At 48.0% G+C, this 72,089-nt stretch overlaps 2 protein-coding genes and 1 pseudogene across 4 annotated transcripts; all 3 read right to left on the bottom strand.

Moving 5' to 3' along the window:
• Positions 1–16,594: 16,594 nt before the first annotated feature.
• TMEM192 (transmembrane protein 192) lies at positions 16,595–43,613 on the bottom strand. Of its 3 annotated transcripts, none has more exons than XM_078884005.1 (7): positions 43,459–43,613; positions 42,735–42,847; positions 37,028–37,111; positions 34,223–34,448; positions 22,237–22,395; positions 21,382–21,466; positions 16,595–18,810 (listed from the first exon to the last, which is right to left on the bottom strand). In XM_078884005.1, exons 2-7 carry the CDS (start codon positions 42,759–42,761, stop codon positions 18,699–18,701), a joined length of 693 nt encoding a protein of 230 aa, XP_078740131.1. In that variant the 5' UTR covers positions 42,762–42,847; positions 43,459–43,613; the 3' UTR covers positions 16,595–18,698. The 3 variants fall into 3 exon arrangements, with proteins under 3 accessions (XP_078740131.1, XP_078740132.1, XP_078740133.1); XM_078884006.1 differs by having other exon boundaries at positions 42,735–42,810; positions 43,459–43,612; XM_078884007.1 differs by having other exon boundaries at positions 18,695–18,810; positions 21,357–21,466.
• Positions 43,614–49,072: 5,459 nt separating this feature from the next.
• On the bottom strand, positions 49,073–56,675 carry LOC144953415 (interferon-induced very large GTPase 1-like; annotated as a pseudogene).
• A 3,254-nt stretch (positions 56,676–59,929) lies between these two features.
• LOC144953414 (interferon-induced very large GTPase 1-like) lies at positions 59,930–62,086 on the bottom strand. Its single transcript, XM_078883993.1, has one exon. The coding sequence runs from the start codon at positions 62,084–62,086 to the stop codon at positions 59,930–59,932; it is 2,157 nt and encodes a 718-aa protein (XP_078740119.1).
• Between the last annotated feature and the right edge of the window lie 10,003 nt (positions 62,087–72,089).

Below are 72,089 nucleotides of genomic sequence, written 5' to 3'. Positions count from 1 at the left end.
CCCGGAGAGGAGAGTAATGGAGAGGAGAGGAGAGTAAGGGAGAGTAGAGGAGAGTAAGGTATAAGTGTGTAGCCAGAGAGAGAGAACGGTCTACACGAGCTGAGTGATGTATAGTGTGTAGCCAGAGAGAGAGAAAGGTCTACACGAGCCGAGTATGCATACGGTGTAGCCAGAGAGAGATGCAAAGTCTACACGAGGCGAGTGGAGAGTGTAGCAGAGGCGCAGAGTCTACACGAGACGAGAGAAGAGTGTAGCCGAGGCGCGGAGTCTACACGAGGCACAGAGAGCCAGCAGCACAGAATCTAAGAGAGTCAAGAGAAGCGTAGGGTGAAGAAGAAGAGGTCACGAGTTGTACCGTTGTATGGTGACCGCATTGTGAAGAAGAGAGGCCACGCGTTGTATCGTTACAAGTCAAGATTTAATAAAAGAAGTGTGTTCCCGTCAAGGAGTTTCCTGCCGTCATTTTCCAATACTTCATAAGGAACAAAACAGTAAGACTGCTCCACAAATCTGCCTTTCGCCTGATGAAGCTAGTTGTAATTACTGGTGAAACGTCGTACTCAGATTGCAAATGTTGTGGCTTGGCTCCAACACACCGGTGTGGTGTAATAGTGACGAATTTGCATGGTCTGTTTATGTGACAACCCTTACTAGTTAGCTGTGTCGGGTGGTGGCGGGTTTTAACGACACATTTATATACTTACGCGATCTAACCCAAAAATCTCTATTATGGATGATATTGGTCGAGAAAGCCGACGTGATAAATACTCGTGTTTCACAGCAAGAAGGGATTGGGTGTGATTCCTGACTCAGGCGCCTTTCTGTGTGGAGTTTGTATATTCTACCTCTGTTATGCATGGATTTCCTACGGGTTCTCTAGCTGCATCCCATAGCTTGAAAAAACCATGTAAATGGTATTGGCCAAAACATCCTGATATTAAAAGAGTACCCTACAAATCCTTCAATTAGGATAACAGGCAGCAGCATCATTTCCACCATTCTGCAAAACATATGCAGGAACCTCCTGAAAAGGAGTCTTGAGACTCAGGTTGTTCTGTGTAAACGATATAAATAATAATAAAATATCACTGACAGTTGTTGTTATTCTCATGTCTGCAGCGATCCTGGCTCTCTTTGGCCCTCACCTTACCCACCACCAGAAGGTGGAACTCTCCGCCATGCAAGAGATCTGGTACTTTGTGCTCCACAATCAGAATGACGACGGTGAGAATTGCAACAAAGCATCGGCCTTGAGAGCGGTCACAGGCCCCAGCAGTAGAGGGTTTTGTGGCTTCTCATTGTTGTTTCCGGAAGTTCCAAATCAGGGCAACCGCCCACAATGGCGCTGTGATCACTGCCATGCATTGGTCCTTTGTTGCCTCCCAGATCCTGATTATCCAGGTAATAACCAGATGCTGTTTTATTGTTTTGTTTTCAAAAATTGCTGGGGCCATTTTTAGTGTGTGTACGTGTGGTGAGTGTGTGTACGTGTGGTGAGTGTGTGTACGTGTGGTGAGTGTGTGTACGTGTGGTGAGTGTGTGTACGTGTGGTGACAGAGGCGTATCTAGGATATTTTGCGCCCGAGGACGAACTATAAAATTGCCCCCCCCCCCCCCCCCCGTTTAATCACATTTTCCTATTACATCGAATAAGGAATAACAATTGAAATTTTAATGAAACATTGTATTTAAAGAAGCAAATTTATAGAATTATATTACATGGCTCACTCAGTCACTGTCGTAGACTGGTTGACATAGTCTACAAAATATTAATTTTTCTTGATTTCACTGTCGCAAACTGGTCAATCACGTAATCAAAATCTGTTTTTTCCAATGTTTCTCTTTCAACGCTAAGAAGAGCAAGATCGCTGAGACGATCTTGTCCCATTGAAGCACGCAAATACGACAAAATAAGTTTCAATTTGCTGAACGACCGCTCACAGCTTGCAATTGAAACTGCTATTGTTAATCAAATTTGCAGTGAAATTCGCAAATTCGGAAATATGTCGTCTCCATAAAACACAATAAAACCAAGAAGATCCAAATGAGTTTCTGATAGAACTTCATTCCGGTTACTGAGCAGCATTTTGCAATCTCCAATTTCTGTGAAAGTTCGTGGCCATTGATGTCGGTGTCATAGAAATTTCCAAAATCTGTGCAATTTCGACGAATTGCATCGACATTTGTGTCGGATAGAAGCGTTTTGACGTCCAGCAGAAATCCAAATTTTGTGTTCAGGTCTTTTAGTCGTAAAAACCGTGTTGACATCTCCTGTTGAAGTCGATAAAATACGCTCTTCATAACACGCACAATTTCTTCTTCTGCTGAAAGTCCTGCATCTCTTGCCAGTTCTCCTGGAATCTTCCGACGTCGCCTAATTCTTCTGTCCACATCGGTCCCCCAGGCTGTGCATCTTGTTTTGGCGTTTTCTACAGCAACTTGGCTCAAATCATCACGAAGCTTGACAAATTCATGCTCCAAAGATTCAAGATCAGTTGCTGCTTCCTTGAAATTCATAGTAGGATCCTGTAAGCGCTTCTGAACACGATAAATTTTTCCAAGAATGACATTCCAGAAATGTAATAAAACTATGAAGTAAAAATGTAATTCGCATGCCTGTAACTGTTCTGCATCACTTCTGGTTTCAGGCGTCATAGTTACGTCCTCCGATCATTTGTCTAGCAGCCCTACTAGTTCATCCAGTCCTTCATAGATAGCTTTAACAGCTTCTGATCGTGCACTCCAGCGTGTTTCCGGCCGTCGTAGTTTCTGCCACCAAAAAACAGGCTGAAAGACTGCGCCTGTCTGTTGTTTGGGACATTCTTCCATGTAAGTTCTTAATAAGCGCGCGTACCAAAATGCAATAACATGACATGTAGGCTGTGTGTGGCGGGATATATACATTTTTAGGTTGAGGTGTAGATTTGTGCAGTAGTTTCAGGCTGCCGCGCCCGCCGCAATAAGTTATAATGTAACGTTGTAAGCCTCATTTTGGCGCCCCTTTACCTTGGCGCCCGGGGACATATGTACCCCCCTGCCCCCCCCTAACTACGCCTCTGTGTAGTGAGTAGGCCTCGGCAAGGTAAGGTAAATTACCTTTTTTACCGGGTAAAAGGGTAAAGGTAAAGGGTAAAGGTTTCGACATGCCAAGGGGTAAGGTAAAGGGTAGGATAAAGGTAGCTCAGAAGAATTACCCGGTAGGGTAAAGGTAGCGCAAATAATTACACGGTAACTACAGTACCTTGTTTACCGCTAAAAGCTCCGTGGCGCAGTCCGTGGCCTCTATTTTAAATTGCGATAATTGATGTCGGACCAGATGGAGACGGTCCACGTTCTTGAGGTAGAGGTGTAGAGGTGTAATTGTGTATGGGAGCGGATGGCCAACAAACACAAGGGGCGTGGTTAGGGCCGTACACATAGGAGGTGCTCACACCAACGTCCGCACCTGCATCCCCCACGGGCCCCTCCCGGGGGCCGAGTACTATAAAAGGTGGTGAGCCGGAGGGCTCAAGGTCGGGGGGTATCAGCTTTAACCAGCGAAGACGGAAGACCAGCTAGCATAGGCCCCGGAGCTCCCCTGGCTCGCTGTCCTTATCAGGGCCGACCAGGGCAAGCCGGTGGCGTGGCCCCGAGAGCCCAGACTGACGAGCCGGTCTGGAGACTCAGGGTGCCGGGATCCCAGCTTGACCAGGGCTGGGACAGGTAGCCTCCCCTAGCTCCGTAGTGGAGGACTTGGGCGTAGGTTAGCGGGGTTAGAAGTTGTGTATCCCTGTAGCCGAGTGAAGGGGACGATACCCCCTTAAGTATTGTGTGTACCCATTACTGTGCACAAGTTGGTGTCAATAAATAAGTGTGCCTCCGACCCTGTCGTCAAGCCTCCTGATACTTACTACATCTGGGGTCAGAAGTAAAACGTTCAACGATGGACACACGAGGGACGACACATACCAGGGAGTCGGAGATGGAGGACACCGCGGCCGAATCGCCACCAGAGATGGCCGAGGTCGGATCGGAGCAGCCGGGGCCGAGTACACCCACGCTGCTACGACAGGAAGGGGGGGATGCGTCGGCCGAGAGACTTCGGCTGGCTCACTCCCGCCTGGCGGAGCTGCTCTACGCTGCGGCTGCCGCGTTGGAAGAGATCACGCGGCTGGGGGCTGGAGGGGCTGCGCGAAACGACGACAGCAGCCGACGCGCGGCGACATTTCCCGCCACCCCGACGCGGCTCGCGGTTAAATTTCCCGCCATCACTACAGTGCGGGCAGAGGGCGGGGCCGGCCCGCGTCAGGTGACTGCTGAGGGCCAAGCACAAGCCGTGACATCATCAGCACCGGCCAGCGCGTCAACATCAGAGCGACCGGCGATGCCATGCTCGCAGCCCGCCCACACTGTAACATCTGCTGGGAGCGACGGAGCGCGATCCGCAGCCACGGACGTCACGTTACAGCAGCGACTGCCGCCTCTCAAAGAATTCGTGGGCGCGGATGGAGACTGGGGCGGCTTCAAAAGGCGGTTCATCGCTCATCAAGAGATGGCGAACTGGACGGACGCCGAGGCACTACGCGCGCTGCCGGCGATGCTGGACAACGACGCCCTGGCTACCCTCACCTCGGCGCCTAAGAAAAAGCGCGCCATGCTGCACTTGGCGCTGCAGCTGCTGTCAGCCGTCGATGGGCCGCCTTCGGACTGCAGGCAGCTGTTCCACGATCGGCATCGGGGCGCCAACGAATCGCCCCTGGCCTTCCGGACGGCTCTCCTGGCCCTGGCAAAGGCAGCTTTTCCGCGGATGGACGAGGAGGGAGTGGACGCCATGGTGGCTGAAAATCTGCTGCTACTCGCTGATGAGCTGGACGTCGCCGTCTTGGCTCAAGACGACGCAGAGATGTCGTCCCTGCTGGTTGCGCGCCACATCCACGGGGGCTTGCGGTCCCTGCATCGCAAGGCCGCCAAGGGGGTGGCCGGCCATGCCATGGCGGCCACCACCCTCCCATCGGAGGAGGTCTGCGGGGTGGAGCGGCGGGGGGAATGGAGATCGGCGGCACCACAGGCTCGGAATGGACCGAGCCGCCAGGAGCAGCCCAGGCCATCTGGGGCGCTCACACGCTGCTACAACTGTGGCCTGCAAGGCCACGTTGCTTCAGGATGCCGGGCTCCCCGTCAGCGCGGGGCGACACCTCGTCAGGACGCCGCGCCGTCTCCACCCAAGCTCCAGCAGAGAAATACGGCGAGTCGTGGAACCTCACACGTTTGGCCCATGCACACATCCGACACACACTCACGCGCTCAACTGAACAGGGCTCGAAAATCGCCGGCCGTTGCGCCCGTTTGTTCTGAAATGCGGCGAGCGCTCCAACCGGGTCAGTGGTCGGAACTCGCCCATCGTGTCGTTGCAGCGTCGGCGGGATCGTCGGTTGTGGTCGGTCATATTGATGGGGTAGAGGTGCGGATTTTAATTGACACAGGGGCATCGGCAACCATTATATCTGATTTGATTTATAACATCCTTCCCGTTCAAAGTCGTCCCTTGCTCCCCGTTGACGAGCCATGCTATGCTGCTAACGGGGGCTCGCTGGGCATTATTGGGCAAATCCGCGCCAAAATTTGCATTGGAGACATTAAATTATCCGGGCCTGTTTTGGTTTCCTCCTCACTCGCGGTTCCGTGCCTGTTGGGGACGGATTTCTTGGCCAAAATGCCCATTCGTATCTTGATTGACCAGGGGTGCATCGAGCTCCCGTCGGGCCGACGTGTTACATTTTTGTCTTCCCCCACCACGGAGCGTCGGGCGTTTGCCACCGTGCAGGCGCTCGTGACAAAAACTGTGCGCGTACCCCCGGGGGCGCAGATGCTCGTCCCTCTTAGGTTGCGTCGGCCGTTTGCTGAAGGGGTTGCGGATCGGGGGGTCTTGTTGGGACCATCTCGGGCCGGGGTCAATGGACCCGATTTGCTAGCGGCTCAGACCATGGTGAAAGCGGATGGGGACCCCTTCATTGCAGTCCTTAATGTAGGATCGCGAACGGCCGTGGTTCCTCAAGGGACCGTGCTTGCACACGCAACGCCGGTACCCTATGAGGAACCACTCGTGGGTCAGGTAAGCACCGATCCTCCGTCGCGACCGCATTCGGACTGTGATGACGGATGGCTGGATGCGCTTTGCGCGGGATCAGTGGACCTGTCCGACTCGCAGCGTGCGCAGCTGCGAGTTCTCCTGAAGTAATTTGCGGACGTTTTTAGTCAACACAAATTTGATATTGGTTGTACTAAATTGCTGCGACACCATATTGACATGGGTGACAGCGCGCCAATCCGCCAAAATCCCTTTCGGTTGAGTCCCGCCGAAAAGGATCATGTCAAATCGGCTGTTGATGACATGCTAGCCGCCGATATCATTTCCCCTTCCAACAGCCCGTGGGGCGCGCCGATCGTTTTGGTGAAAAAACACGACGGCTCACTGCGGTTTTGTGTTGACTTTCGGCGATTGAACAAAATTTCTGTGGCAGATGCGTACCCGCTTCCTCGAATGGATGAGTCGCTCGATGCCTTGGCGGGGGCGCGATTCTTTTCCACCCTCGATTTACTATCTGGATTCTGGCAGCTTCCTCTGGATGACGAATCAAAACCTAAGACTGCTTTTCGTACACCGCAAGGTCTCTTCCAATTTAACCGCTTGCCGATGGGCTTACATTCTGCGCCGGCAACTTTTCAGCGGTTAATGGAACTGGTCTTGGCAGGCTTGCAATGGGATTCGTGTTTAATTTACTTGGACGATGTCATCGTCTTTAGCAAATCCTTCGAGGAACACCTCCAGAGGTTGCGTGCTGTTTTTCTCAAAATGCGGGCTGCCAATTTGAAATTTAAACTGCAGAAGTGCCATTTGCTCCGCGAATCGGTGCGGTATTTGGGTCACATTGTTGGGCGCTCGGGGATATCCACTGATCCCGCCAAAACGGAATGCGTCAGCTCCTGGCCGACTCCCACCTCGGTGGGAGAGGTCAGGAGTTTCATTGGGTTCGCGTCGTACTATCGGCGGTTTGTGGCTGACTTCGCTACGATCGCGAAACCATTGCATGCCTTGACGTCCAAGGGAGTCAGGTTTCATTGGGGGCCGGAGGAGGAGGCTGCTTTTAGCGCCCTCCGGAATGCCCTGGTGGGGGCTCCGCCGTTGAATTACCCCGATTTCTCACAACCCTTCTTGCTCGATACAGACGCAAGTAACACGGGCATTGGGGGCGTGCTGTCCCAGCTCGTAGAGCATGTGGTGGCTTACGGTAGTCGGGTACTGTCTCCAGCGGAACAACGGTACTGCGTTACCCGTCGGGAATTATTGGGAATTGTTTATTTCATTCAGCAGTACCGTCCGTATCTGTACGGTCGGCGTTTCACCGTCCGTACAGATCATGCGGCTCTACAGTATGCTCTGCGGGTTCAACAACCATCGGGCCAGTTGTCTCGATGGTTGGAGATTCTCCAAGACTGCGACTTTGTCACCACAAATCGTAAGGGCGTCCGCCACACGAACGCTGACGCCCTGTCGCAGTTGCCACCCACTTCGGAGTGCGCTTGCCTCTTGGGTTCGGGGCGTTGTAGGCCCCCGAACGTCTCCACCGATTCGGTCCTCGTGGCCGCCGCCGATGCGCCTTCGGCTTCGGGTCCTATCGAGCAAGAAGGGAGGGATTCGTTGCTGGGGTTGTCGGTCGCGGAATGGGGACGCCTCCAAATGGAGGACACCTCCCTCCTCGCTCTGCGCCGTCGCACCGGGGGGGTTGGTCAGGGGGTGGCGAACGTTGACTCGTGGGGGTTGTCCCAGGGTCTTTTAATGCACTGGGACGGAAAATCCCGCCGCCAACGGCTCGTGGTGCCTGCAGCATTAAGGGGTAAGGTGGTATGGGCTGTTCATGAGCGGCTTCTGCACTTGGGGGTTCACAAGACCTTTGCCACGCTCCAGCTCGATTTCTTCTGGCCGGGCATGGCAAAGGACGTGGGGGATCTCCTGGGGTCGTGCACGCAATGCGCGCAGCGGAAGCCACCTGTGAGGGGGTCCAACCCTCCGCTGCAATCCATAAAGGTTTCCCGGGTTAACGAGCTCGTTGCTCTAGACATTCTCGGGCCATTTCCCGCTACACCCAGGGGGAATAGGTATTTATTGACAGGGGTCGAATACTTCACGAGATGGCCTATGGCCTGGCCCCTAGCCAACCAGTCGGTGGCAGCCATCGCGGAGGCCTTTGTCCAGGACTATGTCCTCGACAAGGGTGCTCCGGAATGGCTGCTTACTCCTCCGCGAGGTGTGTGACCTCATGGGTACGGAGAAAATTCGGACCTCCCCGTATCACCCACAAACTGACGGGATGGTGGAACGGCTGCATCGGACCATCACGTCTATACTGTCCCAGCAGGTATCGGAATCCCAGACAGATTGGGACCTTCGCATTGCCGGTGTGTTGCAAGCCTACAGGATGGCTCCCCATGCGGCCACCGGATTTTCCCCTTTCTTTTTAATGTATGGCCGCGAGGCTAACCCCCCTGTGACGACCCAGCTGAAGCTCTCGGCGCCTCAGGCAAAGTCTACATTGTCCGAACACGTTAAATTTAATATCGGCAAATGATCTGAGGCGCGGGAAGCGGCCGTGCAAAATTCTGAACTCCGCCGGCAGGCGAACGATAGGCTTCGGCTGGGGCGGGAACATGTGTTCAAATGGAAACCAGGGGACAGGGCATGGTTGCACTGTCCCCAGGTGCCGCTGGCGACCTCGTCAAAGTTGGTACGGCCGTGGCGGGGGCCCGTGGAGGTCGTACAGGTCTTGCGGCCGCAATGTGTACGCGTCAAATGGGGGAGGCGTCGGTGGTACGTGCACCCCTCAAGGTTGAAACCGTTCATTGCGCCGCCCCGTGGTTCGCACACACGCACGCATGGCCAAACGTGTGAGGGGTCCGCCGACTCCCCGACGTCGCTGCTCTCGCCTAACCTGACATCAACTGTGCCATCTCCAGGTGCAACTGGAGTGACGGCTCCGCGACCGCCAACCCCCCCCGGGGGGGTCGGGGGTCGCTCGGCAGCGGCACCAGACTCTCTCGCACCCGGACCGTCAACAACCGCCACTGAGCAGGCCGGGACGGGCCCTTGTGACGGGCCCGCCGCGAGAACGCGCGCCAAAACGCGCAGACTATTGTGAGGTCGGCCGATGGGGGGCCTTTGCGGACGAGGGGGGGGAGGCGCCTGGGGCGCGTGTATATATATGGTGGTTTTACGGAATGGGGTATTTATTCGGGAGGGTGCGCCGGGTTATTTTTTTTTCTTCTCTTTCTTCTTCTACCTGTTTCCTGTTGTTGTTGTTGTTATGGTTGTCATTGTTCTTGTTAAAATTACGCGAGGCACACACGGGTTTGAGGAGGGATGCACCTTTATTCTGATTTTGTTGCAGCCGGGGACGGCTGCGAGCTGTACAGGGGGGGGTGATGTAGAGGTGTAATTGTGTATGGGAGCGGATGGCCAACAAACACAAGGGGCGTGGTTAGGGCCGTACACATAGGAGGTGCTCACACCGACGTCCGCACCTGCATCCCCCACGGGCCCCTCCCGGGGGCCGAGTACTATAAAAGGTGGTGAGCCGGAGGGCTCAAGGTCGGGGGGTATCAGCTTTAACCAGCGAAGACGGAAGACCAGCTAGCATAGGCCCCGGAGCTCCCCTGGCTCGCTGTCCTTATCAGGGCCGACCAGGGCAAGCCGGTGGCGTGGCCCCGAGAGCCCAGACTGACGAGCCGGTCTGGAGACTCAGGGTGCCGGGATCCCAGCTTGACCAGGGCTGGGACAGGTAGCCTCCCCTAGCTCCGTAGTGGAGGACTTGGGCGTAGGTTAGCGGGGTTAGAAGTTGTGTATCCCTGTAGCCGAGTGAAGGGGACGATACCCCCTTAAGTATTGTGTGTACCCATTACTGTGCACAAGTTGGTGTCAATAAATAAGTGTGCCTCCGACCCTGTCGTCAAGCCTCCTGATACTTACTACAGAGGTACTAGAGGACGAGGTCGAGGATGCCAGCAACGGCATTTTTGGGGTTGCTGCGAACAGCAATCGAAAGAGGCAGTGGCATGCGTTCCCGTGGGAGCACACGCAAGTGGTTTTCCACCCACACGAACGCATCGGGGTGGAAAGCCCACATCAAGAAGCACAACGTGCTCGTCCCAGGCAACGAGGTCAGGACATCGGCGTCGGCTGCCTGAAGGTTCCGTCTAACTTGGCCAGAGCGGCGCAGGATCTTATTGCCTGTCGTTCGTCCGAGGACGATGGCAATGACGAACTTGATCAGGTTGTTGATGAGATCGCCATCGACCAAGACGACTGGGACGAGGGGGTTATGGAGGACGGTGTCGTCGACAGCCTCAACGCCCGAATAGAGAGTATTCTATATGAATAAAGCCTAGCTTAATCGTTATAAACCTTTTTGATGTGTTGTACCCCAGTAATTTCCCTGTAATCGGGTAATTTGTATGGGATAAGGGTAAAAGGTAGGGTAAAGGTAGCATCGTTGCTTTTCACCTTTTACCTGGTTTTCACCTGAGGACGGCTGCTTGTATTGTGGCCGAAACGTCGTGAGAATTGTTTTATGTTTTATTTTTATTATTTTATTACTTCCCTTCTACGTGACTTTACCGAAAGAACCAAGAAGATGAATCCCTGCAGTCACGAAAGCTTTAAACCGAAATTTAATGTATTGGGAGTCACCCCTGCTCATGCAAATTCCTACACCCCTATCCAAACATTAAGCGAATTTAGTTTTAAGCCAATCCACGAAAATAATGTTCTGAAACAACTGTCCTACCTCAAAGGGTCCTCCTCTACCGGAGCAGATAGTATTCCCGTCTTTGCTCTACTAACTGTTGGTCACCTAATACACAAACCTATAGCCCATATTTTCAACCTATCAAATAAGCATTAGTTCCTCTAGAATGGAAACATTCATATGTTCGTCCACTTCACAAAGGGGGCCCTAAAGATGATCCAAATAACTACCGACCTATCTCAATTTTGTCCCCGTTGATGAAAATTTTAGAAAAATTATTGAACTACCAAATTAGCAGTTTCCTGTCCACCAACAATCTATTACATCTAAAACAATCTGGGTTCCGAAAAAAATACAGCACCACATCTGCTGCATTAGACTCTCTGAATCACATTTAGAGTAGCCTTGATAATAAGCAGTACTGCGCCTGTCTTTTTCTTGACTTGTCCAAATCTTTTGATACAGTAGACCACAACATCCTGCTTAGTAAAATAAGTTGCCTCGGTTTTTCCGAAAAGACAGTAAAATGGGTGCGAGAAAAGAGGTAAATTTTTTTAACCAAACTGTATTCACAGATGGTTGGAGGTCAAACAGTGTTAAGATAACAAAAGGGGTTCCACAGGGTTCCATTCTCGGCCCCCTCTTGTTCTCTCTTTATGTAAATGACTTGGACACTGAACTGGATTATTCCAGGGTAAATCTTTTTGCAGATGACACGGTACTAATTACTGCTGGCCGCTCTCCGGATGACGTGATTGTTAAGCTCCAGAGTGATTTCAATAAACTACAACATCAGCTAGTTGCTCTTAAACTAGTCCTAAATCCTGCCAAAACCAAGGTGCTATGCTTCTCACCAGGACTAAAGCGGGAAGTTATTTTCCCCCAATTACATTCTTTAAATAATGATCAAATAGAGCAAGTCAAAATCTATAAGTATATTGGGGTCATCCTGGATTCAAAACTGAATTTTGAAGATCACATTGATTATATTGGGAAAAAGACAAAATTTAAATTGGTTTTCTATATCGACACAAGCACTGCCTCTACTTGATTACTGTGACATTGTGTATAAATCAGCCCCAAGTACTGTACTGAAGAAGCTTGACTCAATATATCACTCGGCCTTAAGATTTGCATTGAATTGCCCATATAGGACTCACCACTGTGATCTCTACATTGGGTCAAACTTAACATCTCTGAATGTTCGACGGCTTGTGCACCAGATCTTATTTATTCTTGATGTACTTACAAAAAAATCCGCAGATTACCTGCTGGATCTCCTCTCTGTTTCAAAAAACAAATTTGACCTAATGTCTACACTCATTTACCAGCTTCATATTCCCTATTGCCGTACATATACTAGAGGAAGGGCTTTTTGTTATTGATGCCCCCAGGATCTGGAATGCTGTTGCCAATAAATTGAAACTTGAGTCACTACCTATGAGATCTTCACTCAAAACTGCTCTAGAGGAGTTGTACACCCCGAACTGCCAGTGCTATTCAGTGGCCTAAAATAAAATGTTTCGCTCCGGATGATCGTTACAAAGTATGACCTGTGTTTTGATTTAGTGTGCTGATCTTAAAGGTGCATTGAAAAATTATAATACTGCGACTGATGCTCCTGCTGTTGTGGAGTGACTCAAGCAGCCAGCTATGGCTGCAGGGTTTTGGTAGTACATGTTGTTTATGCCATTTATTGTGAAAATTCCGTCACAGTTCCTAAGATCACTGTTTCATTGCTTTCATGGCTTTATTTTGGTGATTTCGAAAAGTGTATTGGTTTAGCCATGTTTGTTTGTTGTAGTACAGAGTTAGACTGATGGCCTTAATCTAAGTTGTCTTGTGGTTGTTGTTGGTTGTTTGACTTGCATCCCACTGGGATTTTTGCCCACAGCGTTGGTGTACGGTGTTTTTTCTGCAATATTTTGTTGTCTTTTCTTGTATTTTCTGTTTGCACTCAGTCAGATATTCACTTTAAGATGTTTTTTGTTCATGTTTTTGTTTTTTGTTTGTTGCGGTTGCACCCGATTCAAGAGCCGAATGGCTCACAGGGCTATACCTAATAAATCAACTTGAAACTTGAACTTGAGTGTCAAAAACTGGTCTGCCAACCAGCATGAAAACTTCCCAGTATCAGAGAGCTCCCTCTTTTTCCAACACACGCACGCAAATTCAGTTGTTCACAAGTGTGGATAAGTTAAACATTTTATTCGTTACATCTTTGTGCAGGCGAAACCTGAATTAGTTGGGGGAGGGTTATTGATGGAGCATTGATGAAACTCGGTCATATAGTCCAGCAAAAAGAGAGCATCAAGTCTTAGCTTCATAGTTCACTGGAGTTGACAGAGCAAGGCCACAACTGCACTATGGTCACTGCCTCTGTTGCCTTTGTCCAACCAATCATTGAATTAGAAGGGGGGGGGGTGAGCGTTGATGATTGAATCAGTGCCCCGACTGCTGTCCTCTGTGTGATCACAATGCAGGTTCCGCAAGAGCACCTCAACTACCGCTACGAGGTGCTGGAGTCAATAGGACTCGGAAGTCAAGGCCAGGTGTTCAAGTGCCTCGACCACAAAACCAACACTGTAGTGGCCATCAAGATGCTGTCGACACCAGCGAGGTAAGACTTGATGAGGCTGCGTCGTTCGGTTGGTTTCTGTTGGCATCACTCGTGCCTCAGCAAGAAGGGTCCTGGGTTCGACTCGTGACACGGGCGCCGTACTGGGTGGTGGCTGAACTGCACGTGGCAGGCTGCGATCCAGCACTCTGGAGGCAGCAGAAGCAGCATGAGCACCAGCGATGGTTGTTGGATCACCACATAACTGTCGCAAAACTGTGTGGACTTCCTCCCCGTGGAGACGGCCATCCAGAAAGTGGATTAATCTCAATCTGTTCCAATCTCGGTTGTGATAGAGTGTTGCCTCCCCTCACACGTGTGGATTTTCTCTGGGCACTCCGGTTTCCTCCCAAATATATAAACTGTCATTGATTTACCTAAAGACATTTTAATAAAGGACCTCATAGCTTGGGCAACTGTCCGTACCAGCTGTCCACCTGGCTGCTGCTGCCTTCCTACTTAACTGTGAACCCTCATGTTCTCTCTGAATTGTTCTGATTAAATGTCTCTCTGAGTCGTTCTGAGTCATTCTCTTTCTGAGTCGTTCCCTCTTATTAGTTCTCTCCAAGTTATTCTCTTAAGAGTCATCTTCTCTTTCTTTCTCACTGTGAGAGCGAGCAGAAATTGCGGTGGTGCGTTACATGTTCATATCATTTTCAATATGTGGACTTCCTCTGTGCAGCGATGAAGAAGAGGATGCTCAGCAAATGGAGCTTAAGATCGTTCTCCAACTTCAGGGCAAGGACGATGATGATGACAACTACAACGTCGTCAAACTCATGGATCACTTCACTTTCAGGGGACACTTCAGCATAGTCACGGAACTGTTGAGGTACGTGAAACAAACGCACACGCGAGTAGACAAAGACAGTGCAAATATATTGTGGTAGCAAAAGGTGCTTGAAAAATTGTTTTCGGTATAATTTAGGCACATGTGCAAGTAGGCTCTGTATTTCGTCTAACCGCGGACACAAATGCAAACGCAATTCGAGAAAGACAGTGCAAATATAGTGTGGGTTCAAGAGGGACAGGAAAATCAGTTTTTGGCACAAGTTAGGTACATCTTTCTTCTTTCTTATATATAAAAGTCTCTGCGCGCTCGCGCTTGCGGGGGATTTGGCTCTGGAATGGTGGCCTTGACGTGGAAAAAAATTTGCCAGGCAGCACGCCCTAAGCCCCGCGGTGGGAATAGTCTATTCCGTTTTCCCATCCGTAAACGTTAAGTTAGGGTTATAAGGCTTAGAGTAGGGTTGCGAGTTATTAAGGTAGTCACGTGATGCCTTCTTGTAGACAAACGCACTACAGCTGCTGCATTACACGAAACAAAACAATAGAGCAGAACAGCCTCCACATAGCCATCTCTCCAAATAATACCAGTGGTTATACTCATTACATCAGACGCACAACCTTCTGAAAGTGCATCTCATCGGCAGCATTGATTCAATACAAACAACACCCTGGATAGGCCTCGACAGTGTCTCATCAGCAGTCAAGGTTCGCTGGAACCAATATTTGTGAACTGCCAGATATTAATCTTAATTTGGGAGCTTTCGTGACTGCAGGAATTATTCTTTGGTTCTTTTCGGTTAAGTCACGTCTAAAAATAAAATAATAAATCAAAATAAAACAACACATTACGACGTTTCGATTGCAACACAAGCAATCATCATCAGGCATAAAAGAAATAGCAACAAAAATCTAACTAGAAAACTATAGACCGACATACAAGCAGACAGACATCACAACGGCACACATAGAGAGGAGTATACAGGCACACGAAAATTAAATAACCTAGTAAAATATTGAAATGTGATGTAATACAACACAGAGAGTCGGTTAACACACAATTAACGCATGGCCTGGTTGACTACGTGTTTCAAAATTTGCTAAGTTAGAATTTTAAGTGTGAGCAACAAATATCTAACTAGAAAACTATAGACAGACATACAAGCAGACAGACATCACAACGGCACACAGAGAGAGGACACAAATCGGCTGTGTGAGCAACAAAAATCTAACTAGAAAACTATAGACAGACATACAAGCAGACAGACATCACAACGGCACACAGAGAGAGGACACAAATCGGCACAAAGAGATGGTCGTTTCTGTGACGGTCCCTTAAATATAGAGAGGAGGGGGAGGGGACGGGGGGAGGGAGAGGGCGGGGAGATCAATGGGTGCACGCCAACGTACTCCTATTGTAAGGTTTGCCTCCCGTGCCGCGTCTATCATCTCACTTACAATAGGAGTACGTTGGCGTCCACCCATTGATCTCCCCGCCCTCTCCCTCCCCCCGTCCCCTCCCCCTCCTCTCTATATTTAAGGGACCGTCACAGAAACGACCATCTCTTTGTGCCGATTTGTGTCCTCTCTCTGTGTGCCGTTGTGATGTCTGTCTGCTTGTATGTCTGTCTATAGTTTTCTAGTTAGATTTTTGTTGCTCACACAGCCGATTTGTGTCCTCTCTCTGTGTGCCGTTGTGATGTCTGTCTGCTTGTATGTCTGTCTATAGTTTTCTAGTTAGATATTTGTTGCTCACACTTAAAATTCTAACTTAGCAAATTTTATTTTTAGACGTGACTTAACCGAAAAGAACCAAAGAATAATGCCAGATATTATTAGCAGTGACCCACTCGTAGATATGGGTGCTAGTTCAGCACAGAACTCTGTAATGAATTGGCCTGCTGATAATTACTCCAAATCTATAGCTGCAGATTATTGGGTGAAGCGGAGTGGAAGCTGGAAGCCTTCACGCGGTTCACTCTAAGTGAGAAATCACGACGAATGCTATCAATGCGGCAACTGAACATTAACCTCTAGAGCAAGACTAACAGCCACGCCAACGGTCCTTTCCAGGACCGAACGCATGATGAAAACACATTTATCTCAGCAATTAATCTCCAGGATTCAATATCATGATCAATATTCAATTATTTCAGTAATCAACATATTCTCAGTAATACATAATATAAATGTTCATGACTCTCAGTGATCACTCTTTTTAGTATTTAATATCACAATTAAAATCTATTGATCACATTACCAAACTCGTCTTAGTAATCAATATCCTAATCAGTACCCATTAACATGAGCAATACCTGCGATAAAAATTTGTTATCACATGACAGAACAGTCCTCCAGAGTGAAGTATGGAGCAGCGTGTATGGCAGGCACAACAAAGCAGGGCAGAGACGGATTTAGGGGTTAAAGCGATTTATTGCGGCTCTCACCAAGTTATGGGAGGTGTGGTTGTGGCAATCAATGCCACGTCCCCAGAAACACAAATCCCATGCTTGAAAATACAAAATCCGCACGGACCTAAAGTTCCATCGCAAACCCGAATGCACTCTCAGAACAGGACTCCATTCATCGGGCTATTGGCCAAGTAGGGTATTCCCCACACATACACACCTCTAGCCCCTACACAAACCCGTACCTCCACACTCCTAGCCTCTACACGAACTCGCACCTCCACACACACCTGATAGTCGGGTTGTACGCACGGAACGGGGCGTGGCCATCGACAGCCAACGGCACAGGCCTGAGCCACTAACAATGCAGTGAAGGTCTTGCACCATGGCTTTGACTGTATTGTGTTTCTAGCTGGTTGATTAACCATTCACCTGACACCACAGTGAACTCTTAATACAGCGGTGAGCACTTGTCAGCGAACACAAGCCACCTCGGTGAACACTCGGCAGAGTACTGCTACAGTGTGCATTTCAAACAGCAGAGCACGAAAAACAAAGGGCCCCCTATAGCCTCAACATACTGTTGGGGAAAGTGCTGTTAACGAGCACCCATGAAGGCCAGCACGGTACACAAGGGGGTGGATGGCCAGCACCACACCCGACCACCGTTGTCTCCCTAGTGACGATGCTTTACGCAGTGCACCAGGTACTCATTCGTGGCAAAGTCTATCTAGGAGAGGTCCAGGCCTGGTTCAGATAATCGCCACTGGTGTTGGGCGTGAGCAGTAATCGAACTCGGGTGCAGCGCGGTTTGCTACACCACTGCTCTCCATGGGCACAGGGCCACAACCACTCCCATTGTTTCATTTATCTCACGGATTCATCTTCTGATCAATATCATGATCATCATATATTGATCCGTGACCAATATTTGTCAGTAATCAATATCATGATCAACATTCAGTTATCTCGGTAATAATTAATCAGGAATCAATAATGTCAATATTCATTGATTTCAGCAATTAATTTTCAGGATTCAATAGCATGATTCACATTCAGGGATTGCAGTAATGATAAATATTTATTTATTTCAGTAATTTGTGTTCTCAGCAATGACCAATATTCAATTCAGGTTCCCATTCTACTCTGCATTCAATGTCAATATACATTTATCATTAATATTTATTGATATCAATAATATTTTAGGGTAATGGGTCACACAAAGACAAATACCGACATAAAGCCTAACAGTTAGGGCAAGTGCTGTTAGCAAGCACCACCTATGAAGGCCAGCACGGCACACGAGGGGGTGGGTGGCCAGCACCACGCCCGGCCGCCTTTGCCTCCCCATTGGCAATGTTTACATATTGCACCAGGTACTCATGAGGCTAAGGCGACCTTAGGGAGGCCCAGGACCAGTTCATATAATCGCCACTGGTCTTGGCCATGAGCAGGAATCGAGCTAGGGTAATCGGGTTCGTATCGCAGCGCGCTAACCGCTACACTACCACTCACCATCTCACACACTCGCTTACTCACACGGCCACTGTCACTCACTCACCTAATCACAAAGCCAATCAGTCACACCCACTCAAAGGGAAAATATATAATACCGTATGTGGTTGTGCCCTGAAGAAGGGCCATTGCCCAAAACCTTGCCTATTATATATTATTGAGAGTGGGTGTGTTGGTGAGAGACTGGGCGAGTAGGTGTGGGTGATTGACTGTGGGCTTGTGCGTGGGTGAGTGTGTGAGTGACTGAGTGGGTGTGTTCCAGACAGCTAAAACACAAAGTTGGCACAGTTGGTACATCTGCCAGTCATCTCAGTCAGTCACCCCATGGCACCTGGGTCTGTCCCTTGACCTCCTGCCAGCGAGCCTTTGACAGTTCACATGGCCTCAAAGTGCAACTTGCCTGGCACAAGAGCCGTGGTGATGTCACCGCCACTTAGTGGCAAATGGCAGTTGTGCGAGAGTGTGAGTGACTGAGTGTGTGTGGGTTTGTGGGTGAGTAACCGAGATGGTGTGATTGAGTGACCGAGTGGGTGAGTAAATGTGCCCCGAAGTAGATCCATTGCCCAAAACGTTGTATGTGGCTGTGCATTGCCGCTAGTGATTGGTGTGGAGGAGGAGGAGCCTCTGGCTGAGGCAGTGATTCTGGGCCATCAGGTGCTCAATGACATCACCCTGGTACTCAACGAGCTCCCTCACACCCATAGACCTGCAAAGACACACATAGGGATTGTTAGAGATACTGTATATTGCAATAGTTAGAGATACACAGAGATCTACAGACTATGAGATCTATCACATACACAAACCTGCATGAAAATGCTCAGAAAACACCTGGGGTTTGGAGATCAGATCACCATGCTTTCCTTAAAGGATGGTGAAAGGCATGGCTCTTCAAGTTACTCTTTTGATGGAATTCAAGAGTCAATTGTGATCGCAAAGTGCTGACGCAGTTTCCATCTCCTCGGCTTCAACCCACAACCACCAGTCATCCTTGCAACGCCACACAACTATCCTGACCCTCTGAAGGCTGCCGTAAGCCTCCTTATTCTCCATGGTAGGATGTTGTACACCGTGGGAGTGGGCTTACTCTCAGCTATCTGGAGAACACTTCCTCTATGAGCAAGGGTCTATGGAGGAGGTCTGGACTGTGTACCAAACGCAGCCATAGTCCTGAGCCTCACCCATTTCCCCTCAGAATCAGGAGGGGTGTACGATGCCAACCCTACCTCGAAGTGATGATAAAATTCTTGCTTGCAACTCTCATTAGCGAGTCGAGACCAGGCCACTATGGGTTTGAATGGGGTCCTAGGTGGACGCCCATCACAGCAGTGGAGGAATGGCAGGCGTATCTTAGAGATGATAAGCCGATGGTCAGTGGGCAGATCGGCTTCACGGTTGGAGCCGATTCCCGTCAGGGCCATGGAACGTGATGCTCCACCCGTCTTACTTCCCCTGACCACTACTCATTAGCCTCACTCTTTTTTCTACATCTGGGAGAGAGCTGCAGATGTTTATTTACCAGCTAAAGTAAAAATATAGATATTTTACGTACATAGAGCCTCCAGAGAAACACCATACTTTATGACATACATCTCTTGCCATCTATTTAGTCTTCTTGTGCCCTTTCCTTCTATCGTGGTGTTTTTATTCAAGTTGTATTCTCCTTTACGTGCACGATAGAAATAATTAAATGCATTCAGACTACACAATTCGTAAAGCTATCACCCCAACCGTTGGGAAAGAACCGTCTGAGGACCCAATAAAAACCATCACCTTGCCACACATAGCAGGGGTAACCAAAACTATTTCCAAAATCATGAGCAAACACAAGATCCAATCTTGATTTGAAGCTTTCGAGACTGCAAGAATCCATACTCTTTGGTTCTTTCGGTAAAGTCACGTAGGTATAAAATAAATAAATCACGACGTTTCGATCGCAACACAAGCGGTTGTCCTCAGGCGGAAAAAATATAATCCAGCAGTGGAACTGCTGAACCAGGTTCGATTCAACACAGTACATAAAATTCGTGATCTCATCCCATCTGTGAAGGATGTGATCCCTGACAAGCAATACCCCGGTGTCTACAAACTAAGCTATGTCTGCGGCAGTAGTTACATTGGGGAAACTAAGCGATACGTCTCGGACCGTGTTCGTGAACATGCTTTAACGCTGTGGGGGACACAATACATTTTTTTTTCCAAGACGAAGGTACTCTGCAAACCCACTGACTAAGAGCAAAGATTCGTTCATGAAGCCATCCAAATATATAAACACGGACACAATTTCAACCAAGAAGATGGGTACAAACTGAGCAATCACTGGAAGGACGTTATTAACCAGGTAAAGTCATAACTGGCTGTGATGTTTCCATCCTACTTGCCGATGTTAGCAGTTATTTTCGACTCTCCGAGTTATATTACCAGGTTAAATGTCATTACATTAACAGGCTAAATGTCTCACTAACACAACCACCGTTGCTCGTTGGCCTCGATGTGGTGTTGGTTTACGGTTTTCCTACATTGACATGCTAATTTCTCATAATACATTGGCCACCTCCGCTTCGTCTTTCTTACATTGACATGCTAATATCTCACCTCCACAGCTTCATCGTCATGGAGGAGCTCAGCCCTCCGATCTTACATTTACATGCAGAATTCATCTCTAGCCTTGCCCACTTCGCTTATGACCCTTGGGCTACACCCATCTCAAACCTTTATAACACCCTGCCTCAGCAGCGCTCCCGCTATTATTATTTTTTCCTCCCACAGTAGCTTTCCCGCTATTTTTTCACCGGATGACGATTGCTTGTGTTGCGATCAAAACGTCGTCATATTTTATTATTATTTTTCTATCTACGTGGCTTTACCAAAAGACCCAAAGAATATAATTAAATGCAGTATACCTCACGGTTACTGTATAATTACTTTAGGTATAATCCCACATGGCGCCCAAGCGCTCACTTCGGCGTTGTAAATGCGGGATTGAAATCCCCAGTGCCAACTCCCATAGACGTTGATGTACGTATCTATGATTAATATTGAACTTCCTTTGCACCGTATGTAGCCAACCGTGCTTATCAGAGGTTCAAGGGAAGGACAAACTCAACACAAAAAGCAGTTCTAAAGAAATTAGTTTTCAATCTATATTTACAAGTGCATAGCAAATGGCATTGATCGCAGCCACCATTGTTACTGACGACAATCAACAGCAAGAAGGTGGGGTGTTTTTGGAAGTCGGTGATATACACACACACTTAGAGAGGGCAGACAATCTCACTTGGTGTTGCCGGCTGTGGATGACGCCGTTTCTTTCTCGATGATGTCGGATTGTGGGGTCGATTTGTTGAATCTGACAACTCGCACTGACAACATCATCAGCATCATCATCTCCTTCTCTCCACGTCTGTGTCTCTCTCTCCCTGTCTCTCTTCTATGTCTCTGTGTTCCTCTCTCTCCCAATGTCTCCCTCACCTTTTCTCTCCCCTAGTCTCCCTCTCTCCATGTCCCTATTTGTGTCCCTCTCTCTCTCTCTATCTCCCTGTCTCTTGGTGGGCTGCAGGTGGCACAGTGGTAAGACTGACGCCTCACAACAAGAATTTCCTCGGTTCAATTCCCGACTCGGATACCTCTGGTGGAGTTTGTGTGTTATCCCCCTGTTCTGCAGTGAGTGACAGTGACCGTATGAGCGAGTGAATGTTCTGAATGGGTTTCCTCCGGGTTTTATAGTTTCCTCCTTTCATAGCTAAACACACACAGTGGCACTCGTATTCGCCAAACCACACCCAATTACTCAATTTGGATCACACACAGCAGCAGCGTCGCCCCTGACTGTGAATACATGGCAGGACCCTCCTGAGTCAGTCTTGAGACTGTTCTGGATAAACAAGCTTAAACAATATCAAACAACAACTGCCCTCTGTCTCTCCCCCCGTGTCTCCCGCTCTCCCCAGGTCTGCGATTCTCTCTCCCCATGTCTCTCCTTCTCTCCCAATATCTCTCCCTCTCTCCCAATGTCTCTCCCTCTCTCCCAATGTCTCTCCCTCTCTCCCAATGTCTCTCCCCGTGTCGGTATTTCTCTCCCTGTGTTTCCCCATTTTTTTTCTCTCCCCGTGTCTCCCTGCGTGTCACTCACCCACATATGCGATGAGACACGGAGAAAGGAGGAGGAATTCTGCACAAATAATCCCGACCCACATCCAGAGCCAAAATCTCTCTCCTCCAATTCCCCCCCATGTCTCCGGGTCTTCTACTTGCTTCTCCGTTGCACAGATTGTCAGCAGAAGAGCGTTACCTAAAAAATCAACAATATAATTAATATCTGTGTGTCTATCGCTATTTCTCTATCTCCTCTAATCTGTGTTGAAGATTATAATGGCCATGTCTCTGTCTCCGACTCTCTGCAGGTAGCAAGCTGAGATTAGGAGCACTCCCTTTAAGAGTGTGCTCCTAATCTCAGCTCGTTACCTGTATAAAGGACACCTGGGAGCCAGAAATCTTTCTGATTGAGAGGGGGTCAAATACTTATTTCCCTCATGAAAATGCAAATTAATTTATAACATTTTTGACATGCGTTTTTCTGGATTTTGTTGTTGTTATTCTGTCTCTCACTGTTCAAATAAACCTACCATTAAAATTATAGACTGATAATTTCTTTGTGTCAGTGGGCAAAGTACAAAATCAGCAGGGGATCAAATACTTTTTCCCTCACTGTACATATTAAATGACAAATTCACCTGCATCGATTTCACCACCAGGGCATCTCTCTCGACCTATCGTGATCACCCACGGCCAATCCTTCTGTCGCCACTCGTTCCACTCTCTCCTCAAAGATGTTCCACTCCAAAGAGGGCCTCATCCGGATCCAAAGGTCCACAATTAGTCTCCCATGGATCTCCTACCAGATAGTGATTTCAAGCACTGCACTGGTGAACTTGCAAGAATGGTTTCTCATGTTGGTAACCCCTCTTTCCAGTCCAGTCTTTGGCCTCCATCACTTAAATTGAGCCAAGTGATACTTCTACAAAAAGGTCTGACCACGAAGACCATACAAATTAGAGACTCATTACCGACTGATCAACCATCTCCAAATTCCTGGAACGCCTATCCTTTGTCAGAATCTAAGATCACATCACCTCATCCCCCAACATTTATCTTATCTTATTTATACTTATGTAATGCGGGCGAAAGCGACCTTCCGGATGTGACGTCACAAGGAGGCGGAGCCAGGTGACGTGGGTGAAAGGTTGGGGTCCTTAAGTGGGTAAACCGGAAAGAGAAGGCAGTCGGGTTGTGAATGGAAAAGGGTGAGGCCACGAGGGCGAATGAGAGGAGGGGGGCACCGCCGGCGAGCGGGAGCCGACCCCAGAGTACAGCCAGGAAGGCTGTGTGTTAGAGGCAGCGGTGTGGCTGCAGAGAGTCGCAGGAGCGACGAAGAGAGAGAAGAGTACAGCCAGGAAGGCTGTGTGTTAGAGGCAGCGGTGTGGCTGCAGAGAGTCGCAGGAGCGACGAAGAGAGAGAGACAGCACGAGTCTGTCAGAGCGCTGCGGAGTAAGCAAGAGCGAGAAGAGCAGCAGCGATTACAGCCAAGGGGGCTGAGAGTGAGTAACAGCAGCGGAGCTGCTGTGGGGCTGCAAGAGCGACAAAGAACAGCAGCGGGGCTGCTGATGGTGACTGGAGTGACATCGGAACCAGCACTGAGAGAATAAGAGAGACAGCCGTGTGGGAATGCAGTACGGACCAAATAAAGGACACGGAGCCAGAGATCGTGGTCAAGTCTTTTATTACACTGGTGTCAGAAGTGAAACGGCTTGTCAAGACGGCTCGGAAGAAAGAATATTCCTGTGCCATCATCTGCTACATCATCCGACTTACGATTGAGACAGATGGCGCAGCTGGAGACCTGGAAAATCGTGCTGGCAAAACCGTGTGAGCTCACCACGCCGACGACGGCAGTGGGGAGAGCCGAGGGTGGTCTGCAGGCCGACGCCTTGCCTGCGCTGCCAGCGCCATCTGCCACGCGGCACGGAGACGCCATCTTGGGCGTGGCAGGGGAGAAACGGCGGGAAGCCGCCATCTTGTCTTCACCGCGGCGGGGAGACGCCGCCATCTTCAACATCGCGGCGGAGAGGCAGCCTTGCGCTGCCATCTGGAGGTGCCGCGGGGAGAGCAGCCTGCTGTGAGCTGCTGTTTTGCGAGGGGGAGCTGCGAGGAGAGGACGACGACGACGCTACAGCTGCTGGGGCGGGAGCTCTCCCGTCCTGGCTCGGGTGCGTGACAACGGAGCAGTCAAGTCGCCGAACGAGTTCTGCGAGACGACTCAAGTTGCCGCCCTGCCGTCCTCTTCTTGCTGCAGCCCCGGGCGGGTCGTAACGATACGCAACCGGCCTTTACACACACCTCACCCATCTTTCGAGGGCCGGGTGGGGGCGATTTTGTGTTTCTCTCATGACTCGATTGTGCGGAGCGCGGTTCGGACTGTGGGTATGTGTGTGTAATAACGATGAACGCGCTATCTGCTTGTTGCTCGGTGTCAATTAAAGTGTGTACGTGTGTTGAGAATGGACGGAGAGTATGCTGTGCTTGCTGAGTGTTAAATTGTGTGTGTGCGCTGCGGTGTGGAGTTGTTATATTGATGGCGAAGTTAATTATTAACTCGGGAGCGTCGGGTATCTTGCGCTGTATCATCTCGTGGGTTACCTTGTGCGATGGGCTTAATTGAAAAATATATATATTTTTTTTGGTGTATTGTGCTGCGAGGTGCTATGTGCGATGTGGTTGTTGCAAGAGAGAGAATATTTGTGTTGTTGCTGCAATGTTACGACTGGATTAATGGTGTGTTGGTTACCTGCAGATCGGCTTGCTATTGTGCTTAAATGTGCGCGTGTGATCGCGATATGCTGACTGTATGTGCTGTTACACCGTTCTGTACGGTTATGGGGTGCGATGCATTGATTGACTATTGGGGTTGGGATGTTATTAATTGTGCGTACCTGTTTGGAAATTGGTAACAAATTCGAGGGGGACCCTATTATTTGGTCGTATGGATGTTATGTACACGCGATTTTGTGTATATTATGGGTAACGGCGCTTTGTGAGAGAGAGAGCGCGCTTTGAGGGTGCGTGATGACGCCGTTGTGGGTGTCTCAAAGGTTAATGCTAATGGGACCGTAAATTGGCGCCAAGTTGCGTCGCGTATTCGGTTGGTCGCATGCAGCCACGAGTTGCTTTGCGAGTTGGGTTGTGTAACCAATGTGGTTGGTAAAATATTGGTTAAAAATTCCCCGATATGACTGCTGCGCGCAGCAAGCTGGGGCTGTGCGTCTATCGTTGTTGGGATTGTTACAATAAGACGGGGGAAGCAATTTGTGACCCCCAGCAAAGGGAAGCTGGGGTGCACGAATGGAGAAAACTGGCCACGTGTTCGCACGTTGGGCCGCCATTTTGCGCACACGCGGGGTATGGCGTCGATGCGCTTTGCGGAAAGGGCCGCCATTTTGAGTGCGCGCGAGATATTGCGCGAACGCGCTGGGCGAAGGGGGCCGCCATTTTGAGCGCGCGGGAAAAACCTCGGTGGGGCAAATATTCCATCTGTTATGCCTGCCATTGTTGATTGGGTGATGCACGAGTGGTGGTCACGTCGGCCTATGGCTGATGGCTGACCTGACAGCCCGGAGGCGAAACCTCCGTGGTATGTCTTAAACTAATGGGCCGTGTGCTCATATGGCTCGGGGAGTCATGGTTCAGTTGTGCGGTGGCAGACTGAACCTGGTGTGCCGGGGGCTCACGGGTTTTGGGTTAGGGCGTTATTGTCTCTATAAGAGAACATTACCCCGTGGGGGGGGTCGTTGATATCTGGCCTTGCCGAGGGATTGATCTTCCCTTGGCTATGAAGCGCATTTCAAAGATTGATGGAGCTCGTTTGACGGGGTTGCAGTGGCAGACGTGTCTTATATATTTGGACGATATCATTGTCTTCAGCCGCACATTTGAGGAACATTTAACACGGCTGGAGACAGTGTTCACGAGGATGCGCTCTGCGAATTTAAAATTTAAACCAAAGAAATGCCACCTACTGCAACGGTCCGTCCGTTATCTGGGGCACATTGTGAGTGCTGAGGGGGTGTCCACGGATCCGGAAAAGACGGCGTGCGTCCGGGATTGGCCGACTCCGGCCACCGTGGGGGATGTTCGGCGGTTTTTGGGATTTGCCTCGTATTACCGAAGATTTGTGCCGGGTGTTGCGACGATTGCGAGGCCCTTGCATCTCCTTACGGGTAAGGGACGGAAATTTGTTTGGGGACAGCCGGAAGAGGCGGCCTTTCGGAGTCTGCGTGATCTATTGGCTACGGCTCCGACATTGGATTATCCCGATTTTGATTGCCCTTTCATTCTTGATACGGACGCGAGTGACACAGGTAATGGGGCGGTATTATCACAGTCTAAAGGGGGCGTAGAGCGCGTCGTGGCGTATGGTAGCCGAGTCTTGTCGCCTGCGGAAACACGCTACTGTGTCACTCGTAGAGAACTTTTGGCGGTTGGTTTTTCCTACGGCAATTTCGACCGTACCTTTACGGTCGTTCTTTTATTGTGCGTACGGATCATGCGGCCTTGCAATATGCACTTAAAATGGACCAGCCATCGGGACAGTGGGCACGTTGGTTGGACACGCTACAGGCATTTTCCTTCCAAATTCAACATCGGAAGGGAGTGCGCCATGCGAACGCTGACGCACTTTCCAGATTACCAGGGCGCGCCCCTTGTAAATGTGCGTCGGGGACGCATAGGTGTTCGCCGATTCTAAACCCCCCTCAGCCGCTTACGTTGGCCGTCGAGAAGTCGGATACTCCGATGGAACTAGGACCGACTGACGGGGTTTTGAATCTGCCGCGGTCTGTCTGGATTCGGGAACAAATGATGGATGAGTTGTTGTTGTCCATGCGGAAGCGGTCTATGAGGGACAATGGGAGTCCGAGTACGGCTGTGGGGCCGCGAACCGCTCTCCGAGATGGTCTGCTTATGTGGCGAGAAGGGTTCCAGGAAAGCTGGCGTGTGGTGCTACCAACGTCCTTGCGATTCGAGTTGATTAGGACTCTCCATTGTGACACACTATTGCATTTAGGGGTGCAGAAGAATTTGTTGACGTTGCAACGTCATTATTTTTGGCAAGGCTGGTGTGTGTCCATCGCTGATGGGATAGTAAGGGAGGAGCATGGCCGAGTGCTGCTCATCCCCGAAATGGCACTAGCTGAGAGTATGGTAAATGGATGTTGCCGTGGGTTGACGACCACGGTGAGGGTTACGGCGAATTAAACGTTACCGCTGGGGAGCGTGGCTCTCTCCACGCGAGGGTGTGCGATTAGGGGTTTTGTTGGTTTGTTGAGAGTGACTGTGGGTACATGCTGTGTACGTCTGAGGTCTGTGCTGGTCCTCAAGGGAGGACTGCTGGTGGGTAAGAGCGGAAATTTTTTTGTTGTTGTTGTTTTCACGTGTAAATAATATTGCTGTTAAAATGTAAATACTGGGGCGTCCATCGCGGTTATTTGGGTAATTATTGGGGTTTTCTTAAGCGGCCCGGAATTACATCATCTCCACTACCCTGGGGCCGGGTGGCTGTCGCGTACGACATGCGGATGTGCGTTGTTGTGCTTTGTGCTGTTGTTGTTCTTGTTGTTATATTACATGCTTAATGTCCTTTAAGGGGGAAGGTCGGTTCACCGCATTACGCTTTGGTATTGTTCAGCCGAGGTCGGCTGGGTTTTTTCTATGGGGGAGGGTGGTGTAATGCGGGCGAAAGCGACCTTCCGGATGTGACGTCACAAGGAGGCGGAGCCAGGTGACGTGGGTGAAAGGTTGGGGTCCTTAAGTGGGTAAACCGGAAAGAGAAGGCAGTCGGGTTGTGAATGGAAAAGGGTGAGGCCACGAGGGCGAATGAGAGGAGGGGGGCACCGCCGGCGAGCGGGAGCCGACCCCAGAGTACAGCCAGGAAGGCTGTGTGTTAGAGGCAGCGGTGTGGCTGCAGAGAGTCGCAGGAGCGACGAAGAGAGAGAAGAGTACAGCCAGGAAGGCTGTGTGTTAGAGGCAGCGGTGTGGCTGCAGAGAGTCGCAGGAGCGACGAAGAGAGAGAGACAGCACGAGTCTGTCAGAGCGCTGCGGAGTAAGCAAGAGCGAGAAGAGCAGCAGCGATTACAGCCAAGGGGGCTGAGAGTGAGTAACAGCAGCGGAGCTGCTGTGGGGCTGCAAGAGCGACAAAGAACAGCAGCGGGGCTGCTGATGGTGACTGGAGTGACATCGGAACCAGCACTGAGAGAATAAGAGAGACAGCCGTGTGGGAATGCAGTACGGACCAAATAAAGGACACTGAGCCAGAGATCGTGGTCAAGTCTTTTATTACACTTACATAGAGCGCCTTCACTAAAGGCGCTTGTCATAATAAAAAAAAAATGACAATATATTTTTTTAGGATCACAGGAGTGTGCAAGGATTGAGGAATGAGTGACTGCGATAGAGGGTACACTAAGGGATGACAAGAGGCTATGGGAGGTACAGAAAGAAGTGTAGTGGTGAAGGGAATGAAGTTAATAGGCACTAGAGAAGAGGTGAGGCGTTAGAGGAACAGAATGAGATTCCGGTTAATTGGAAGAACCACCCACATGGAAGCAGTGGTACAGTATGCTCCTAGCACATGTGGGTATGGAGCACCTAAGAAGTCATAAGACTCAGGGCAAGGAGGGGGAATTTGAGGCCAGATGGTCCCCTCTTATACAACATCTAAAACAAGTTAGCCGGATGGCGGGTTGGGAGACAGGGGAAGATGATAAAAAGTACAACCCCTATGTATTAGACGGGAGACGGACTCGGATGGGTGGAGGAACAATAGGGTCACTGTCTCGGCACCTCTTTTTATTTCGGCGCTTTGGTTCCTTCCCTTTTCACCCCCTCTCCCTTACTTAAATACTTCCTTTACCCCTCTCCCCAGTGGCACCCCGTCTTGTTTGGGGCAGCGGGCCTGCTCCCCATCTTTCTACCCCCTGATTTCTATAACCAGTTTAGCTCGTGTCGAAGGTTCGAACACGCGACACAACATGATGCAATGATGTAATGGGCAAGCGCATTGCCTCAATAAAAAAAGGAACAGGAGATGAAGGAGGGGGAATCTTTAATGAACAAGGGAAGTTGATTCCAGTGGAGGAGTGCAAGGAGGGAAGACAGAAACTAGGATTGGGCACAGGGAGGAGTGACAAGGAGATGAGAGAGGCAAGATGAGGTGGGGCAAGGCCATGGAGACATTTATAGATGGGCATCATCTATTTCAAAAGTCTGCCTACTGCCCAGCCCACACCACCTACCAGGACTACACTCGTCAAGATCAATGACATCTCAGCCTCAAAGATTTCCCTAATCAGCCTCAAAGATTTCCCTAATCAGCCTCAACATAACTGACAATTGTCACTTTAAACCACAAGAGTGTCATTGAATGCACAGCTCTCAGTGTTTAAAAGTCCTCAACACAGTCACGACACCTACTGCCGGCATCCCTCAGGGCTCTGTCCTGGGTCCTTCACATTTATTGTTCTACATCTCCCCAAACGGCCACCACATTGATAGTCACGGGATAAGCTATCACACCTACGCTGTTGACGATCCACTCCACTACAAACTCCGATCAGGGTCCACTCAACCTTGCCAATTGTACCTCCAACTTACTGCGCTGGTTAAGGTCAAATTACTTTCTATTAAACCCTCAAAAGTATGTAGCCCTTGTTCTAGGCAACAGACTGTGGCTCATTATGGTGTCGCTCCCTCAAAATCAACCATCGCTGGCTCCACCATCGGTCTCTTAAATTACTTGAAAATCGTCGGTATAACCTTGAAACTCCTCATTTTCACTCTAAAACCACGTACCCAACACAGCAAAGATATAGAATGACCACCTCAGGGCCTCATGGTACATCCGCCCAATGCTGCCCTCAGCCACAGCAAACACTCTGGCTTGTTGCATTATCAGCACTCTCATTGATTATACTGCAATGCCATCCTTACTCTGAGACAACAGAAAAATAAACACTTTGTGACGAAGTAAATCAGCTTCAAAACCACCTGTCTCATGCTGCCCTGCAAATCAGATGCGGCCATGACTTCCATGGCTTCACTTAAAAGCTCAGCACTGGCTCCCCATCAAATCATGGATCGAATACAATCACCATCCTCTGCCACAGAGCTCTTATTCAAGATCTCCATTTCATACCGCTCCACCCTTCTCACCCCACTAAGCACAGCAAACTGATCTTCTTGGTTCTTTCGGTAAAGTCACGTAGAAGGGAAGTAAAAGCCACCCATACGGATGCTTACCTAAAGCCGGATTCCCACCACCATCCATCCCAGAAGAATTCCCTCATCAAGACTCTATATCATAGAGCCCAATGCATCTCCGACCATGAACACATTTCCAGTGAACTCAAACACGTACGCCAAGCTCTTAAGGCTAATGGTTACTCCGACTACACAATCCGCAAAGCCATCACTCCAACCATCAAGAAGGATCCTGTTGAGGAGCCTTTCAAGACCATCACCTTACCCTACATTGCTGGGGTCACAAAAAAGATCTCCAAAATCCTGATTAAACACAAGATCCAGGTCCGATTCAACACAGTACATAAAATCCGTGATCTGGTACCGTCTGTAAAAGATGTGGTTCCAGACATACAGTACCCTGGCGTCTACAAACTAAGTTGCCTCTGTGGTAGCAGTTACATTGGGGAAACCAAACGACATGTCTCGAACCGCATCCGTGAACATAAAGCTGACCTGAAACACGGTAGGACAAACACCTCAGCCGTGGCAGATCACTGTTACAACTCAGTGGGCTCACATGACATTGACTTCTCCAAGACAGAGGTTCTCTGCAAGCCATCTGGCTATCATGAGAGATTCGTTCATGAGGCGATCCACATATACAAACACAGAGACAATTTTAACCGAGAAGATGGATTCTGGCTTAGCAATCATTGGAAGGACGTAATAAACCATTTCGATACACATTAGGGTGGGTAGAATAATACAGTGTTATATTAAAATGTATAAGGTATAGGGTGGTTTATAGCAATACAGTATATAATTTAATGTTGGGTTTATCTATGGCAGTATATAGTACGGTATATGCTCGTGTGATGTAAGAGAATATAGTTTAGATGGAAGCATATTATATAATTTTTACGACGTAGAATTGTAATGTATTACTTGCTGTTAGTAACTCAGCTTATTGTAGAGTATAGTAAGTATACTGATGGTGCTATGCAGTTTATACTTTAGTTTTTTTTACGTAGTTTATACTTTAGTTTTCTACGTGGTTGTTTAGTAACTGCAGCTACATATCATTAACATTCCTTTCCTTTGTTAATGCTACTCCCTGCACCCCCCCTTGGTGCTGCTGATCCTGCATAATGCATGGGCATATGACTTTGAAAACCCCCCGCCCACCTCCTACGCATTTCCCATGAATATACTAAATTCCTCTTCATATGCACATTCTTTTTGTTAAGGCGCTCTTCCACCTCCAACCCAGCTTATATATAAGCTCCTAGCTTGGTAGTGTCTCATTCTTCACCTGAAGACGGCTGCTTGCGTTGTAGCCGAAACGTCGTGAGAATTATTTTATTATGTTTTATTTTTATTATTTTATTACTTCCCTTCTACGTGACTTTACCGAAAGAACCAAGAAGATGAATCCCTGCAGTCACGAAAGCTTTAAATCGAAACACAGCAAACTGCTGCATCCTATGTAGCACATCTAACATTCTGCTTATCACTACTCCCACAACCAGTACTGTCCTGGCTGAGCAGCTTTTCTCTGTGGCTGCACCAGCCACAGCATCCCTTTGTGAAGGACTCAGTGATTTAGCCAATTAGCAATTCACTGTCCCTTTGAGTGCTCGTGTACCAAGATGAGCAATAAATAGTAGAAAAATAAATCAAGAGGCATTCCACAACGTCCCTACACAAGTACCATCCATCTTAAAGCAACAGCTTACCTGCTGCTCAGGCTCTACTGGTCAGGCTGGCATACGAGATACTTTGAGCCCTGGCTCTGCACGTCTGATCTCTCAATTGAACAAATGCGTGATTTGTGAAATATAAGCGAGTTATCCATAACAGTTTTTTTTTGGGGTTAGATTGTATAAATATATAAACATGTCATCAAACCCGCCAACACCCAACACAGCCAAATTGTCTTTTCCGAGACCAAGGTGCTCTGCAAACCTCCTGGCTACCATCAAAGGTTTGTACACGAAGCCATACAAATAAACAAACACAGACATAACTTCAACCGTGATGATGGTTACAAACTGAGTAATCATTGGAAAGATGTGATTAACCATGCAAAAAAGATTTAACTACACTTATTTGGACCATCTTATTTGACAGACAACTATTACAGGTTATTGATAGACAGCCAGGCTTGTTTTACCAGGTTTAGTTTTTTCTTTTTTCACACCTTTGTTATGTAGGCTAGGCGTAGTCACAAACCGTACCTCTCCATAACAAAGGCTCAGCCTTTTGTTATGCAGTCTATTCTTAGTCTTAAGCCTCACCTTACCATATTAATAAAAAGTGTGCCGTACTTGGCCCTTCCCCTCTTCAACCATTATATATACGGAGTGGTAGCTCTTGTAATCTCTCATTTACTTGATACAGCTGTCGTGGCTGTGACAGTTCCACCTGAAGACGGAAGCTTGTGCTGCCTCCGAAACGTTGTGATTTTTATTTTATTTTACTTTTATTAATTTAAATTTTTTTACCTACGTGACTTTAACGAAAAAACCTAAGAATATGAATCCTTGCAGTCACGAAAGCTTCAAATCTAGAAATAAAATACACTGCTCCACGCTTGGAATAATCGGTAGCATGTCTACTCTCACTGACGCATATTATTATATAACTTTATATAGAGCTCTCAACCCAGCCGCTCTCTCTTCTTCCCAGGCTCAACTGCCTCTTAATAGCACTACCACCCCTTTTATCTGCCCTTCAACTCCATTAACTCCCTTAAAACGTCCATTCAACTCCCTTCTCTTGATCACACCGTCTAAAAACTATTTTTATTTTACCAGGTAAGGCTCACTGAGCTATTTAGCTCTTTATCAGAATCAAACTGGCTACAAATGATAGCTCAATGAAGTGGCTTATTACATGGAAATTGATAGCAGCCAAATTTATTGTCCATCAACTAAATTGCAGAGCCTTTCAGATGGCCTCAACCAAAAAGTTACAGAAAGTAGACTTCCCCCCCAGATATGGGAGTAAAAAGTGGATCCAAATCAAGATTGATTCAACAGGTTTACAAAAATTGTCAACACCCCTCCAAAAAAAAGTTTCACCCCCCCACCCCCCAAAAATATATTTTTGAGGCGTATATACCCACACAACCTCCGTAGGAGGTAGAATAAGGCGGCCATAGGCCGCCAAAATTATAGTGTTTCTAAATGTGGAGGGAAAAGCCAGAGGACCCGGATAAAATTTCACACGACCAGGAGGAGAACATGCAAACTCTAAATATACAGGTGTCAGGGTCGGGATGGAACCCACGACCTGCTGTATATCAAGCGAGGTAGTTAACAACTAGTCACACGCATGAGCTGCAGGGGTTCAGGAACCTGTCCACTCAGTGGTGCTGTGAGCATTCCAATTCAGCTTTACGAGTCGGGAGTCTCATCCCTGTAGTTGCCTGTTGTGGCGCCATATCCTTTTACTGTCTAGCCCCTCAATTCCCTTAAACATCAGGCAATATCTCCATAAAAATTGTTCCACTCCATCTTTACTCTTCCCATGAAAGGGAGAGATGTACATAGGGTGACAGACCCAGGGAGAGAGATAGAGACAACTGGAGAGAGACAGGATCAGAACCTTACTTAGATTGGAGGAATGCAATGTGCTAAAAAGCCCTTTTTCATATATTTCCAGTAGGGGCAGGTCAGTAAGTTACAACACAGAGTGAAAGAGAGAAACACACAGGGAGAACGATAGAGATATAGATAAAGCAAGACATGGGGAGAGACATGGAATCCCACCCGCGTTGAGGATCGTAAAGGCAGTGTCTATCTCCCCATGTCTCTGTGTCTCACCTATGTTGAAGATCATCATGGCCATGTCTCTGTGTCTCCGTGTCTTCCTCTCCCATCTCAAGTGCCCTTGAGCGCGAGCCCAGCTGAGTGAGCAATGGACGTTCCACGCAGAGACGGAGTGGATCAGATAGAGAGCGATCCGCCCAAACGCGATCCAGCGAGTGACTCGGAGCTCGGAGGCCAACGGAGACAGAGACGCCCAGAGAAGGAGACAGACAGCGGCCAGCTGGAGATACAGAGAGAGAGACATGGGGAGAGAGTCAATCATCGGATGTTGACCATTGTGTCCACCAGGGTGAGTGGACTATGGCGACGCCATGGATGGCACCTGGCCCAGACACAGAGCTGCAAGTCGCGGTTGGCCAGCGTCTCATCTCTGGTTCTTGCGAGATGTGACCCGGCAGTTCGGTTAGTCTCTGTCCCAGGGACTGGGACACACGGACTGCCACATTACGGAAGCTCCACACATGGATCCGTTCAATAATTCTCAAGGGCAAGGTAACAAACCCTCCGTCCATCTCTTTCCCAAAGCTCTTCAGAACAGCTGCAGGGGGAGCCGTCTTCCTTGACCACTGTGACAGTGGATGGACCACATTTATTCTGCAGGAAGCTGAAGTGGCTTTAAAGGAGGAGTAGTGGTTGTTGTGCTGCTTGTTCTTCTTCAGCTTCATCAGAGAGAACGTTTCATGATCGGCCCTGGCTTTTGCTCAGATTTGTCAACACTCGACATTCTGCCATGTCGCACACACAACAGTGAGCACCAGACTCTTTGCCTGATGACATCAACAGCCGAGGTGACCTCCTTGTCTCCATTGGCTGCACGTCTGGCCAGCTTCCTGATGATAATCCACGTTTCCTCCTCTGTTGTCTGGGAAAAAAAATAGGATCACCTGGCTCTGACAATCCTCAAAAGACACTGGCGCAACCATCAACTGCATCTGAAAATCAACAGGAAAATCAGAGACAAGCCACAGTAGTGTGGTTGTGGCCATGCAACCCAAACTATGGACCAGATAAGTAAACCGACTGTAGTCTGCACTACAGGCAACCCCTACGATCTAATTGGTTCCTGGACGATGGTCACAAGTCGAACCCATCGTAAGTCGAACCCATATTTCCCATAGGTGCATTGTTGTAAATTGGGTTCCATTCTTAGGAACCCATTACATACCATAAAAATGTACCAAGATAAATAACTCCTTTATTGTAACTGAACATACCTTTTCCAAACATTTATTAAGTAAAAATAAGAAAGAAAAATCTGCATGTCCATCAGATATCCTCTTCTCAGACATAGCGAAAGGCAATTTTTTTTTATTTTAAGAAAAATTACTAAAAAGTAAAGAGCGTTGCGTAGGAGATGCGTTTGCTCTATGCACAGTAGCAGACTGTCGGACTATACTGTACATACCCATACGGCAGAACAGCCAAGTAGCAAATCGACTCGCCATCGGTAGCAGACATTAGGCGGTCATAGATATGATTTGTAGTCGTTACTGTGGGTGTCTTACTTACTATAAGAAAGGTCGTTAAAGCAGAGGGTTGCAAGTCGAGCCGTCGTAAGTCGGGGGTCACCTGTACTAAACGGAGGAGGATCAGCTAGCAGAGCCCATCATTGGCATCCAGCTTTTGAACGTACAGCCAGGTGCAAGAACAGAACCCAAATGGTTCTCAACCGCTCAGGATCCTGTCTGTACAGACGTCTTGAGATAGCAGGTTCCATCGCATAGTAGGGAGATGTCATGCGATGAGGTATGAGCGCAACTGGTGATCAGCTATGAAGGTGGTCCCACTGCCCAAAACGTCACCTGTTGTTTACAAGTCCTCTAAAGGACGCAGTGCTGTGATTGACGAAGGTGTCAAGTTTTTTTGCTCTGCTAGCGGCGATCGGTATTTCCTGGTGCTGCGAGACAGCGTTTTTCATCACTGGGTGAGAGAAACGTGGTCCCTTTCTTCGACGGTGGACATCGACGTTCAATATTCGGGTCCGATGGTGAACGTCCAAGACGTGGGAAAGAGCCCGTGGCAGACAGGCCCCATCAACGCAGTTCGAGAGAAGCGGGATTTTCACGCTCGGCACAATGGCACCAAAGGGGCCGACGAGAGACTCAGAGCCGGAGCGTCCACCGCCCGAAACAGCGTTCACATCGCCTGGCGCCATCGCGGAAACGTACAGTGAATCCGGCTGAGACGGAAGGCGCAGCAGAGCCATGAATCCATTCTCCCTGCTCCGCGCTAGCGTCTATAGGTGGTGCGCAAGCGACGATGGCCGATGACAGAGGATAAGGGAGAGATACCCGCGTCTGTGCCACAGCCTGGCATAGGCACAGACGAGGCGGAGGAGATGTGGCTAAAGCAAGTGGTGAGCGCTGCACTTCCAGTGGGGGTTTGATCACAAGAGGTGAACACTTAAACCATGGCCCCCGTCAACTCAGGAGCACTGGCAGGGAGTGATAGACACGGGGAGAAAGAGAGACACGGGGAGAGAGTGAGACATGGGGAGAGTGAGACATGGGGAGCAAGAGACATGGGGAGAGAGACATGGAAAGAGAGCGAGAGACACGGGGAGAGCCATGGGGAGAGCGATACACAGGTAGAGCGAGAGACATGGAGAGAGAGATATGGGAACACATGGGGAGAGATACACGGGGATAGCGAGACACGAGGAGAGCAAGAGACACGGGGAGAGAGTGAGACAGGGGAGAAAGGCACAGGAGAGCGAGAGACACAGGAAAGCCAGAGACACGGCAAGAGACGGGGAGAGAGACAACCGTTGCACATGTAGACGTGCGCACAGACACTCACGTGTATAACCGTTGTGACGAAGACTGTATAATGAGACTTGATTGATGTTGTCTCTGGTCTCCGAGTCACCAGCTCCTCCTCCTCCTATCACAAAACAAATATCACCCAGGTAGCCTCAAAACTAATTACTTGATGCGTTGCCAGTGGTGCACAAACACAACAAACAAAACTGTAATACATTCGTGGCCTTAAAATTAACAAATGTATAACAAGCGACGTTTCAGGCAATGACCCTTGGCCCTTCTTCATAGTACAGTGTAAGGTGAATTAAATGAACATGAGTGCAAAAGTGACTTTTGTGAGTGGGTGAGTTGAGAGCGGTGGCACAGCTGACTGCACTACGAACCTGGCGACCCAAATGAGATTCGCACAAACACACACAACACTTCCCCATGTAGCCTGAAAGACGATGTTGGGGTAAGTGCAGTTATGGAGCACTGATGTAGGCTGGCACCGCACACGAAGTAGTGGCTGAGCACTCATCCCGCCTGCCTTAGTATCCCAAGTGGTGATGTTAACACACTGCACCAGGCACTCATGTGAGGTTGTAGACCTAGGGAAGCCCCAGAACTGGTTCGGATATCTGCTAGCACTGTTGCTCGAGAGCGGTAACTGCAGCGCAGTGCAGCGCTATCCCCTGTACCACCTCTCCCCACACAGACTCCCAGAGACAACCGCCATTCGCCACTAAGTGGCGGTGGCGTCACCGCGGTGCCTGTGCAAGGATATATGCACTTTAAGGCCACGTGAAGTGTCGACCGCTCACTGGTAGGAGATCATGCAACAAATCCAGGGGTGCCATGGGTTGACTGAGATAACTAGAAGATGCAACAACTGTGTCCCCTACTGTGCCAACTTGCTGTCTTTTAGCCACCCGGCGCTCTGCTTGTTGTTGTGAGTGTTGCTCCTCTGCCCTCCTCTGTTAATGGAGGGCAACTGCCTCCAACTGACCAGCAGCATCCTTCATGAGCCTCCTCCAGAGGCCAATCTTGACACTATTGGTACTGGTCATCAGCAAGTCCTCTCAGCTCTATATCCTCTTTATAACATCATTCCGTATATATGAATATGTTTGACCCTTTTTGGTAATAAAACAGGTGTAAAGATGTTAAAACACCAAACTGAAACCTTTTGCAAAGAATCATGTCTGCAATAACCACACATACATGTGGTGAACATGAAAACAAAAAACATACTCTGGTAGGATATGCATTCAACGGTCCCATGATGTAGTTGCTCACCCCAAGCTCTCAATGTCCTTATAGTGCAGTCTTTGTACTGTTCGTATTTTGGCGTCCTCTAGTCTAACACTGTTTGAGACTAGTCTCTAAAGAAAGTTGTCTCTGGTGTGGACCAATCAGTTTAAAAGACAATGCATATGTGGTTAATGCAGACATGATTCCTTGCAAAAGGTTTCAGTTTGGTGTTTAAACATCTTGACAAGCAGGTCGTCTGTCCCCAGACGACCTGCTTGTCAGTTTTGATGTGGTTTCCTTGTTCACCAAGGTGCCTGTGCCTGACACCATCGCAATCATTGAAGACTTGGTTCATCAAGGACTGAATGCTGGGGTACCCCCCCTGGTGAGACACTGCTTAACCAATACATACTTCACCTGGAATGGAACCTTCTACAAGCAAATTGAGGGCACCCCAATGGGCTCCCCCTTATCTCCGGTTGTAGCCAACATCTTCATGGAGAAATTTGAGACGGACGCCATCCAGACTGCCACTCTACGCCCGACCTTATGGAAGAGGTACGTAGACGACACTTTTGTCATCTGGCCACATGGCCGGCCTGCTCTAGACCAATTTCTCGACCATATCAATTCCATACACCCAGCCATCAGATTCACCATGGAAGTCGAAAATGATGGCAAGCTACCCTTTTTGGATGTCCTAATCAAAAGGAGACCTGATGGTTCAATGAGCCACTCTGTCTACAGGAAAGCCACCCACACGGATGCTTATCTAAAACCGGATTCCCACCACCATCCATCCCAGAAGAATTCCCTCATCAAGACTCTATATCATAGAGCCCAATGCATCTCCGACCATGAACACATTTCCAGTGAACTCAAACACGTACGCCAAGCTCTTAAGGCTAATGGTTACTCCGACTACACAATCCGCAAAGCCATCACTCCAACCACCAAGAAGGATCCTGTTGAGGAGCCTTTCAAGACCATCACCTTACCCTACATTGCTGGGGTCACAAAAAAGATCTCCAAAATCCTGATTAAACACAAGATCCAGGTCCGATTCAACACAGTACATAAAATCCGTGATCTGGTACCGTCTGTAAAAGATGTGGTTCCAGACATACAGTACCCTGGTGTCTACAAACTAAGTTGCCTCTGTGGTAGCAGTTACATTGGGGAAACCAAACGACATGTCTCGGACCGCATCCGTGAACATAAAGCTGACCTGAAACACTGTAGGACAAACACCTCAGCCGTGGCAGATCACTGTTACAACTCAGTGGGCTCACATGACATTGACTTCTCCAAGACAGAGGTTCTCTGCAAGCCATCTGGCTATCATGAGAGATTCGTACATGAGGCGATCCACATTTACAAACACAGAGACAATTTTAACCGAGAAGATGGATTCTGGCTTAGCAATCACTGGAAGGACGTAATAAACCATTTTGATACACATTAGGGTGGGTAGAATAATACATAGTGTTATATTAAAAATGTATAAGGTATAGGGTGGTTTATAGCAATACAGTATGTAATTTAATGTTGGTTTTGCCTATGGAAGTATATAGTACGGTATAGACGCGTGTGATGTAAGAGAATAAAGTTTAGATGGAAGCATATTATATAATTTTTTACAACGTAGAATTTTCATGTATTACTTACTGTTAGTAACTCAGCTTATTGTAGAGTATAGTAAGTTTACTGATGATGCTATGTAGTTTATACTTTAGTTTGTCATGCAGTTTATACTGTAGTTTTTTTGTGGTTGTTTAGTAACTACAGCTACATACTATTAACATTCCTTTCCTTTGTTAATGCTCCCCCCCTTCCCCCCCCCCCTTTGATGCTGCTAATCCTGCATAATGCACGGGCATAGTATTGATTTGGAACCCCCCCCGCCCACCTCCTACGCATTTTCCATATGCTGAATTCCTCTTGATATGCAAATTATTTTGTTTAGGCGCTCTTCTTCCCACCTCCCCCCCCTCTAACCCAGCTTAAATATACGCTCCAAGCTTGGGGTGTTCCATTCTTCGCCTGAGGATGGCTGCTTGCGTTGTGGCCGAAACGTCGTGAGAATTGTTTTATTATGTTATATTTTTATTATTTTATTACTTCCCTTCTACGTGACTTTACCGAAAGAACCAAGAAGATGAATCTTAACACCTGTTTAATTGCCAGAAAGGGTAAAACCCATTCTTATTTGTTGATACTGGAGAGGTCCCATGATCATACAGGTAGGAACAACAGGTTCCATACTGCCCACCAGGGATTATTTGTCTGTCGTGCATACCACGGCCCCGCCCGACCAGGCCCCGCCCCACCAGAGCCCTCCCATTGGCTCGGGGGCGCCAAATACAATTATTTCATTAATCGAGCTCGCGGGGTTTCGCCGACCAATGGGAGTGGTGGGTTGGGGTTGGTAGAGGGGGAGTTAGTGGTGGGGGGGGCACCGCCGCGACTCGGGCCAATGAGAGGGGCGATGTTTCATTCACAAAATTGAACTGGGGGAGGGTGGCTCCATTCATAAAATGGAAGCCTTGAAAAGAAAAAAGCGGATCTTTTTGCCTCGTGTTTCTTTCAACATTCCCAGCCGTAGGGTGATTCAGTTTGTCCAAAAAAGCAAATGTATTCCTTGTAAAAGACAAAACAAATTAATCCATTTCCAGGTTAACATGAAGCATATAAATTAACCCCCTCCCCCCCAATAAAAAAATACTTTACGGAGTATTATATGACAATGCATATTACAGGTAGGAACAACAGGTTCCACACTGCCCACCAGGGATTATTTGTCTGTCTGTCGTGCACAAATGCGCTGTCCAACCAAGTTCCTACCTGCCCACTCCGAAGGAATGTGTTTACATCTCTTTTCTAGCCCGTGCCATGCCCGTTTAGCCACCTTAATCCAGCCACGCAAAAGTGTTTGGGCATGAGGTGGCTGCGGAGCTCACCGATAAGACTGTGTCCAGATCTTTCAAGGATTTGTGAGCTCCTCATACAATACAGCCTGGTTAAACCCAGAAGGGATCATTGGCAGGCCAGCCTAAATGTTTCTAACCGGCAAAGATGTTCCATTAGGGGGGTCCACATTTATCGCAAGCATATAGAAGGCAAGGCATAACTGGCCAAGAACACCAAAAGTTTTGTGTGGGGAACCAGACCAGGTAGCTTCCACACAGCGTTACGCAGCCGTTAAGTTGTTTAAGAGGTTTGGTGCTGCAGATGACAAAGATCTGTCCAAGCACGTGGTTTTGTTTGGTAGTTGGTGGTTGGAGGAGTGTTTTTGGGGTGTGGAGCGAAGCGATCCGTTGTTTTGCTTGAACTGTATGAGGTTTCTGATGTAAGGTGCAGCTTGTCTGTGTATTGCACTACATTCTGGGGCACCTTGGTAGCGAGATGTTCACTACCTCGCCTGGTATGCAGGTTGTGGGTTTGATCCCAACCCTGATGCCTGCATATTTGGAGTTTGTGTGTCTCTTTCCCTGAGGTTCCGTGTATTTTTCTACAGATCCTCAATTCTTTTCCTTAGTATTTAGAAACAACTTGCATTTAGAGTATTTGGCTTCTATAAATGTCCACGTGATAAGCCACGTCGTAGAGCTATCATTTGTGGCCAGGTCGCTTTGAAAAAAATAGCTATTTAGCGAAGTGGACCTTACCTGGTAAAATAAACAAAAAGTTTCGTTTTAGTCCTGACTCCTCAAGGAAAATTACATGGACAAGGTGTCCATCAATATAGAAAAGTTACTCTTCAGTGGTCAGAACGAGAAAAAAAATCTTTGTCATTGACTATTCAAATTTAATGACAATCACGACTCAGTATGAGTTAATATGGTAAAAACTGCACCCACTCATGTGATTATCTGTCACACAATGAATAACTCGTAACATGAAAGATCTTTAGACTTCAAGCTAAATACCTAACTGCCTGATATGTTACAACCTGTTCACAGATATCTGCCTGGTACGATACTGCCTGTAAACATGTCTCCCCCTTTAATTCCATTGTCTCCCAGTGTCTTCTTGTATCCTCCATGGCCCCTCAATGTATCCCTCTGTATGATGTTGCGTCTCTCAGTGTCTCCCAGAATCTACCTGTCTCTTCCTGTGCCAGTGTCTCCCTGTATCGCCTTCCATCTATCATTGCCGCAGTATCTTAAATTGTCTCCCAGTGTCTCCCTGTGTCTCTCAGCATCGTCTAATGTATGTCAGTGTCTCCCAGTATCTTCGTGTATCGCTCAGTGTCTCCAAACACTTACACTCCTGGTGTGTAACTACACCCTAGTGACTGAGTGGGTGAGTGGATGGGTGAGTAGGTGAGTGGGTGGGTGAGTAGGTATGAGTAGGTGAGCGAAAACGGGAATTGGGTGAGGGAGTTTGAGTGGGTGATGTCACAACGGCGCTTGTACCAGGATCGGTGCACCGTGAGGCTAGTCGTATGGTTTCATGCCATCAGCAACAACTCATCCAGCAGTGGACAGACCCTGGCTGCGTCGCCTCACCTCGTTGTAATCGCCGTGTTGTGACATCGCGGGGGAGGATGCGGTGAGTGAGCCGAGGTCACCACAGCTCCATTCCCTTCCACGGAGAGATGCGAAAATTCGGAGTCTTAGTCCTGCACAGAAAAAAATAATTCCCCGTATAGCCCCACTGGTGGGACAAGTGCTGTTAGCGAGTAGCAGCATCTATGAAGGTCCGCACGGCACCTAGCCTGGCACAAGCGCCGTTGTGATGTCACCATTTACTCACCCACCCAATCCCCTCCATCAATCTCCCACTCAGTCACTGTGGTGTAGTTACACCCCAGGATAGTATTTAGAGACACTGAGACACAGGAAGATACTGGGAGACATTGGAAGGCGCTGAGACCCTAAGCAATGCAAGGAGATACAGGGAGACACTGTGACGAGCGATGGGTGGCCACCACCACCCCGCCCAGCTGCCCTCGTCTCCCCAGTGGCGAAGTTTACACACTCGGTACTCACTTGAGGCATTCGACCTCGGGGAGGTGCGCTAACCACTACGCCACCGCTCCCCACGCAACACACGGCGCGCTAACCACTGCTCCACCGCTCCCCACGCAACACACGGCGCGCTAACCACTGCGCCACCGCTCCCCACGCAACACACACGGCGCGCTAACTACTGCGCCACCGCTCCCCACGCAACACACGCGGTGAACTTTTTTCCCGCGATTTTTTAAAACAGCAACATAAACAAATTCACCCAAACTGCGAGGAAAGCGACTTCGTGCGATGCCCGAGGCTCGAGCTTCCCTCAGCGGTGCGGGGACTTTGCTCGTCACACGAAGCAGCGCGGCCGGACTGTCGCGTTGAGAATTCCTCTGAATTTGGCCTCCTCCTCCTCAGGAGGGGGGGGGGGGTCACGTGATGCGGGCGTGGGCATAGACGGATGTGACGTCACACTATCAGGCGCTCGAGTTCAGGACTGTACTGGATTTTTTTAACATTTAAACACAACCAAATGTAACTCGTATTCAAATGTCTGTTTTACTCAAACACGAATGAACGATAGAGCAGTACTAATAAATTACTTACACTAAACTAATTGTTATCGAATAATTATTTGCAATGTTTAGTGACGTCCCATCCGTTAATTTCGGCTCGGAACATTGCTCTGGAAAACTTCACTAACCCGGAAGTTAAAGTTTATGTTTTTGAAAAACTCTTACTTTTTAAGCTCTTGATAAATATACAGGTTCGATATATCAAAGGTTAAAGGGAAATCGGTAATAATTGGGTAAAAACATGTTTTAGAATAATGCGGAGAGATCGTGACGTCATGGTCGTCAAGCGTTGTTTCTGGCTAAAGATGTGACTCGCCGGCATGTTCGTTAATGTTAGTTAATATACTATCTGTTTTTACAATGCATAAAATAGTAATTTTAAATTAGGAAAACTTAAACACATTTAAAATGTAAAACTTAAAAGCAGTAAACGTCACATCCGTCATCTTTAAAATCCTTATCCGGATGTGCCGTCACCGACCGAATGTGAACTTTTAATATATTTTTGGTGCACTGATACATTAAATTAATCATCAAGTTATGGCTGTTTTAATGTAACGTTGCTCGAGTCTTACGACACCTTCATCAAATATAACAACACCTCAAATAATTTAAAACACTTTCCTGACATCACATCCGTAAATCCGTAAACATCACAAATGACGTCATAAGCGGCCGTGACGTTCCCGTTATTAAACCATTCGGGGTGACGTCACCCGGCAGAAAGGGGGAGGTGGGGGTCAGAGGGGAGTGTGGAGGCGATCTTAAATTTGGAGCTTTCGTGACTGCAGGAATTACTCTTTGGTTCTTTCGGTAAAGTCACGTATAAAGATAAAATAATAAATTAAATACTAGCATACGACGTTTCGATTGCAACACAAGCTATCGTCATCGGGTATAAATGAAATAGCAACAAAAATCTAACCAGAAAACTATAGACAGACATATAAGCAGACAGATATCACCAAGATACATAGAGAGAGAGTAACACAGGCACAGAGAGGGAGATCGTCTCTGTGGCGAGGCCTTAAATAGACAGAGGGGGCGGGGGCGGAGAGAGGGAGGGGTTAGAGAAAAAATGAACATGTCAATGAGTGCGGCGACGCGTGGTCAATTACGCAAGCTTGAACATTAGGAGAGAGGGAGAAAGAACACACTAAATTAAATAACCTAGCAAAATATCGAAATGTTATGTAATACAACACAGAGAGTCGGTCAACACACAAGTAACGCATAGCCTGGTCGATTACGTATTTCAAAGATTGCTAAGTTAGAATTTAAGTGTGAAAATTCCAAAGAGAAACAAAACATAAAACAAGAGGAACGGAGACACACAGGCAGAGCAGAACATGAGAACGACAAAAAACGAGTGGAGACAGAAAAAAGTACACTAAATACTATATGTCTGTCTATAGTTTTCTGGTTAGATTTTTGTTGCTATTTCATTTATACCTGATGATGATTGCTTGTGTTGCAATCAAAACGTCGTATGCTATTATTTAATTTATTATTTTATCTTTATACGTGACTTTACCGAAAGAACCAAATAATTATGTCTCTCTCTTTGCTTGTGTCTGCCTGTGTCTATGTTACGTCTCTCTCTCTGCTTGTGTCTGCCTGTGTGTCTATGTTATGTATTTCTCTCTGCTTGTGTCTGCCTGTGTGTCTATGTTATGTCGCTAGCAAAATATACATTACATTTCGATATTTTGCTAGGTTATTTAATTTTAGTGTGTCTTTCTCCTAATTTTCAAGCTTGCGTACCGTACCACGTCGTCGTCCACTCATTGACATGCTAATTTTTTCTCTGCCCCCTCCCTCTCTCCGCCCCCGCCCCCTCTCTATATTTAAGGCCTCGTCACAGAGACGATCCCTCTCTCTTTGTGCCGATACGTGTTCTCTCTCTGTGTATCTTTGTGATATCTGTCTGCTTATATGTCTGTCTATAGTTTTCTGGTTAGATTTTTGTTGCTATTTATTTTATATCTGATGATGATTGCTTGTGTTGCAATCGAAACGTCGTATGCTATTATTTAATTTATTATTTTATCTTTATACGTGACTTTACCGAAAGAACCAAAGAGTAATTCCTGCAGTCACGAAAGCTCCAAATTTAAGATCGAACCACTTCTACGGGGAAGTTTCAAGTTTATCTTTTTCTCTCTCTCTGGGTTTTTTGTTTTCTCTCTCTGCCTGTGTATTTAGTGTACTGTTTTCTGTCTCCACTCGTTTTTTGTCGTTCTTATGTTCTGCTCTGTCTGTGTGTCTCCGTTCCTCTTGTTTTATGTTTTGTCTCTCTTTGGAATGTTCACACTTAAATTCTAACTTAGCAATCTTTGAAATACGTAATCGACCAGGCTATGCGTTAATTGTGTGTTGACCGACTCTCTGTGTTGTATTACATAACATTTCAATATTTTGCTAGGTTATTTAATTTAGTGTGTTCTTTCTCCCTCTTTCCCAATGTTCAAGCTTGTGTAATTGACCACGCGTCACCGCACTCATTGACATGTACATTTTTTCTCGAACCCCTCCCTCTCTCCGCCCCCGCCTGTCTATTTAAGGCCTCGCCACAGAGACGATCTCCCTCTCTGTGCATGTGTTACTCTCTCTCTATGTATCTTGGTGATATCTGTCTGCTTATATGTCTGTCTATAGTTTTCTGGTTAGATTTTTGTTGCTATTTCATTTATACCCGATGATGATTGCTTGTGTTGCAATCGAAACGTCGTATGCTATTATTTAATTTATTATTTTATCTTTATACGTGACTTTACCGAAATAACCAAAGAGTAGAGTGTGGAGGCGTTGAAGGTGGTGGAGGGGAGGGGTTGACAAGGTTGTTGGGGGGAGGGGTCGAGAGGGTTGGGGGGTGGAGTAGGGGGGAGGGGCGGGAGGAGGAGTGAGGGTTGGAGGGGGGTAGAGTAGGGGGAGGGGTGGTCGGAGGGCTGAAGGGAATGGAGTTGAGGGAGGGGTGAAGGGGAGAGGGCGTGGTTATATTGAATTGAATTTCGATTTAAAGCTGTCGTGAATGCAGGGATTCATCTTCTTGGTTCTTTCGGTAAAGTCACATAGAAGGGAAGTAATAAAATAATAAAAATAAAACATAATAAAATAATTCTCACGACATTTCGGCCACAACGCAAGCAGCCGTCCTCAGGTGAAGACCAGGTCTGTCGGGGAGACAGCGTCTGAGTTGGAAGGGGGGAAGGGCGCCTTGACAAAAGAATTTGCATATCAAGAGGAATTTAGCATATTTATGGGAAATGCAGGTATGTGATTAGTACTATTTGTGAAATGCGTAGGAGGTGAGCGGGGGGTTTTCAAAGTCACATTATGCCCGTGCATTATGCAGGATTAGCAGCATCAAAGGGAGGGGATAGGGGTAGCATTAATAAAGGGAAGGAATGTTAATAGCATGTAGCTGCAGTAACTAAACAACCAAGTAAAAAAACTAAAGTATAAACTACATAGTATCATCAGTATACTAAATATACTCTCCAATAAGCTGAGCTACTAACAGTAAGTAATACATTACAATTCTATGTCGCAAAAAATATAATATGCTTCCAGCTAAACTTTTTTTCCCTTACATCACATGGGTCTACCCCGTACTATATGCTGCCATAGACAAACCCAACATTAAATTATATACTGTATTACTATACACCACCCTATACCTTAGAATAATACATAGTGTAATATTACACTATGTATACATAGTGTAATATTACACTATGTATTATACTAAGAGGAAAGCAACGAAATATGTCAATGGAAGAGTAGTAGTAGGAGACTTGCAGCGGAGCAAATAATCCATTCCCTGTGGAGAATACAAGATATATAGTCATGCCAGTGAGTGGACTGCGGTCTGAAAGTCACCGTAAACGTGAACACAATCAGTTAAGATCCGAAATGGTTTATTACGTCCTTCCAATGATTGCTGAGCCAGAATCCATCTTCTCGGTTGAAATTGTCTCTGTGTTTGTATATGTGGATCGCCTCATGAACGAATCTCTCATGGTAGCCAGATGGCTTGCAGAGAACCTCTGTCTTGGAGAAGTCAATGTCATGTGAGCCCACTGAATTGTAACAGTGATCTGCCACGGCTGAGGTGTTTGTCCTACCGTGTTTCAGGTCTGCTTTATGTTCACGGATGCGGTCCGAGACATGTCGTTTGCTTTCTCCAATGTAACTGCTACCACAGAGGCAACTTAGTTTGTAGATGCCAGGGTACTGTATGTCTGGAACCACATCTTTTACAGACGGGACCAGATCACGGATTTTATGTACTGTGTTGAATCGGACCTGGATCTTGTGTTTATTCAGGATTTTGGAGATCTTTTTTGTGACCCCCGCAATGTAGGGTAAGGTTGTAGTGACATAGAACGGTCACTACTGTGTCGGCCTGTACGAAGGCTGGGGGCCCCAAGGGGGTGCCTGGGGGGTCACGTGGTGGAGGGATCCGGACCTTCCCAGAGGTGGGGGAAGTGAGGCGTGTCCTGGGAAGGGAGGCGTGGCCTGAAGAGAGCCAGCCACGCCGGGGCGGAGCCAGCCACACCAAAGCAGATATAAGCGTGGTGTGAACGCAGAGCGAGGCTGTTGTACTGTACTCCGAAGTGAAGACATCATGGGTCGTCGTCCTGGGCCAGGCAGGCCGTTGCCTGCCTGGTCCAGTCTGTGTCGCGTTCCAGAGTGTTAGTGAGTTGAGGAAGGTGGTCACCACCTCATGTACAGCGTTATGTTACTTACCGTTTAATAAATAGTGTTGCCTCCAAGCTGCGTGTGTGTGCACCTAATTCGAACCCACTACATTTGGCGTCAGAAGGTGGAAAAATAAATATTGCTAGGTGTTATCCTAGGGAAGTAAAATGGGCACACGAAAAACAAATATGAAACTCATCTGGACGTCTTCGTACGACGGGGACGGTGTGACGACTATCCTTCGGACAGCCCCGGGGATGGCAGCCCCGGTGAGAGAGAGAGATGGCGCTGCACGCAGAGCGGCGGGACTGGCATCGCACTGCTGCTTCGCCGCCATCGGGAACGGAGCGACGGAGCCGTGGGGAGAGGACACCATCGTTGCTGCGGGGGCTGGCGGGGGAGGCCCGGGCATGCGGGCCACGCGGTGGGCCTGCCATTTCGGCGGCTGGTTGGGGCGCGGTTCCTGCCAAAGCGCCGCTCCCGCCATTTCGGCGGCGGGTCGGGGCGCGGTTCCCGCCAAAGCGCCGCTCCCGCCATTTCGGCGGCTGGTCAGGGCGCTGTTCCCGCCAAAACGCCGCTCCTGCTGCCGAAATGCCGCTTCCGCCGACATCAACGCCTGCGGAGGGGGAGTTCCACACGTTTGGGTGGCGCCCCCGTCTTCTGCTCGAGAACGAGAGGGTGGATGGGTTCGCAAGAGCAGGCCAAATTCACCATGCAAGATTCTTCGGGCCGTCCCAGTGCTCCACCTTGCCGCCCTCCGCTATTCACAGTTTGCCAGGCGAGTCGTGACATGACAAGCACCCGTCCCCAAGAAAAATAATAATAACTTCACCCATCTTGCGTGCGATCGCGGGTGTTTTTTTTTTACTCGCTGGTTTGCGGAGCGTGTTCGTCCGGTTGTGTGCGTGATAAATTGACGTGGCTTCCATGCGGGTGTCTGCTTGTAACAAGTGCTGTTGTTAATTACGGCGTCGAGATCGGTATCTTCTGGGTGTAGTTAATGATTAATTCGTTGTTGGGTGTCCCGAGCTCTGTTGATATCCTGTAGGTTGCCGTGTTAATGACTCGTGTTGTTACATCGTTTTGTTGCGAAATCGCCATTGTTATTGTGTATACTGTATGGAGTTTCGCTCGTGATTGTCACGTGTAACTGTAAGAAACTTTGATCGTCATTGTTGCCAAGGTACAGACCGTATGGAGCTTTGCTTGGAATTGTTAACAGTGTATGGACTGTTGGGTACTTGCTTGTGATTATTTACTATGTACGGATTGTCTGGAGTATTGATTGTGTGTGTTGCAATGTGGGGACTGGATGGAACATTGTACCAAATGATTGACTGTACGAATGTCATATACTGCATATACTGTATTAATCAATTCGGCGATTCTTGGGGTTTGTGTATAGTTTTTTTGCTCTCAAAATTCGAATGCCCTGAGTCCCAGGGTTAATGTTGAAGGGGTTTTTGAAATGACAGGTTCGGTGTGTTTCAACCTCACTGGTTGGCTCCTGTCCGTTGTTGCACAGATGATGTCTTTTGTGCGGGAATGCCCCTTGTGTTCTACATCGATCGGGGGTGCGTTTCCGTTAATTGCTGTCAAATTGCGTTGCTCTCTCCACTCGGTTGGTACAGCTGCATGCTGCAATGCGAGTCTCGGAGATGATGTGTACGGATACGGGATGTGAGGTGTATTGTTGTGACCATTGAATATTCGGGATCGTCACAAATTGTGCGTACCTGTTCGGCATTGGATCAGTTCTGTGGGGGATCATAATTCAAATTGTATGTGTTGTGATGGTGTTAAATTGCGATGGTGACATGCTGCCAGGGATTTGGAATTGTGGTGCTGGCTGTCACTTATCTTGGGGCGCAGATCCTGACCAGGATGGCCCAGTGAGAGTTGCATGTCTAACACGAACATTGTGATCCCGTCATGCTGTATCTGACGGCTTGACCTGACATCCCGGAGATCGAGACACTCCGTGGTTTGTCTAGCCTAGTGGGCTGTGCGCTCACATGGCTCAGAGAGTGTGGTCCCGTCATGCTGTGTCTGACAGCTTGACCTGACAGCTCGGAGATCGAGACACTCCGTGGCTTGTCTAGCCTAGTGGGCTGTGCGCTCACATGGCTCAGAGAGTGTGGTCCCATCATGCTGTGTCTGATGGCTTGACCTGACGGCCCGGAGAGTGAGACACTCCGAGGTGCGTTGAAACAGTGGGCTGGAGATTCGTAAGGTTCAGGTGGAGTTGTCCTGTTACGTTGGGACTGTATCCCTCAGTTGTTAGGGTGCATGTTGTGCAGTGAGTGAACGATGGGTCGTCTCAGCTCGGTCGGTACAGCTATATGCTGCGATGCGAGTCTTGGAGAGAGACTGGGTTAAAATCCCCCCGATATGGCCGACGCGTGCTACTGGTTGTGACGCCGCGTCGGAAAGGCGGTGGGGTGGTAACATGGAAATTCTTCCCCCCGATATGGCCAACGCATGCTACTGGTTGTGACGCCACGTCGGAAAGGCGGGGGGGTGCTAACGGGTGACTGTCATGTCCAAAGAGCGGAGGCGAGTGTTCGTTGAGTGATGCCTCAGGAGGGTTTGGTTCTCGTCACAGGAGGCAGTATCTACCTGGCACCTTGGAGTCGCCGGTTATGCCGACCGGCTATGGACTGGGGGGGGGAGTGGAGCATGCGTCAGCTACTCCTGCTCCTCCTGTTCTGACTCCTGGGGGGAGGGGCCGTGCCCTTTGGGCCGCTTCTGGTTCCCCAGGCCCGGCCACATGGACTCGTTGAAGACTGGCTGCTCTACGTGCCTCTCAGACTCCTTGCTCATTGCCTACGCCGTCGTTCCAATGGCCACACTCACATGTCAGTGCATGCGTGATTCTCACGGGGGGGGGCTGTGCTGGAGCGTAAGTGGGTTAGCCAGTTTTCATGTATATTTGTTGTTAATTCTCCGTTTCCTATGCGGTTCCCTTTTACCCTCGTCGATTCTGTATATATTACGTGATTGTATTTCTTATCGGTCGCCGGTCATTTATTGATGTTGCTGGTTCGGAGGCACACCTTTCCGATGTTTCACAGTTGTGTTACAGCCGGGGACGGCTGTGTGTTTATACAGGGGGGGGTGATGTAGTGACATAGAACGGTCACTACTGTGTCGGCCTGTACGAAGGCTGGGGGCCCCAAGGGGGTGCCTAGGGGGTCACGTGGTGGAGGGATCCGGACCTTCCCAGAGGTGGGGGAAGTGAGGCGTGTCCTGGGAAGGAAGGCGTGGCCTGAAGAGAGCCAGCCACACCGGGGCGGAGCCAGCCACGCCAAAGCAGATATAAGCATGGTGTGAACGCAGAGCGAGGCTGTTGTACTGTACTCCGAAGTGAAGACATCATGGGTCGTCGTCCTGGGCCAGGCAGGCCGTTGCCTGCCTGGTCCAGTCTGTGTCGCGTTCCAGAGTGTTAGTGAGTTGAGGAAGGTGGTCACCACCTCATGTACAGCGTTATGTTACTTACAGTTTAATAAATAGTGTTGCCTCCAAGCTGCGTGTGTGTGCACCTAATTCGAACCCACTACAAGGTGATGGTTTTGAATGGCTCCTCAACCGGATCCTTCTTGATGGTTGGAGTGATGGCTTTGCGGATTGTGTAGTCGGAGTAACCATTAGCCTTAAGAGCTTGGCGTACGTGCTTGAGTTCACTGGCAATGTGTTCCTGATCGGAGATGCATTGGGCTCTATGGTGTAGACTGTAGAGTCTTGATGAGGGATTTCTTCTGAGATGGATGGTGGTGGGAATCCGGTTTTAGGTAAGCATCCGTATGGGTAGCTTTCCTGTAGACAGAGTGGCTCATTGAACCATCAGGTCTCCTTTTAATTAGGACATCCAAAAAAGGTAGCTTGCCATCTTTTTCTACTTCTATGGTGAATCTGATGGCTGGGTGTATGGAATTGACGTGGTCGAGGAATTGGTCTTGAGCAGGCCGGCCATGTGGCCAGATGGCAAAAGTGTCATCTATGCACCTCTTCCATAAGGTTGGGCGTAGAGTGGCAGTCTGGATGGCGTCAGTCTCAAATTTCTCCATGAAAACGTTGGCTACACCCGGAGAGAGGGGGAGCCCATTGGGGTGCCTCAGTTTGTTTGTAGAAAGTTCCATTCATTTCCTGTTCCAAAGTTCCATAATTGTAATGTATGACTTACAGTACTGTTAGTAGCTCAGCTTATTGGAGAGTATATTTAGTATATTGATGATATTGATGTAGTTTATATTTTAGTCTTTTACTTGGTGGTTTGGCGGCTGCAGCTCCTTACTATTAAAATTCCTTCCCTTTAGTACTGCTAACCCTACTTCCTCCCTTTGTTGCTGCTAATCCTACATAATGCACGGGCATAATATGACTTTGAGACCCCCCCCACCTCCTACGCATTCCACAAGTAGTGACTAATTCCATATCTGCATTTCCCATACATATGCTAAATTCCTCTGTTGATATGCAAATTCCTTTGTCAAGGCGCCCTTCGTCATCTAACCCAGCTTAAATATACGTTGCCAAGCTTGGTGTTCATTCAGACGCTGTCTTTCCGACAGACCTGTTCTTCACCTGAGGACGGCTGCTTGCTTTGTGGCCGAAACGTCGCGAGAATTGTATTTTATTATGTTTTACTTTTTATTATGTTTATTATTTCCCTTCTACGTGACTTTACCGAAAGAACCAAGATGATATATTATTTATTTACTTACTTGCTTTTTCGACCTACATAACTTTACCGGAATCTAAAGCTTCAAATCAAGTTTTTGTGATATTTTATCAAACTCTGTTTTCTAGAAAGGACACATGTTAGGACTCGATTATTCTAGTCCAGGCTTGATGATAAATTTCATGAAGTTGTGATAAGGGATCTGCAGACAGGTTATCTAGGTACATGTGTAGCCAATGCAGGAAGTATTTTCTTACTATCTCTGCCTTATATTTCAAAATTTCAATCAATGACCATAAATGCATTTATATGAAATGCTTTGGTAAGCTGCTCTCTCCGTTTGCATGTTTTGTCCCTTGAAATATTACTTCTGTATTCCTCAATACTTTGGTCCTCCTTTACTTTAATGCGAGTCAATTATTTGTCTTGCTTGTGTAGTGGGTTCAATTGAGGCACACACTTGAACTTGGAGGCAACACGTTTAATTAACTAACATCACGGTAACTCTTAACGCTAGCAGAATAATGGCATAGGGTGGTGAACACCGCTCCTCTACTAACTATATACACTTGGGGGGGGGGGGTTGACTATTTAAATACACTGGATGGGACAACTACTAAATCGGACCAGGACAGCCAACACGCTGCCTAGTCCACGTGCGCGAAGACCGGAGACCGAATACCCACGAAGACGGAGGATTTCTTCCCAGAGATGAACAACTTCGATCCCCACTAGAAATCGGCTTTTATCCGCTGCGGCGTGGCCAGGCCCAGCCCTTGGCCAAGCCCCTTTTCCAGATCCTTCTCGACGGTTCACGACCCACATGACGTGTTCCTCTCACTTCATTCCTGGTCCTCGTTACCACCTCATCCGGTCACGTGCCCCCCTCGGGTTCACCCAGGCTGTCATGACCTCACCCGACCTCTTCCCTGGTATGCTCACTCAGGTGCCAGGGAGAGGCTCCGCACATACAGTACCAGTCACACGGTACTGTCGCTAGACTATAGTGCCATCATCTATGACATTACACTTGTGTAGCATTACTATTTTCATGATCCGGGGGTAGAAATACCCAAAGGATCGCAGGTTATTGTTAAAGATGACGTTACGATAGAAAGAGAAGGCTGGGCGTGAGAGTGAGAGAACACTCAGGAGGAGAGTGGTGACGTCACCAGATCAGGCGGGGCGATCAGGGCGCTTCCTGGTGGGATTTAAAGTGGAGTGGTCGCATGCAGTGTGAGCTCGTGTAGAAAATGAACAGAAGTGTATCATCTCAACCCTCGTCTGGTGGACTCATTACAACTGTTGGCAGTGGTAGGATCGCGAAGATGCCTCGACTCGGTAACCAAAAGGACCCCGACTGAGACCCTAGCAAAGAGAGAGAAGTTGGGTGTCAACTGATCCAGCGAAGACACGATGTGTTAGAGAATGGCCAATCTGTCCCAGATGTCAGAATATTTATACGTCGATTCGTGCAGGATTTCGCAACTGAGCATGATGGCGGATATCCGTGCATGGACAGCCTCATGTGTAGAATGTGCACGGCGAAAGCCACCAGCATACCCGATCAAAGTGCCCCTAAAATCAGTGGAGGTTTCGCAAGTAAACAAATTGGTGGCCTTCGATATACTAGGACCCCTACTTCGCACCGACAGGGGTCACAAATATCTGCTAGTAGGGATCGAGTACTTCATGCGGTGGCCAATGGCGTGGCCCCTGGTGGATAAAACTGCTCAGTCGGTAGCAGAAGCTTTTGTACAGGGTTTTGTTGTGGATAAAGGGGCCCCTGAAAAACTTCTAATGGACCAGGGTAAGATGTTTTCCTCAAAACTAACACAGGAAGTCTACGACATCCTAGGCACTAAGAAGGTACGCACTTCCCGTACCATCCACAGACCGATGGGATGGTAGAACATCTAAATTGCACCATCACATCCATGCAGTATCATGTGGTCAAGGACACCCAGACAGACTCGGACTTATAGCATAGGCAGGGCCCTTGCGGCATATCAGTTGGCCCTGCATGCGTCAACAGGATACTCTCTATTCTACAAGATGTATGGGAGGGAACCAGACCCTCCCATTGAGTGACAGCTGTTTGACCTCCCAGCTAAAGGCCGAAATGGCCGATAGCGATACGGCAGGTCATGCAGCAGTGAGAAATGGCAAGCAAGACAACGTAGTCTGTGGCGGCTTCCGCCCATTCCGCCATTGAACAGGTTTGGCTATATGGAGTGACGCCCCTGCCTTTCTAAGTAGGAGATAGTGCATGGCTAAACTGCCCATTTGGGAACCTCTCCTAAACTGCTCCGTCCATGGCAGGGCCCTGTAAAAGTTGTAGAGATCCTTAGGCCTCAATGTGTACGTGTCCAATTGGGACTTCAGCGACGGTATGTACATCCCGCCCATCTAAATCCCACCATGGATGTACCACTAAGCTTGGAGGAGCACCCACTACACTCACCAAAAACCGGGTCGCCACGAACACGTACACCTTCATCTCTGATTCCTTCGGTGAAGTCACGTAGATAGAAAAAATTATAAAAGAACACGACGTTTCGGTCCCAACACAAGCGTCCGTCATCAGGTGAGAAAGAATGATCTGCTGTTGTGGCTTTATATAGGCACGGGAGGGGGGGAGGGGGTTGTAGAGTCGTGGCTACAGGATTTCACGGGGTGGGGAGAGAAGGGAGGGTTTGTGGCGTGCAGGGACGGGTGGGCGCTGGAGAAATTAGCATGTCAATGAGCTTGAATTAGTAAACGAAAACAGCACGGGTGGGTGAGTGAAAATCACAGCAGTTAAAACTTGAATCAACAATGAAGCCATACTGTGTTGCAATATCTGAGCAAGCTTCGATGTAAAAAAAATAGTCTCAAAATAATTTTATTGATTACATTTATTTCTTCAATTAACTCAGCCTCATTTCGATTTTCAACAGCAATTTTCATTTTTGTTCCAGATATCAGCACAGAGGCAAACCAACGGCTTTGGGGACACACACATTCTTGTAAAATGCGTTTGCCTTCTTCATTGCAATGACAATCTAACAGTAATATCACATTTATAGGCGATATCTTATGTAAAAACTGTACTTGTGTTTGTGTTCTCTTGCATCTCCGTGGAGATTAGTGAATGTTATGCAGTCTATAAATACATCATCGTCCATCCCAGCTGGAAAATACCAGGCGATCTCTGGAACTCCTTTCATTAGTCGACCATTCGTGCTGCTGGCTCGGCAGTCTCTATAAAAGAAAACTCCATGCTTTTGCTTGCCAAGCAGAGAGTTCAGCATCTGAGATTTCGATGCAGGAGATTCGCCGAATATTATGAAGCACACTAGCGGAGTGTCAGCATCACTGATTGCACAGTTTAAGGATTGCTATTTTGCGGTCAATTTCGTAGATATTTCACGGCATTCCAGTTAGTTTTATTTGTCTGAATGACCAAATAGGGAATTCTATTTCTAAACTACAAGGCTTTGGAACTAAAATCAGAAGGGCAAACTGGATAAATGAGGAGTTCGGCTCCATTTACTCTACCAAGCAATTCCATCAATATATACCAAAAGGTGAACAGTACAAAGACAATGCACTATCAGAGCAAGTATAGCTCGGGGTGAGCAGCTATACCATGGAAAATTTGTGCCAGTATCAAAGTATGAAAAATAAGAATCGGTTTTACCCTTTCTGGCAATGAATGCGGACTTACAGCAATATAAAGATGTACAAATAATAAATCTCAATTTTAGAACTTTCGTGACTGCAGGAATTATTATTTTGTTCTTTCGGTTAAGTCACGTCTAAAGATAAAATAATAAATTAAATTAAATAATAGAATACGACGTTTCGATTGCAACACAAGCAATCATCATCAGGTATAATGAAATAGCGACATAAAATCTAACCAGAAAACTATAGACAGACATATTAGCAGACAGATATCACCAAGATACATAGCGGGAGCAACACAGGTAACAGAGAGGGGTGATCGTCTCTGTGGGGTGGCCTTAAATAGACAGGGGGGAGGCGGAGGCAGAGAGAAGGAAGGGGGGGTTAGAGAAAAAATTTGCATATCAATGAGTGGTCAACAGACGTGGTGCTGCACGGCAAGTAAGCCTGAAAATCAGGAGGACACACTAAAATTAAATAACCTAGTAAAATATCGAAATGTAATGTAATACAACACAGAGGGTCGGTCAACACACAATTAACGCATAGCCTGGTTGATTACGTATTTCAAAGATTGCTAAGTTAGAATTTAAGTGTGAACAATCTAAAGAGAGGACACAGGCAGAGAACACAAGTCGCCAGAGAGAGAGAAAAAAGATAAGCTTAAAACTTCCCCGTAGAAGTGGTTCAATCTTAATTTTAGAACTTTCGTGACTGCAGGAATTATTATTTGGTTCTTTCGGTTAAGTCACGTATAAATGATGATGATTGCTTGTGTTGCAATCGAAACGTCGTATTCTATTATTTAATTTAATTTATTATTTTATCTTTAGACGTGACTTAACCGAAAGAACCAAATAATAATTCCTGCAGTCACGAAAGTTCTAAAATTAAGATTGAACCACTTCTACGGGGAAGTTTTAAGCTTATCTTTTTTCTCTCTCTCTGGCGACTTGTTTTCTCTGCCTGTGTCCTCTTTAGAATGTGCACACTTAAATTCTAACTTAGCAATCTTTGAAATACGTAATCAACCAGGCTATGCGTTAATTGTGTGTTGACCGACCCTCTGTGTTGTATTACATTACATTTCGATATTTTACTAGGTTATTTAATTTTAGTGTGTCCTCCTGATTTTCAGGCTTACTTGCCGTGCAACACCACGTCTGTTGACCACTCATTGATATGCAAATTTTTTCTCTAACCCCCCTTCCTTCTCTCTGCCTCCTCCTCCCCCCTGTCTATTTAAGGCCACCCCACAGAGACGATCACCCCTCTCTGTTACCTGTGTTGCTCCCGCTATGTATCTTGGTGATATCTGTCTGCTAATATGTCTGTCTATAGTTTTCTGGTTAGATTTTATGTCGCTATTTCATTATACCTGATGATGATTGCTTGTGTTGCAATCGAAACGTCGTATTCTATTATTTAATTTAATTTATTATTTTATCTTTAGACGTGACTTAACCGAAAGAACCAAATAATAATGTACAAATAACTCGATCCGGAATATAGATATTTTTAACAAGATTTTGAAAGTATTAACTATGCCTTGAGACACTTTGTCCAAGGACGCGAATCAAACAGTGATGGATAATGTCTCAACAACCAAGTACAACCAATTATTCAAAATTCTAAACATCTACACAGCACCCACGCTCGTCGACAAAGACAGAACACCGAGTACAACCAACTATTACAAATTCTCGAAAACATATCTTCACAGCGCCCCCACGTGTTGACAATTACATAACACCGTAGGGACTAAACATACAGAAAAATGCGACGACTGTTCGTACTAATCCTTATGCACGATCCACTCTTGGGTGACGAAACAACGCAGCTGAAGTCCAGGGTACATAACGGCAGTCTCAATACTTTGCTGGTGGCTTCAACAGTGCCCTGAGCATCTCAACGCAGTTGCAGTCTTGGGACCTGGTTGGCGCTATCAACAGCGCTTTGAACAACTTAACGCAGTTGCAGTTTCAGAACCTGGCTGGCGCCATCAACAGCGCTCCAAAGAACTCAACCAACGGAGTTGCAGTATCAGGACTTGATTGGCGCCACCAACAACACAATGAACAACTTGACACGGCTGCTGTTTTGGTCACGGAGTTTTCTATCTCTATAGTATTCGATAGACTCCACGTGGCTACAATCTCTGGTCTTGGCTGGCGCCTCCAACCGCAAGTTGAACAACTCAACGCAATGACTCCACATGGCTCCAGTCTCAGGACTTGGTTGGCGTCTTCAACAACGCCCCGACCAACAAAACGCAGCCGCAGACTTGGTCACTGAGCCGCATGCCCTGCAGTAGCAGCTGGTCCTCTCCAGGAGTTCCCCTGGTCGCGGCGAGCATCGATCATCCGTCTTTCCCTGGGTGAACGCTGACCGCCCCAACCAATGCAAAAAACACATCGGCCCCCGGGCCAACGGCAACCACAACCTCTGCACCCCCCCCGCCCCCGCGGGAGCCCCCAGCCCCAACGAACGCCGACCGCCCCCCTCCCTGATGAACACTGAACATGCCACTGCTCATACACGCGCCACGCTCATTCAAATTCACACATTTCTCCCCCAAACCACCCCAGCCTTACCTCATGTAACCTCAGTCACCTCGGCTCACCCTCGCGCGACAGCGCTCACCCACACACACCGTTATATTCTGATAATATATGCAGTCTTTGAAACTGATTAGCCTACACCAGTGACAGTCTTCGGGGCCGTCCATAAATGACGTCGCGAGATTTTGGACGATTTTTGACCCCCCCCTCGTCACACAGCGTCACAAAAAGTCAGACCCCCCCTCAAATATGACGTCACAAAGCTCTGCCCCCCCCCCCCAAATAAAACATGCTTCAAATCGATTTAAACTATTGTCATTGTAGTACGTTTTTAATGTGGCGCTGCACTCTGATGTTGTAGAATAAAACATTTATTAAAAAGTATTTTTAATTAAGTAGAACGTGTTGTCTATATTGATAACATATTAATTGTCTTTGAAACTAATTGGCCTACATCAGACAGCCTTCTTTATGGCCTACTCCCACCAGTGTCAGACAAGAGAATGCCAAAAAGCGAACAGTACGAAGACAATGCACTAACCAGAACGTGTACTCTCAGCATGTACTTGAGGACTCTCCGCAAGCCGACTCAAGTGTAAGTTGAAGATGGTCAATGTTGTCATAATGCAGGGGACGCTGAAATCTTTTTTCTTTTACACAATATCCGACACCAGAAGCAACTGAAATTATGAGTATTTCCTGTTCGATAAGTTCTGCTGTTCTCAGTGATTGACAGAATGTATTAAATGAACTCGTGATTTCTTCGTTTCTTTTTTCATTTATTTCTGAATACTTTGTTGAAAACTCAACTTCTTTTAAATGTTCTTTTGCTTGTGTTAAGATGTTCACGAGATCTTTAAAGTCAGATACCTGAGCAGAGACTCCTTTAGATTCATTAAGCCACTGCATAACGGAGGCGAGTTGTGGAAAACTGTCAACCTCACAACACTTTGGCTCCATAATAGAGCGCATAAGCTTTTTTATTTTCACCGTATTGGCAGGTGCTGTAATAATATTTGACAAAAATGACTGGAGAGCTGGGTGAGACAAACAGGTGTTTATCCAAATCAAATTGCTTTTTGTTTCATCATGTAACTTTTGTTTTAAATCAATTATCTTTTGTAAATTATATTCCACGTCAGATTCTTGCCAATGTTTAATATCTTGCATCACTGACTGGGCTTCAACTTTGGCAGAGACCAATATATCTTCAAGACTATTATTGGGAATTGGGTTTGTCAAAAGCGTGTATGCCTCCTTGAGGCTGTTTGCTATCAAAGTATTTTTAAAATAATTTTCGTGGTTAAACGTGACAATGTCCCACACTGGTACCAATGATGTGCCTCGGTCAATGACAGACCACATTTTTGCATTGGAAACAATGTCAGTTTTCCATTGTTGAAGAGAACAAATGCCAGGGGGCCCACCTATTGTACCTACGGAAAATGTCACCTTACTCAGAAGTGTAGCGTTGTATTTTTCAGAAAATTCCGTTATAAAGTTGGATGCCATCATGCTCACGCCACCTGCACAGCCACTGCTGTTGTAGGCAGAAGTCGAATATCTTTCCACTGCCTCCGATAGTATATTTCTTTGTTCATTTTTCTGATTTGAGGTGATGTCCTCTGCTGATGCTTTCCACTTAAATATCCCACCAAAGTGGACAGGGCCTGTGTGGGCATGAGAGCCAAAGGTCTCAAAAAAACTCCCTAACCTGCTTTTAAGTACACGTGTTTTAAAAGAATCGTTGACGGTTTTTAAAGTGCTTTCAATGCTTTGTAATTCCTCCAACGCCTCATCAGAAAGCTTGAGTTGATCAAAGTCAAGACTTCCTGAGGCGAGCGGTAGGTACAGATATTTGGCGCAATGACTTCGGGAATAATTGGGATTTTCGCGTTGCTTTTCTTCAGTGTATAATGCCTTGCAATGCTGTGAAGTGGTTTCTTCATTCAATGTCTGTAGGAAACCTGTGGTTATGGAATTGAATCCAATTTTTTCTACTGCCGTCTCAAATATTGATTCCTCTTCAGAGGATGAAAACGCTTGTTGTTTTATCATTGGCTGATGTACTGGGCCAGCAAGATTAAACGACATTGGGATGTTTACGAGTTTGCCTCTTTTCTGTAACATAGCGTTTATTTGACCAGTTTTATAAACCCCCTCTAAAGCAAGTCCTTTAGATGCATTTTGTAAAAAAAATTGATGTGATACAGTTCCATGTAAAATAGAAATGTTTGCTAAATCTAACTGCTTGAGAAAAGTATTTTCGATATCATTGGAATGGCTCTTGTCATACAATGCATTTTCTTTTGCTCCTTTCAATTCCGGTCGCTTCTCTGTCTCATCCTCTATTTTGGTCTCACCAATGTGAGTTGACCTTATCTGCTCCATTTGTTCTGGATGCTGCTTTGTTGGTGCATCTTGCTTCTGTTTATTTCCAATTGGATCACATTTTTGTGATTGTTTTAATACAACTTCTCTGCCTGACATTTCCATTAACTTAGACAATGCCTTTTTCTCCCATGGATGCCGGAAATGTGGTTCTATTGTTTCAAATTCTTCAGGGCCAAAATATTGCAATGCTTGTACATTGGTGATATGTAAAATATCTCGCAGTTTTGGAATCCAGTAATTTTTATGAAGACCTAAGTCTGTAATTACTTTGGCAAGCTCATCCTGAGCTTTAACGGTGTGTTCCTCCTCTTCCGACATAGCCTTGAATACACACATATACCGTTCTTAATTAATAACACAATATTTAACAATAATACAAATAGATTTATTAAATTAGTTGAATATTGAATGTTGTTTTTATTCATATGAGCGTAACAAATATTCAGATGAATAACCAAAGTTTATCACCTATTTTAATGTAAAACATGTGATACATACAAAATTAAGCATTTTCAAATACCTACTATGCTTGTCTACGTTTCTAATCTTAAAAATTAGATAAGTATACATTTTTAATATTTAAACATTTGCTTAAGTGATTGCATGTTAAAATATAGCATATCACAGCACCAAATGCATTCCTTCAACGGGCCCCGATTTTCTCATGACACTAATGGGTAATGTTTGAACTTGCCGTGCTATAACAAGCAGCACTTCAGCCATGGCACCATAGCTCCAGCCCCATACCCGGTTTTCATTCCCTGTGGTGTGCAACTTATTTCCTCCCAACATCAACTTTAAATTTGAGAGTTTTTGCCTGCATGTCATTTCCCAATGCACATGTTGGTAAAAGCCGGTCTTTAGCCAATGCTTCACTGGCCCACTAGAGGAAGTAGGAAGGGGTGTGTTGGGGTGGGGCCAAGGTCATGTACGGAAAAAGTGGTGCGAAGTTTGTAGTTGGAAGATGGTGGGAAACGATGAGGGCATCTCTTAGAGATCGTGTGACTCAGGGGCGGTTTCTTCATTAGGGCGATTGGGCGACGCACCACCAATCTCAGCCGTTACTGTGCCTCTGGATATAGTCCAATCAGCGTCATGTCACGTTCTGTGGAGTACCGCCTATTTTTGGGCGATTTCACTCTGGCTGAGAATCGCCCCGTGTGGTCCCATAGACTTACATTCAAAGATGTTTTTTTTCAAAAGGCGGGCGCTGCAATGGATTCTCTATGGCTTCCGGGAGGGCTCGCACTAACGTGCTTACGTCATCATACGTAAGCACGTTTCAGTCAACAATGTTATTTGTCGCCACCTAGTGGAATCTTTAATAAAAGAAACTAAGTGGATTGTAATAATAGTGAGATAGAAACTAACAAGATGTATTGTAAGAGTCACTTTATTTTTCATTAATATTAAAGAAGTGCAGTTGCCTTTTAATGCCTAAGCTGTTAATTTATCCATTGCATGGGTGGACCTTATCCTTATCAATCATCCAGACATTTGCCCCCCCTGAGAGATTTTGCAGGAGCCGCCACTGGTGTGACTACTGTGTAATTGCAGGATCTGGCAGAGGTTAAAAGCGTTGGTACTAAGGTGTGGTGACATTAAGAAGTTTGATTATAATCTAGAAGTTAACGTTATTGGTACCAAATGAATTTGGCTAGAGTGAGGCCACACACGTGTAATAACAGCCATAGCGGGTTCACGTGGGGATTGGCTTGCCGGTCCTGCTTGTAGCCAATAAGGGTTGAGATAGGGACCATGGCCCATGCGTCATCACGACAGGTCATCAGGAGTGATTGGCCTAGCCATTCGGGGCCCCAGCCAATGGGGAGCCGGATGAGGGGCGTGGTCCCGGGATTGACAGGGAACCATCGAGAATGGTCAAAGCTGTCCATGTACGATTGGCTGGGGGAACCACGTGACGAAGGTATTAAGAGCGAGTGGAGGGGAACGATCGAGAGCAGACTGAAACTGACAAGAGCAGGGTGACGCGCGGACGTGGGCTGGGATTGCCACGTGCGCGGTGGGGACTTAGTGCGTGGTCTGTCCTCTCTCCGTTGTCTGCCAGCAACGGAGAGTGAGTGAGCAAAGTGTATTGTGGAGTGGAAATAAAAGGACCGATTCCGAATACCGTCTCTGGAAGGATTATTACACTGGTGTCAGAAGTAATTCTGCGACTGTTTGGACGATCGTCAAGATGTCTAAACACCTCAGAAAAAAGAACCTGCCCGTGCCTCTGTCGGAGGAAGAGGCCGAGATGGAGGAAGATGAGCTGTTGGGAGCTACAGCCCTGGTGCCGCCGACTGACGACGCTCGCCTCGACGCCTCTCAGCGTCGACCGCGGGAAGATGCGACCATCGCAGGACCGAGAGACGAATGGCGGCTGATGGCGGAGCAGATTGAGTCGTTGCGCGCAATTCTGCTAAGCCTGGTGACCGCGGTGGCGTCCTCACCAGCCGTGGGTCGCCAGATCGCCGATCAGCTGGACGCCGCGGGAAGGGGTCCTGCTATGGAAGCGGGACCCGCCATTGCTCCTGCCACGCGGGAGGACGCCGTCGTCTTGGGTGGGGCGGCTGCGCCGGAGTCGGCCGCCATTTTGGGCGCGCCTGCTACCACGCGGCCGCCGGACGCCATTTTGTCTGCACCGAGCGGAGAGCGGGAACGGCGGCCGGAGACGCCCGCGGCACACGCCTACCACCGCGGACATCGCCTTCCACAAATAAAAGAATTTATCGCCGGGGGCGATTGGAGTGCTTTTATGTGGCGCTTCGAGTCGGCTTTTAGATCTGTCAACTGGACGGAGGAAGAAGCGCTGGGAGCGCTACCTACGCTGCTCGATGATGTGTCTCTGGGAGTCTTCCGCTCCATTCCGGCGTCCAAGAAGAAGACACTGCAGGATGCGTTCACAGAGATGGCAGAATTTTACGACCCGCCGACATCGGCCACCAGAAAATTGATGTCGCGTCGCCGGGCACCGGAGGAATCGCCGTTGGCCTATCGGGGGGCGTTGATGGCGATGGCCATGGCCGCCTACCCCGACGCAACGGCCGAGCATTTGGATCCACTCATCCTTTCCCGCATGCTGGAGTTGTCTCAGGAGCTCAACATCTCTCTACCAGTGTGCGGCCACGAACCGCTTTCATCGCGGTGGGTGGCGCGCTGCCTGGACGCTAAGTTTAATCTCAAGCGGTGGGACCAGATGGCGGCGTGGACAGGTAAACCCTAGATCGACGGGCCGCCTCTGGGGTGGTCTCCGCGACTGGTTGTCCACTGCTCCGACGACTCGGGCGACGACGACATGCTGGCTGCTGCTGTCCCGCGTAGGATTCCGGGCCGGCGGCTGCGCGACCAGCGGGACGACTACACGGCCCGACCGCGTGCGAGGGCCGGGTCGTCCGACCACCGGCCGACGTCGGCCACGTGTTTTAAGTGCGGCAGACGGGGCCACTTCGACGGTGACTGCCGCTGCCGACCTCTGCTGTCGCCTCCTCCGCCAAGGGGACATCCATCTCCTCTACCTGCCGCGGAACTGCAACAACCTCGGGCGAGTCGGCACAAATCGGATACCCGGCAGGTCGTGTCACATCACTCATCCACTCACACTCATTCTTACACTCCTAAGGCCGATTTTACTTCTCCTGCTCCATTGACACGCTCTGCTACACAGTGGAAGAAACTGGCTCGCAGGATTGTGGCTGCGGCGTCGGGCTCGTCGACGGTACGTGGTACCATCGACGGCGTTGACGTCCGTATCTTGGTGGACACTGGCGCATCGGCTACCATCATTTCGGATGTAATTTTTCATTTGTTGTCCATTCCTGCGTCGAGAATACGCAAGGTTAATGATGCGTGTGTTGCCGCCAATGGGGGTGCATGGGTATCTGCGGACAGGTGGATGTGCGCATCGCTATCGGAAATATTACCGCCGCAGGACCTGTGTTAATTTCTCGCTCGCTAGCTGTTCCATGCTTGTTGGGGACGGATTTCCTGCGCCGGATGCCGTTGCGAATACGGGTCGACCAGGACTGTTTGGAAATGCCGGGGGGTCGTAGGATGGCGTTCCTGCCTTCCCTGCTGGCCAAGGCGCCTACAGGTAACGCAGTTACTGCTGTAGTTGCGGCTACGGTGGAAGTTCCATCGGGAGCGCAAATGCTCATTCTGCTACGTTACCGAAAACCGCTTCAAATGGGAAGGGGTGCGAAAGGCGTGCTATTATCCCCATCGAATTCCGTATCGAAATCTTTTTCTTTGGCGGCGGCACAAACGATTGTGCGCCCAGGTCAGGCACCTTTCATACAGGTCTTGAATGGGGGACCTGATCGCGTTGTTGTTCTGGAGGGATCGGTGCTGGCTCACGCCACTACCGATTTCGCCTCTTGTGAAAAACCGCCGCGCGCTCGGATGCCTGCTGATGGGTCTCCGCATGATCGTTCACAAGAACGTTGGATCGCGGATTTATGCGGAGAGAATTCTTCCTTGTCAAATGAACATAGGAACGCCTTGCGTTCGCTGTTGCTGCAGTACGCTGATGTGTTCAGCAGGAATGATTTGGACCTCGGACGCACATCTCTTTTGTCGCACCATATTGAAACTGGTGCATCGCCACCTGTCTGTATGCACCCTCACCGCATGAGCCCGGCGGAAAGGGAACACGTGCGTGGGGCGGTAGATGAATTGCTGGCGGCGGATATTATCTCGCCATCCAATAGTCCTTGGGGCGCGCCCGTCGTTTTGGTTAAGAAAAAAGATGGTGGAACGAGGTTTTGCGTTGATTTCCGCCGGTTGAACAAAATCTTGGTAGCGGACGCGTACCCCTTACCGAGGATGGATGACTCATTGGATGCTTTATCGGGTGCTAAATTCTTTTCCACCCTTGACCTGTCCTCGGGCTTCTGGCAGCTTCCCCTCGATGACGAGTCAAAACCCAAAACGGCATTCCGCACGCCGCAAGGCCTCTTTGAATTTAATCGGTTGCCGATGTGGCCTGAACGCGGCTCCGGCCACGTTTCAGCGGCTCATGGAATTGGTGTTGGCGGGACTGCAGTGGGAAACGTGCCTCATATATCTAGACGATATAATTGTCTTTAGCCGCACGTTCGAGGAACACCTCCAACGCCTTGAGACAGTTTTTCAAAGAATGCGTGCGGCTGACCTTAAGTTTAAACCGAGGAAATGCCACCTCCTGCAACACTCCGTCCGTTACCTGGGTCATATTGTCAGTTCGGACGGCGTATCCACTGACCCTCTGAAAACGAAGTGTGTACGTGAGTGGCCCACACCCACTTCAGTGGGTGATGTTCAGCGGTTTATTGGATTCGCTTCCTATTATCGCCGCTTCGTTAAGAACTTTGCGACGTTGGCAAAACCATTACACGTTCTGACTGGCAAAAATCAAAGGTTTAAATGGGGGGCGGAGGAAGAAAGTTCCTTTATGGCACTTCGGGACCCCCTCGCCACGGCGCCTACGTTAGATTACCCAGATTTTTCACAGCCGTTCATCCTTGATACGGATGCTAGTGATATCGGCATTGGGGCCGTTTTGTCGCAACGTAAGGATGGGGTTGAGAGAGTGGTGGCGTATGGCAGCAGGGTTCTGTCCCCTGCGGAAACGCGATATTGCGTGACAAGGCGGGAACTTTTGGCAATTGTCCATTTTGTTCGATTGTACCGACCGTACCTGTATGGACGTAAATTCCTGGTCCGCACTGATCATGCGGCTTTGCAATATTCCCTCAAATTGGATCAGCCGTCAGGCCAATTGGCCCGGTGGTTGTAATCGTTACAGGAATTTTCCTTCGATATAACGTACCGAAAGGGAGCCCGTCATGCGAACGCTGATGCGCTCTCAAGGCTGCCGCCAGTTCCTCCGTGCACTTGCCTGACGGGCACGCACCGCTGCGCCGCACTGCCCACGTCGCCCTGCCCGGTTATGGGGGCGATAGCGAATGAGGACGACGCAGGGGCGAAAGCGAAGGAGGAGGACCAGCAGGTGTCGGTGGACACTGATGACACCTTACGGCTGCCGCACGCGGTCTGGTTGCGCGAGCAGGAGGCCGATGCCTCGCTGTCTCCACTACGTAAATTGGTTGGGAAACAGAAATCGCAATTGACGGGCTGGAAGTGGCAGATGTTCCGGGGTAAGTCGGGATTGCTAATGTGTACCGACGGGGTGTCTGACCGACCACGCTTGGTGGTGCCTACTTCGCTTCGCTACGACCTGCTCTGTGCTCTGCACGCTGATAAGTTGATGCACCTTGGCGTCCAAAAGACTGTGGCCGCGATGCAAAAGGATTTTTTCTGGGCCGGTATGACGGCGGACATCAATGATTTTGTCCGCTCGTGCCATGTCTGTGCGAAAAGGAAGCCGCCTCGGAACCACTATGTACCACCGTTGCGTTCCATTGAAGTGTCCCGTATTAACGAATTAGTGGCTCTCGACATTCTGGGGCCGTTTCCCCCGTCGGCAAGGAACGAACGGTACGCGCGTCAATCGCATACTCGCATGCCTTGGTCAGTGGGAGACCTGGCGTGGCTCCACTGCCCCCAGGTACCGGCGGGCACATCCCCTAAACTGCACAGGCCATGGCGGGGGCCTGTGACGCTCGTAGACGTTCGGAACTCGCAAAGTATCCGCGTTCAATACGGCAAACGTCGGTGGTATGTTCATTCCTCGCGACTTAAACCCTATGTTGACGCGCGTGTCGGTCCTTCATCCCCAATAGCTGACCTGCCGGGTTCTGCTGGGCCGACTACGCCGCTTGACACGCCCGTTGATCCCAGGGGGGACTGTGTTGTGCCTCCTGCAGATGAACAGGTTCTGAGGGCTGAGGAAGCCCCCACTGCCCCCCCTCCAACGGGGCCCGCCCTGGACGTAACCAAGCACCAACAACCGACTTCTTCTTCGAGCCTGCCACCTCCTGTCCATCCGGAAGCAAAGCGACCTTGCACTGGAAGCGGAGAGGGTCCCGCGTCACGTACGCGGTCGAAATCTCTTCCGTTTCATTAACGTTTGATCGTTTCGCTGATCCCTGTCGTTACCGCGCTGCAGGGGCGCCCTAATGTATGTTGTGATTTTTTTATTATTATGGGTGACTGTTTTAAATGTTGTTAGGCGCGGGAACGCCGGTTCACCCTTAAATTGTTAAACGCACCTTGGTGCCCTAATAAGATGTTGCAGAATTGGTTCTTCACCCTTTTCCCAGCCGAGACGGCTAAATTTTTTTCACCGGGGGGCGGGTGATGTAATAACAGCCATAGAGGGTTCACGTGGGGATTGGCTTGCCGGTCCTGCTTGTAGCCAATAAGGGTTGAGATAGGGACCATGGCCCATGCGTCATCACGACAGGTCATCAGGAGTGATTGGCCTAGCCATTCGGGGCCCCAGCCAATGGGGAGCCGGATGAGGGGCGTGGTCCCGGGATTGACAGGGAACCATCGAAAATGGTCAAAGCTGTCCATGTACGATTGGCTGGGGGAACCACGTGACGAAGGTATTAAGAGCGAGTGGAGGGGAACAATCGAGAGCAGACTGAAACTGACAAGAGCAGGGTCACGCGCGGACGGGGGCTGGGATTGCCACGTGCGCGGTGGGGACTTAGTGCGTGGTCTGTCCTCTCTCCGTTGTCTGCCAGCAACGGAGAGTGAGTGAGCAAAGTGTATTGTGGAGTGGAAATAAAAGGACCGATTCCGAATACCGTCTCTGGAAGGATTATTACACACGCATACACTGTGCGCTCCAGTGCTACAGTAGGATGGCCTTAGGCACTGCTCCAATCCACAAGATACAATTACATTGGGGTCAGTCGATCACATAGGGATAATGTATTGTATATTACATTACCTCTAAATGATGGTGTACATTATCCATGACAGTGGCTGCTGAGGTGGTGATTGCCATTCCTTTTGGCGGCTTGTATACATTGATTACTATCACATGATTAACAATGACGATTATTATCGATGTGCCGTCACTTGTGGTGGTGGAAATGAGAGCATGATCCTTTACGCGTTGCCTCATGCAGGTGGTGAGGCGATGTTTAGGGTGTTGATGGCAGCACCAAGGGTTTAACCATTTATTCTGGAACGTGCCATCCGCGTGCTAGCACAGAATGGTATACTCTTCTTGGAATGAAAAAGGCGTATGTCTGCTTGTAATATAATCATATCCACAGTATCATATGAAAACATGTTTTACTGCAGGCTTCCTAATTCTGTATTAATCCCTAGGCACTCCGTAATCCCGGTACCCGCTAACTACATTCCCTATACCCCATCCCTGTGCACCATATCACTTTTAGTTCCCCTAAATTGTACCACTCATAACCCTTGTAAAGCGTCTTTGATAATAGCACTATATAAATATAAGATAAGAATAGTATGTTTTTCATAGCCTAGTCCACTTTGAAACTGTGCATAGCAATTTCGATATGCATAGAATGCTGTACATCCAAAATAAATATCAATTCATGAATATTTATTACACTTTTCAATTATGTGTCTGCTACAATTGTATGAATAAACATGCCATTTACACTAAAGAGAAATTCCAATCGTGATGCCAGTAGAATTCTAAATCTGCACGATGCTAGTGCCAGGAATCGACCATCTCATGGACTCACCTCTCACGTGTTCAGAGCACAAGGGCTGATGGAACTTTCTTCCTGTCACTCTTTACAGACGGACAAGTGTGAGGGTGAGGTGGAGTTGCATTATGTCCAGCTTGAAAACATAAACAAACCAAATACACGATTAATAATTTTCACCATACTCTAGAAAGCAACTACATTTTCAGATAATAATGAACTATGCAAGGGTTTACTGACTTACAGAGTTTCATCTAAGGGTTATTACAACAACATATACATGTATACAGCATCTAAGTATACGTTAATATGAACATCTATGCAGAGTTGATGAACAATTCTTGAGGAAATGGAAAACTGAAGAGGGAGAGAACGTTGGGAACAAGGCAGATGGCGCATTTTTGAGGTGGACAATGGAGACAAAGGAGACAATCGCAGTACACAGCTGCCTCCAAATGAGAGTCAATTTAGAAGCCAAGCCGATCATTAGAGCAAGATGGTGTTAGATAAGCGTTTCTATCGTTGACCACATACAATCCATTGGATTCTAGAAAACATAAATTAATAGTAAATATATAATACCACAAGCTACTGGAGACAATTGTTCAGTTGCAACTGATGTAGGCGTTGAATATAAGCCCTAAATATACGTATACATTATCAAAATAGTTTATAAAGTTGATTAACTGTTCTGAGATTGCAAAAAGAAAGTAACACGAATATATCAATTGAGAGGAAGAGAGCAGCCTTCATGTGGCACACTCTGTTAATTCAGAAATCACGACGAATATCATTAATGCAGTGACCAAACATCGATCTTCGATCTCCTGGTCTCTAGAGCAACAAAAAAGCCATGCCAACGGCCCTCTTCAGGGCCAAACAAAGCACCAGATAGTCCCTAGGACAAGGATCTTCCAACTGAATATTGACTGACTCTCCTCGTGATGTGAAAATAGTATTTTATCCTATAATGTGGTAGTTGCATTCCTATGGTAAAATTGTGTTATAATAAATAATATATAATTTAGGGAAAAGCACAGCTTTTGATAACATGTGAGATGCATATGCAGGCTAAACAAAATGGAGGCATGTGGGTAGGTTCTCGAAGCATCCAGCAACATCTCACCTTGTGTGATGCTATGCCGAGGCAGCCATACTACTGCTTATTCCTATTTGTTTGACCTAGTTTTGTTCACTCAATTGCATTACATCCCATTCGCATTATGAAAAAAGTGTTATAGGAGAAACAGACTGTATCTCGCGATCATAATGAAAACCCATAACATTGATGTCCTGAGGCTCCAAGAAACCCACGTCTTAGATGCTCTACATGCCAGGCACTACATCATCCATAGATACAACCTCACGACAAGCCATTACCACACGAAATATGGCTTGGCCATATATGTGAAGAACACCATCACAGAGTTCTATGCCTTCTCACTAACTGAAAAAGAAGCCATCTACAGCACCAGCATCAAGATAGGGGAGCTGAAAATCACCAACGTGAACACAGCTCCTAATTCAAAATGGCCAAAGCCAGCTCTCCCAAGTGTACCGATCGCAGCCATATACGTTGGTGGCATTAACAGCTACCATACAATGTAATGTATGGTAGCAGATGAGGCTGATGGTGAAGACCTCACCGACCAGATATCCGAAGGAGATCTTCACCTGGTTTTCGATCCCAAGCAGCAAGCAATTTTTTATTCTGCTCATTTGCAATACGACTATAGCAC

This window comes from Lampetra fluviatilis, chromosome 76 (genome assembly GCF_964198595.1).
Source record: "Lampetra fluviatilis chromosome 76, kcLamFluv1.1, whole genome shotgun sequence".
Classification (NCBI taxonomy): Eukaryota; Metazoa; Chordata; class Hyperoartia; order Petromyzontiformes; family Petromyzontidae; genus Lampetra; species Lampetra fluviatilis.
The sequence above is the reverse complement of the archived record's forward strand: the minus strand, read 5'-3'. Positions and strand labels throughout refer to the sequence as shown.

Coding starts and splice junctions, on each gene's coding strand:
- TMEM192 (XM_078884005.1), bottom strand. CDS start 42,761: ATGTCACAACACGGCGATTACAACGAG. Junction 37,112..42,734: donor AACACGGCGATTACAACGAG/GTGAGGCGACGC, acceptor GTTTTGTGATAG/GAGGAGGAGGAGCTGGTGAC. Junction 34,449..37,027: donor TCGTCACAACGGTTATACAC/GTGAGTGTCTGT, acceptor CTGTATCTCCAG/CTGGCCGCTGTCTGTCTCCT.
- LOC144953414 (XM_078883993.1), bottom strand. CDS start 62,086: ATGTCGGAAGAGGAGGAACACACCGTTAAAGCTCAGGATGAGCTTGCC.